Source organism: Prionailurus viverrinus, chromosome B2, assembly GCF_022837055.1.
Source record: "Prionailurus viverrinus isolate Anna chromosome B2, UM_Priviv_1.0, whole genome shotgun sequence".
Taxonomy (NCBI): Eukaryota; Metazoa; Chordata; class Mammalia; order Carnivora; family Felidae; genus Prionailurus; species Prionailurus viverrinus.
Window position 1 is genome coordinate 86251539 of NC_062565.1, and position 72089 is coordinate 86323627.

The 72089-nt window shown below is 36.5% G+C and overlaps 1 long non-coding RNA gene across 1 annotated transcript; it reads left to right on the forward strand.

The window, feature by feature from the left end:
- The first annotated feature begins 16055 nt into the window (after positions 1-16055).
- On the forward strand, positions 16056-26719 carry LOC125165696 (uncharacterized). The gene is made up of 6 exons (XR_007152190.1): positions 16056-17690; positions 18944-19061; positions 21457-21657; positions 23569-23723; positions 25919-25968; positions 26623-26719. It is a non-coding gene; the product is annotated as an uncharacterized LOC125165696 (long non-coding RNA).
- Positions 26720-72089: the final 45370 nt, after the last annotated feature.

Here is a 72089-nt window from a genome sequence, read left to right on the forward strand (position 1 = left end):
ATCACCATTTGTTGAATTATAGAAAAGTCTGTCTTTCATTAAAATTTTTATATCGTGATGAAGAATTTTCTGTCATGCAATAGATTCATCGCATAGTGCTACAATTTATTTGTAGCTATTTATGTGGTTTTGATGATCTTATCACATTTCTGATAGATTCATTTTTCTTCTTTCTGGGAAATAGGGGATCTTGTCTCCATTTTCCTTGTTCAACTCTCATAGCAGTCTTTATTATCTAGGCTTTTAAGAAATTCTCATTAACTGAATTTTTTCTGCAAATTTCACTGAGAAAAAAAGAATTATTTAGGACATTTTATAACATTCACTACCTAATCAGTAATCCCCTAGTTAGCTTTGATCTTTCACAGATGGCAAAAACATTCAAAAGAGCATTCAAAACTTTTGAAAGACATTTTGTCTTAGCTAGCAATGCCTCATATCTCCTTCCAACTTACTTTTTAAATGTGCCAACATACCTCTGTATGTTTTTGAGACCATCACAAAGCTTTTCCTTTTTCCCATCTTTTTCATTATAAATATTATAAAAGAATCCTACTCCTTTTTTCTGAGTCTTTATTTAATATGCTTCTCACACACCTGCCCATCCTCATAATAAATTTTTAGCACATAGCCAATTTGTCATTTAGTGCCTAAGAATGATGCTATATTTCCAGAGATGAGTCTGTGCCAAACTTTCATAGCCTCATCGTGCATGACTGCAAAAGTATTCGTCCATAGAGTTCTTCCGTTTAAACAGCTTTCTCAAATTCCCTCCAAAATTGAAGAGGAGAGTCTCATACTAAAAATGCTTCATTTCAATGCGCTTGGACCTCTGACAAAAATAAACATGGATGCACTATTAGTAAACTATGTACATACAACAAATATGACTTTGGGATGAGGTTTTAAATTTGAAAACAATCAAACAAACATACAAACAAAAACCCTGTCACTCTGTGCCTTCAAATTAGCATTTCTTCTATCACTCCATTCCTCTTCTCCATTTAGAATACGTGGTTCTGTGCTTCTTGCATTTGAGATTAAAATCTGGCTCTAAGAGTTTTTCTTAAAACTGCAAGTAGTTTCCATGGAAACACAGCATGACTTCTCAAATGTCAGCTTTCTCAAACTAGCACTTGCAGTTTATGAAGGATCCTTCATTGAAGTGTGACAATGTCTTTCACCTCTGTGAAGTAGGTAGGGAATATTGTAACAAGAAGAGATACCATGGGCATACTATATAGTTAAATATTATTTCCACACCTAAAAATACAAAGTAAATACCTCTCAAATTAAAAATTGGTGTTTTCAGAATAATTATCTTCCTGCATTCTAATAAAGAAGGAGTAACAGAGAAACAAACACAGGAAGCATATTGGTTTCTTTCTCTACAAAATATGTTAGAAGAGCTGTGTTCTGCCTCTTGCACTGCTCTCAAATCTACTTCACACTGCATAGCCTCCTCTCTTAGCTGGGAGCTCCTGGGCCTGGCCAAGCACTGGGTTAAAACATGGAAACTGGACACAGACAAAGTTGAGAGAAAAGTAGGCAATTCAGCTTGTGAATTGCACATACCAAGCGGGCTCCTATGATGGATTAAGCACAGAAAGTGCTGAGCTGAGCTGGGGCTCCTGGTTTTCCTAGGATAATGCCATAAGAAAGAAGATCAAACATATGAATCAATGTACATGTGGATTTCCTTTCATGAGCACAGCCATGAGCTCTCCACAGGGGTTCCAGACCATTGAGAGTTCCTCCTTTCTACCTGGTGACTGTTTCAGATAGATCTGCCTCAATCCCTTCCACTTCATACTCTAACACAGACCTCTACTGCAATGTGCTGAGAATGACAGGAGCAAATCAGTGGTTCCCCCCGTGTACGTGTGGCTCTAGCCTCTGGGATTGCCCGGTAGGTCCCCCAGAGGACCTCTAGAGATGTGAAAGGGTTGTTCGGGACTTCCCTCTGAATCAGTTCTAAAACAAGCAAGAAGAAAACATTCAGCATGTTTCTGTCACTACAGTCAGAATTCAGCTAGGAAAACTGAGTAGAAAATTGAGGCAATGAATGCAAACAAACACGACTAAAAGAGACTTTTAGATAAGAGGTCATTGTTAAGTTCTCATTTTAGGAGTTTCTTTGAATAAAGCCTGAATTTACCTCTTGATTTCTTCATATTAAAGAAAGAAGTTAATTGGTGAATAACTTACAAAGTTTTCTTTCTGGGTATTGGTTGGTTGAAATTTGGCTCAGTTTACTGCATCAGTTATCCACAGAGTCGCTCTTCCTTCTTCTCCTCCTGCTCTTCATCCCTCCATCCCTACCCTTTCCCCTCATCTTTCCAAATCTTTTTGGTAATTCTTTGTCACCTTGCTTTAAAAAAATGGCTCCCCCCGCCTGGGTGGCTCAGTGGGTTAAGCGTCCGACCTCAGCTCAGGTCATGATCTCATGGTTCATGAGTTTGAGCCCCACAGAGGGCTCTGTGCTGACAGCTCAGAGCCTGGAGTCTGCTTCTGATTCTGTGTTTCCCTTGCTCTCTGCCCCTCCCCTACTCAAGCTCTCTCCCTCTCTCTCTCTCAAAAATAAAGAAAACATTAAAAAAAACACTTAAAAAAATGGTTCTCACGTTACCCTCCTATGCTGTTTTTTGTGCACCTTTGGCCTTGTCTTTCATATTAAATGCATGTCTAAAATGCATGATTACCTTTGGCTGTCCATTTACATTTTAGTGTAGACAATAAAACAGTGATAGGAACATCTAGGTAAAGTTGTATTGAGTGTAGTTTTAATGTGGGTTGTTCATCTGGACTATTTATTTATTGAAGCATTTTCTGTCAATGTCATTGGGTCTTTCCTCTTGACTGATTGATTCAGGGTACTTGGAGATTTTTTTTTTCTGTCTCCTGACCTGGCTGCTGGCATTCTATGGGATAAGTGAAGGAGAAGGTTTGAAGACTTAAGTAGTACGTGCACTTCAATTTACTCCTTCTTTTCTGTATGGACTCTTTCAATTTGGTCTGCTGTCTCCTAGTTCAAGAATCCTCAGTTTGAGTCAATCCAGAAAGAGCTCCAATCACTCTCTGGATAGAGGAAGAGCCATTGCTCAGTTGCAAAACTGAGATGGATATGTGGAGGTCTACCAATACCTTAAAGGATCTTCAGTCAGCCTTGTATAACCCTACTTTCTGCCCCGTTTCCAGAAGTAACTAGTAAAGTGAATTCTGGAGCCTTTTGAAGGGTTGTTGTTCTGCTTTCCCTACCATTGGCTCCTGTTTTCTTGGGTGCACCAAGTCTGTTCCTCCTTTTGCTTCAACATTCCAGCTCCCAAATTTGGTCGCTATTGGGTCTCCTCCCATTCTCACTGTACTTGTCATTTTCTTATAAAATTTTCTCTCCCAATCTTCAAATCTCCAAAACTTATAAACATTCTTTTGGTGTCATTTAATGGGATTTTAGCAAAAAGTAGAACATAATACATACATTCAACATGCCCTTATTTGTGGTTTCATTCTTTATTTTGCTGCACTAGTAATCTGTGATCCTTAAGGTTATACTTGAAAAGGCCTACAGATATCAGATACTTTCTTTGTCTTGTTTCATAGATGAGAAGCCTAACTCTAGGGAGATTAACTGAACAATAAAGCTTATCACAGTAGATTTGAGATTTGAACATAAGCCTTCTATAATTTTCAGTTCTCAGAATCTCAGAATTTTAAACCAATTAGAGCCTAGAAATTATCTCAACAAAACCCTCATATTTTGAGCCAAATACCAGAGAAGTTAAGAGACATGTACCTGGTCAAACTTCCAGATAAAGCTTTGACTGCCTGACAACCAATCCATATTGTCACATGTTCTTTTCAGAGTATTTCTTCACAGTTACTTAAAGAGGATTTAGAGGAGGAAATAGATGTGGATCCATGTTTTGGAATGTAGATGAAAAGTAAATGATATCTGTACTTTGAGGTTTTCCTCGAGTGTCTAAACTTAATAAGACCAGCTGACTCAATAGTGGTGCTAGCACTTAGCAAAGTTCTGGTAGAATCTATTTCCATTACAAGAAGACACTCGTATACTTAGATTATTCAGAACCCCCATGAATCATAAGATGGTAGGATTGATTTAATACAAAATGTTTTGATATAGGAAATGTTGCATCAATATATGCAACCCAAACTAATGTAGCAATGATAAAACAACTATTAATGCAAATTTTCAATCATGAAACTCGAGTAAACTTTAACTTCAGGCTAAGAAATGAAAATAAAACAAAAATGCAAAACTTTCCAAGCTTTTACCATTCCCACACTTGGGAAAACACACACACATACACACTCACAAACACACACACACACATATCTCAATACATAAAAAGGAGCTGCAATAAGTGGGTAGGTTAATATTAGCTTCAGGAAATATTTACTGTCATGCTATAAAACTTAGAAAATAGGATTTTATAATGAAGTGCTAACTTTAATTATAGCAAAGAGATTAGCAGCACAACAATTAACATGTAAAGCATATGCAAATAGGCTATTATTATGTAAAAGTCAAGCTGAGGTTCAGTGCTAAAAATCTGAATGTTTAGTGAAAACAAATAAAAAGTAATGATTAAGTCACTTTAGCCACAGAGTAGCTTCAGAGAATATCCTAGAGGATCATAGAAATGGAAAGAAAATAAATATGCTTGATGATTTTAGGAACAGGAGTAATTCTAGCTTCTGAATACAACATGTAAAACTGACCCACGTACAGCTTAAGAAATAAAAAATGACTTCTCAAATTGATTAAGCCTTTATATTGGGATCAATCTTCTAATTACGTCATTATTTCTTGCTAATGGCAAGTTTCCTATTTATTCATTTTTTTTAATTCCAAGTGACTTGGAAACCATTTGCACTGAAAAGAAAAGGAAAATATTAGGGGGTCACCCAGACTGGGCCCTGCAGGGAGTCCTGCGTTAGTACAACCTGAGGCTCTGGAGAGACCAGTACCCAAGTCCAGACTGATACGAGAGCAATGTGTTGCCCATCTTGCTGTTTACTGAACAATGTTCTATTGGCACTTGCCAATACATATGTGGGTCCCCACGCAGGACTGACTCTGTTTTTCCTGGATCTGAGATCAAGGTGCTGCTATTTAGAGTGAAGTACAAGTTAGTCCAAGAAAGCATTTAGGGCAATTCTGATTCCTTTCATCCCTTGGATCACTCTCTTTTTGTTCTCTATCATTGGTTTGGTTGCTATTTGAAGTGGTCAGGACAGTTTCTTTCTTTTTTTTTTTAACTCTCTCTCGTCAGGCATTCTTATTTATAATCTTTTCCAAACTCCACATCAGGAAAACTTTCTGGGTCATTTCTGTGGTGTGTGTGTGTGTGTGTGTATTAAAAATCTAAAGCCCCAAAATGATGGTATTAGGAAGTGGGGACACTGGGAGTTGCTTAGGTCATGTGGGTGGAACCTTCCTGAATGGGATAGTGTTCTTATAAAAGAGTCCTCAGAGAGCTCCCTTGCCCCTTCCACCAAGTGATGACACAACAAGAAGTCTGTGCTCTGGAAGAGGGCCCCCACCTGACACTAAATTTCTATTGTTTATAAGCTACTCAATCTGTGGCATTTCGTTATAGCAGCCCGAACTAAGACAGTCATCATTATAATGTTGATTATGATTAGATAATAACAAGTCTGTTATTAGTCCCTTACTAGTGCCAGGCATGAGGCTTTGGGTGTTCTACGTATGGTGGAATTATATCCTGAAGTATTAATTAATATAGCTATCTTCCCGACTTCTCTAACCTCTTCTCTGGCATTTGTAACCCAGGGGCTATTTTCCTTCTGTGTATCTTATACTAAAGGGAAAAGAAAGATTGAAAGAAATTGCCAATATATAGGGAAAACATGGTTTTCTTTCCAGAAAAAGACTTTTTCGTAGACGAAATAGCCTGTGGAAATGAGAGGAAAAAATGATGTTACATGTAAAATGTAAAGGAGAGACTGGATGGTTTGGAGACACTTCTAAGATGAAACTGTGATGGGTCATGAATTTCCCCTACTCTCACCAATCTATCAAGGGCAAAGAACCTGATTTTCCACAGTTTGGATGCTTGTAAGCTCCTTCTTGAAAAAATGGTAGGAAATTTGAAGATTCTAATGGAAATAGGGCTGAGGAAAGAACTTCATCCCTGACCAAAGCAGCACTAAATTAAACCAGAATATATCCCTGTGAGTATAGAGTCACTATCATTATGTACTGCATACATTAGGAAACTGAGATTAAGAAACTTGTGCAAGATCAACTATTCAGTCATTAAAATTTTTTTAATGTTTATTTATTTTTGAGAGCGTGTGTGTGACAGAATGTGAATGGGGGAGAGATGAGAGAGAGATGGAAACACAGAATCTGAAACAGACACCAGGCTCTGAGCTGTCAGCACAGAGCCCAGTCCTATGGGGGCTTGAACTCAGGAGCCATGAGATCATGACCTGAGCCAAAGTTGGAGGATTAAGTGACTGAGCTGCCCAGGCTCCCCTATTCAATCATTTTTGGAGCTGGGATACAAGACCATGTAGTCTGGCATCTGAGCTTTCATTTATCATAATGTTATACTGCTTCTAAATATCTACTGCAAAATAATTCAGAATAAGGATTTATCAATATAGTGACATTCCCTTCCTCTAAAAAGTATCCATCTTCTCAGAGGATAATGGTGGGCTTCATTTTTTTTCTCTACCATATACTTATTTTCCTCATAGAGAGATCTGGAAAAAGGGCATTTCTGACAATGAAAAATAACCGCCCCATCCTTATGCAGTCAGGGCTTTAGAATGTCAATATCACTTGCAGGTGTTCACATTTTAGGTTTGTGGGAAACCTAACACAATTTAGATAAATGGATTTTTAATTAACAAAAACTGAATTCCAACCCAAGGGAGAGTACTTCAACCTTAGAATTAGCTGTATAATAAATCTAGTTCTTAAAATGTCAGCCATGCCCACCCGCCTGCATTTCTGATAACTGTACTATGGTTTCCAAAGAGCTATCAATCTGACCTCCCGGTATCAGTTACTGAAATAAGACTTGCACAAGAACAAAGTAATTTTAGTTTATATAATCAAGTCGGGTTACTGTGTCTTTTCTTTAGCATAAAACACATTACAGGATCCAACATCAAACATGGCAACTAAGGATATAAGAGGATGCCAGGTACAACCCACCACTACCTTCTGCCCTTCTTCTCCATAATACATTCTCAAAAATTCAACCTAAGATTTCAGGAGCCTTCAAGTTCACCCAAGATCCAGAGCTATCTACACCTGGAAGCATGGAAAGTGAGTAACACACTAGAACACTACATACCATAGCACCAAGGTAGAGCTTGATCTTGGTAGCCACTAGAGCTATGGCATGTGGGGGAGTGGTTACCAAAGTGTTGGCCTATCTAACTGAGGCCAGGCCACTTCAGGACACAACTTTTCTTTAATCCAGCTCAGGCCAGTGGGTGAACACTTGGCAAAAATATCTTGGAATAGAAGATTCATCTTGACAAAAATACAAACAAAAACAAAAAGAGTTCTTCACTGATGTATGTCTTACATATAAAATGCATATACCAAATGTAAAATGAAACAATTTAAAACTGCCAGAATATATGAGAAAACCTAGGTGACCTTAAATTTGGTGATCAGTTTTTGATGTAATACTTAAAGTGTGATCTATAAAAGACAAAAATGTGGTAAGTTAGTCTTTAATGCAATTAAAAACTTTTGCAAACCATACTATTAAGAGAATGAAAGACAAGTTACAGACTAGGAGAAAATATATGCAAAACATATATAGGATAAAGAACCTACCAAAATTATACGAAGAACTCTTCAAGCACAAAAATAAATTAAATCAGTAAATAATGAGCACAAGAACTGAATAAATACCTCATCAAAGAAGATATAATGATAGCAAATAAGCACCTGAAAAGATAGTCAATATCACGGGTCATTAGGGACATACAAATTAAAACTATAAGGAGATACTGCTATACACATATTAGAATGGCTAAAATCCAAACAACTGACATTTCCAAATGTTGGTGAGGATATAAAGCAACAGAAACTCATTCATTTCTGGAAGGAATGCAAAGTGGTACATCTACTTTGGAAGACACTTTGGCAGTTTCTTTCAAAGCCAAACTTAATCTTCACTTGGGATTCGGCAATACAACTCTTAGATATTTGCCCAAATAATTTAAAAACATAACATCCACACAAAACGCACACACAATTTTTTTATAGTAGCTTCATTCATAATCACCAAAGTCTGGAAGCAACCAAGATGTCCTCCAATAGGTAAATGGATAAATGAGCTCATTTACATCCATACAACAGAATACTACTCAATAAAAAGAAACAAAGTATCAAGCCACACAAACACAGGGATGGATCTAAAATGCATATTACTAAAGAAAAGAAGCCAGTCTGAAAGGCTACATACATATACTTTCAGTTATATAACATTCTAGAAAGGGCAAAACCGTCAGGACAACTAGCAGATCAGTGGCTTCCAGGAGTTCAGTGGTTGTGGGGGAAGGATGACTTAGAGGGAATGGGAATGTTAGGAGCAGGCAAAACTGTTCAGTATGATACTGTAATGATGGTTATATGCAACTATGTATTTGTCAGAACCCATAGAACTTTCCAGCACAAAGAATGAACCTTTAGGTATGTAAACTTTTAAAAAGTCAATTCAAATATTTAAAAAGATACCACAGGACAGAATACAAGAGTAAATGAATGTGAAACAACTTCGCTAAAGGGGAGGGAGTGAAAGGTGCTGACTGAAGTAATTTGGGAGATGTGTGGAGTCTGTAAGACTAAAGGCAGAAGAAACTGCTTGTAAGTACGGTACCCTGGTTGATAAAACTGTTTTGCACAGCATAACTGGTTGACAATTTTGCTAATGTTTTACATGTCTACTGCAACTGAACAATTAAGTTAATGGGTTGCATACCAGGTTTCTTGTTGTTGGAGTGGGGGGCTACAGAGAAGAAGAACTAGAAGGATTCATGGGGTGATGGAGTAGAATTTGTGTAAATTTATATTCAGCTTAATATAGAAGCAGGTGATGACATATAGAGATATGTATAGATATTTAAACATACATGAGCTAGTATATACACACATATTTTCTTGATCTGTCAGCTGAGAGGGCATAGAATCAACAACATTCTAGTGGCAGTGATCACACTCAGTACTCAGATCTTGGTTTTCTCATTCTCCAATAAAAAGAGCCAGTTGCTCCTTGAAGAAATGGCTGACTCTAGGCCTGAAGTGGGAAATGTGTAGGAGGAGCCTGGAGCATTTTGTAGTGCCTGAAAGGAAGGGAATGTTTGCCAAAACGAACAAATACAACAAAAACAAAACAAAAAGGCACTGTGTGTGTATACATCAAAAGGACTCAGGAACTCAGGAATTAAGATGGTTCCCAGTGACCAAGGCTGGTAAAATTTGAACAAATAATGAAGCAGTATTAGTTCAATCCAAAGTAAAATATAAATATTTATTAGATCATATTAATATAACTACGAGAATAAACAAATAAAGAGGAGGAAACAGAAAAATTCTCCTGTGCTGAAGAATTCCAAAAAATTTATGTAGGTATCCTAACCTCAAGTAGGTAAAGCATAACTTCCTACACATTGAGTGTGGGCTGCATAAGTGATTTCCATCCTTAGAGCAAAGTGCAGAAAGGAAGAAGAAAAAACAGTAACTTTACAGTGAAGAGATCTGACAATAACTACCTTAGGTGATGAACGTTAACATCAATGGTGTTAAGTCATGTTGATAGTATGTACTCCAGATATGATGTGATGAGAATGCCACTTCCTCTCACAAACCCATAACCCCAGTCTAATAATGAGAAAAATATCAGACAAATCCTAATTGAGGGATAGTCTGCAAAATACCTGACCATATTCTCAAAACTGTCAGGGTCATCAAAAATTGATGATACACCATCACAGCCAAGGAGACATGATGTCTAAATGCAGTGTGGAATCCTGGATTAGAATCCTGGAACAGAAAATCTGAATAAACTGTGGCAAATGTAAGATGTTAATAATAGGGGAAACTGAGTGTGAGGTATGTGGAAATTCTCAGGACTATCTTTACAATGTTTCCGTAAATCTAAAAGTACTCTAAAACAACAACAAAAACATTTTATTTTTTTAACTTAATTTTTTTTGACAAAAAGTTATTTCAAAAGGTACATGTCCTATGTATATAGCTCACTGTTGTTTAAACTCTTGTATATCTACCTCCCAGATCATGAAATAGAATATCACCAGCACCATCAAAACCTCCTCATTTTCCCCCAGTCCTCTATCCCCAGTCCCTACCACTCCTCTTCCCTCAATGGCAACTACAATCATGACCTTTAACAGCATGGATTAGTTTTGTCTGTCACTGAATGTAATACATAGATGGAACCACACAGTGGGAAGAAAAATCTTTTTTAAATGACATATGGGCTCAAGCCACTTGAGACTCCAATGGGAATGCATTTGCCCTTGATTATCAGCATTTAAGGGTATAAAATTAAGGGTACTTGTCAGCAGTTGGCACACCTTGTATTTGACTTCAGGTATAATTTAAGCTATTTGGAAATGAAATATTTAGGAAGAGTAGAAGAATATATGAAATTTTGTCTTCATTTCTGTGTAAGACTTTTTTTCCCCTAACCTTTTTAATTATACAGAGTTTGCATTCCCTAAAGTATTTTATATTATTAGCACCACACTCTAACCAACTGAGCTAATTGGCCACTTTAAAGTATGTTTTAAAAACGTATTTCAACACTTTCTGGTTATCAGTTGATACGGCCAATGATAGTTATTAGGTTTTCAGATTATGAGCAGATGGCATTTGTATTTTCAATGACTTACTCCCCCTCTTTTCATACAATCTAAAGTCTGGGCTTGTTATTTACTTATGGACTAAGCCCTGTGAAAGTGTGTTCTTAATTTGCTGAAACTACCAGTCTGACAAGTCTTTAAAGCAAAGAGTTTTATTGAAGTTTATTCCTCATGCAGCCTGCCACATGACTGGTCATCTATGAGTTTTTTAAATGCATATCTCCAGGCCCGCCCAACCCTACTGAATCGGACTCTTTGGAGTTAAAGACTGAATATCTGTAATTGGATAACATCACCATGCCAATTCTTTTGCACACTCAAGTTCAAGGACTTTTTCCTTGGCGTCAGACACGGCATAATCGATGAATTTTTTCATAGTATGTTTTAAAATATTATTCAAAACCATTTTAAATGAGTGTGTATGTGTGTGTCTGGAATTTCAAAAGGTATACACTATAAGTCAAATTCACAGAATTTGTAATTTTATTTCCTATTACTGATTTCGTCTTACTATCTAACCCTAGTTTCAAAAGACTGGAATAAAGAACAAAAAATAAACCTTAAATTTAGCTTATCCATTTCTCCTGGTTCAAAATAGTGTTTTTCATCTGTATAAAGTCTCTTTTGGAAAATTATTCAATCTTTTCATGAGTTAATCATAGAAAATTATAGCATTTACCCACTTTGCCTGTTCTGAGAATCTTTCATGTCATTATGTGTAGTACTCTATGAAAAACAATCACTGTCTCCTAGACATATTTCCTAGCTGGCTAAGTCACCCCATGCTTGTGGCCTGTTTTTTCAGGGATATGCTAATGGAAAACTTTTAAATTTTCCCTTTCTACATGAAGGGAACAAAGTCCACTACCAGTCTCCTTTCCTCTAAATATTAGGGTTCCTAATTTTAAAAATGAGTGGTGGACATATAGGCAGTTTCCTTCTCTTTAAATAAGACCATGTTGCTTCCCACTCTGATAAAGCTAATGTTTATTAAGTATGTTTTATGCTTAACTGTGTTCTAGGCATTTAATCTCCACAATAGTGTAGAGATTGGCTTTTCATCATTTCTATTTTACTGAGGCATAATGAGATCAACTAAATTGCTCACGGTATATAGCTAGTGGGCAGTGGGGCTGATATCCAAAACCAGTCAATCTGACTCTAAGGCCCTATGCTCCTCCCACCATATATATATATATATATATATATATATATATATATATATATATATAATGTTCTCACTCATTTATTCAATAGAGATCTATTGAATACCACCTGCTATGGACAGATCACTAGGGATATAGCAATGCATGCAAAAGACAAGGTCCCTGTTTTCATGGACCTAATGGGGGAAGAGCGAGATAAGGAAAAAATAATAATAAACATATAATTTAATGTTGAATTATAAAAGGTGCTATGAAAGAAATGTTCACATATGGTTTCATTAGATAGGATTATTAGGGGAGAATTATCTTAAGAAGGTAACATTGAACTGATACTGAAGGGTAATAAGGACTCACATAAAAAAAAAAGAAAACAGAACAACATTTCAGATAGAGGGAAGTAGGGTGAAGACCTCAACATGAAAAAAAATTTTTTTGAATGTTAGGGAGTGTTGGACTGAGTGTACTGAGCACTGTAATCAAGAGTGAAAGTGGTAAGAAAAGTTGGAGAAGCAGGTAAGAGTCATAATATACAGGGCTATGTAATTCAGGGTAAGAAGGCAGATTAATCCTAACATCTCATATTTTAAGCAGGGTGATGACATGATCTGATAGGGATTTTCAAAAATATTTTGGCTGTTGTGTGTGGGAAATTAATTTTAAGAAAGTCAAATAGGAATGGGGACAACAGTTATACTTTATAACTCTTTAAAATGAAATATGTTGACTTTGTGAAGATTTGGGAAACTTACCAACCAAATAGATAAGAAGGATTTTTTGCTAGTCTCCCTCAATGCTGCAGAACATTATGAAATAAAGGCAAAGGGAAATGTTAGGGCTGTTTTTTACGTTAATGTAATGCTTTTCATCTTATATTAATCTGACTATTCTGTAAGTTATTTTCTTTTTCCTGATATCATACAACATAGCCTCAGATGATCCTCCCAAGATGCTTGGGCTTTATTCAGTCCTTAAAATTGATGAAAGTTCCCCATAAATCTATAGCTGTAATTTGCTAAAAGAGATGCCTCACAAAATCCAAATTGGCAGAGTTTGCATCTGTTTTGAAAATTTAAACAAGTTGAAATTGATTTGTCTCATTGACCAAATGTTATAGTGCACATTTCACAGAGATGTTACTTATCTGGTTTTGTGGACAACATGCATATGTAATCACTATGTCATCTACTTTTTAGGAGCTTAAAAGTTATGTTTTCATTCAAGAAATGATTGAAAGGGGCATCTGGGTGGCTCAATAGGTTAATCATCCGACCTCAACTCAGGTCATGATACTGAGGTTCGTGAGCTTGAGCCCTGCGTCAGGCTCTGTGCTGACACAGCCTGGAGCCTGCTTCAGATTCTATGTTTATCTCTCTCTCTCTCTCTCTCTCTCTCTCTCTCTCTGCCCCTCCCCCACTTACTCTGTCTCTCTCTCCTTCAAAAATAAACATTAAAAAAAAAAAGAGATGATTGAAAACCCATGATGTGAAAAACTCTGGGGTAGGCATCATGGCCAAGAAGATAAATAGCACACTGTTTTCACTCCACCTCTCTTTTAGTAAAATTTACCCTCATCCTCACCTCAAAGTTTAGAAAATGAAACAGGAACAAGAAGGACTCAATGCAGTTCTGGAGTTTGAGCCCCACATTGGGCTTGCTGCTGTCAACCTGTCAATGCAGAGCCTGCCTCATATCCTATGTTCCCCTCTCTCTGCCCCTCCCCAGCTTTTAGTCTCCCCCCTTCCCTCCCCCTCCCCCCCAAAAGGATCGTTTGACATTATCGACTCAAACTAAGATTACTGGATTAGGTAAATTTAGTTTTCCTTCCTTCAGTAGTCCACTGGGGTTGGAGGCTTTTCAGGAAGAGCAGATCAGATAGAAAGAATAAGAGGTCAATGCACTCTTTTATTCCTTTGAACTGCAACGGAAGTGAATATGTTACCCTGCCAAATTTATCTCCTTGTGAGTGTGAATATGTACCAAATTTTTCTGAATCCTATGAAACCATAGATAAAAAATCCGCTTATCTATTTTAGTTACATTATCTTGTAGTGGAATGAGAACAGGCAACATGGGCACAATATAATTTTTGAACCTGGATCCTACTACTATCATTATGTAGACATGACCTCGTGAGTTTTCAGACTTGCTGACTGTGCTGTGATTTTATACCATTTAGTGTGTCTATATTACAAGAACATAAGAGGCTATCTTTCTTAATGGGAGATGTCTGTAATTTTTTCCAGTTTAAAATGTGTTCTTATGAGTGAACAGCATTATTTACCACTTTCTGAATGCATATCCACTGAGATAATTTATTTTTATGACAACAATTTCCATGCATTGAGGCATGTTGTATTTTCAGTTAGCTTGCATTTTCTGAGACATAGATAAATCAACTTTAATCCTTTTTTTAAGGTCTATTTTTTTCTTAGTTTTTGTAATAGCTATTAAAGAATTCCTTCGAAACAAATTAGCTTTCCTAAGGCTGTGTATATTCAGCCTATTAAAATTTGCAACAAAAGTTTATAATGAAAACCACTCAGATAATTCAAAGATGAGGCATTGTTACAGAATTAAAATAACCCCTTAGCTCTTAATGTGGTTTATTATGTGAGCAGGGCCACTAAGAGTGACAGGGGAAAAAAAAAGATTACTTTTGTTAATGTCAGCTGCCTGATATTAGCTCATCTCCCACTCATTCTTCAGTGAAATTAAACTACTTTTCTTTATTTGACAAATCCTTGAAACCTAGTGTTAGCATTGTTTCTTCTTGAAGCACAAGAACGTTCCATTCCTATTATCTCTCCAGCATTCCACCAAACACATCTTTAAATACAATTACCTATCTTCAACCTCTCATTTGTTGCTTCCTCTTAAACCTACTCAATGCCACTATTACATTAACTTCTTTTTTCTCCATCATTTCCTATGTGTTTGCATTACTAGTAAGCGGGAGCTGCACCACTTTTATTTTTTCTATTGTGGTGAGAGCACTTAACATGAAATCCCCCCTCTTAAATTTTTAAATGTACAATACAGTATTGTAACTATAGGAACAATGTTGGATAGCAGATCTCTAGAATATAATCATCTCATATAATGGCAACTCTATACCATTTGAATAGAAACTTCCCATTTCCTACTCCCCTAACCCCTCATGACCAGTATTCTACTCTCTACTTCCTTGTGTTTGACCATTTTAGATACATCACGCAAGTTGCTAAGTAAAATCAGTCAGTCCGAGAAGGACAAACACTTTCCTTTTTTTCAAGATGGCCTAGCTACCTACTTTAATGAAGGTTGAAACCAATGGCATATTCAACTTCTCTCTCCATGACTTAAAAAAATCTTGCAAATTAAATCCCCCTAACACCTTTTCCTTCTAATCTATTTCCTTCCAACGTCCTTCACAATTTTTTTTCCATCAACCATATCTATTACATCATGTATCATCAACTTTTTCCATTCAACTGAAAGTGCACAGATCTTTGCACTTGAAAAAATGGTCCTTCCATTCTTGTTATACCCTCAAATTGCAATATCTGTTTTCAATGCCCATTCAAACACTCAATCCTAATCCTTTACATTCTGTCTTCTATCCCTTTCATACTATTTTGTTTATGAATTCCACAGCTTATGTTTTGTAATCTCTCTATCCTCACTCTATAGTTTATTGTAGATATCTTTCAGTAGATAGTTTAGTTTTAGTTTTAGACAGTTTCTAGTTTATTGTAGATATCTTGAAATCCTTTTCTTTCTCTCTCATTGTTATGGGCTAATTGTATTCCCTCAAAGTTTATGTGTTGAGTCCTAGCCCCCAGCACCTCAGAATGTAGCTATCTTTGAACATAGGTCCTTTAAAGAGGTAATTAAGTAAAAATGAGGTTGTTAGGGTTGACCCTAATCCAATCTGACTGGTGATCTTATAATAGAGGGCTCTTATGACCTACAGAGACACACTGGGGATCTTTCTTTACAGAGAAAAAACCCTGCATGGCACGGTTAATGGCAGCTACCTGCAAACCAAGGAGAGCAGTCTCAGAAGAATTCAAACTTGTTAACATCCTGATCTTGGACAATTAGCCTCCGGAATGGTAAGAAAATATATTTCTTTTGTTTAAGCTGCACAGTCTATGGTATTTTGTTATGGCAGCAAAAGGGTTCTACACTCAGTTATTGTGTGTGTGCACGTGTGTGTGTGTGTGTGTGTGTGTGTGTGTGTGTGTGTGTGTTGATTTCCCACACCACCAATAATTTTCTGACAACAGCTGGGTGCCCTATTCAACTCAATTCTGACAACTATCTACCTAATGCTAGCATCATATTCCACAGGGTAAGGGCTCAGTTCTGCAAGACTGCCCTCCTCCCCCATGCTCCTCTCAGATGCCAATTGTAAGCCCATGTTATCATCTGGGTTTCTGACTACAGATTAGAGATTTCCAAGACCCTCTCCTCAGGTTAATTTGCTAGGGAAGCTCACAGAACTTAGAGAAAGACTTTACTTACTAGATCACCAGATTATTATAAAGCAATAGATCTCAGGAACAGACAGATGGAAGAGATGCATAGAGCAAGACTTGGGAAAAGGATGTGGAGCTACCATGCTTTGCCACTCTCCTCTGATCTCCTCATGTTCACCCACCTGAAAGCTCTCCAAATACCACCCTTTTAGGTTCTTATGGAGGTTTTATTATATAGGCATGCTTGATTAAATCATCAGCTGTTAGTGACTGGACTCACTCTCCAGCCCCTCTCTTCCCAGTATGTTTGTTTAAGGGTGGAGTGGAACTGAAAGTTTCAACAGTCTATAATCACAGGTTGGCTCTCCTGGAAACCAGCCCTCATCCTTAGGTTTGTTGCAAAAGTCACTTCATTGGCAACAGAAACATGTTTATTGTTTCCATTCCTTAGGAAATCCTAATGGTTTTAGGAGCTCTGTGCTGGAAGGATGTCAAAAAGTAAACATATATTTCTTCCTATAATCGCAATATCACACAGCCCTAGCAAGTTAATTTACCCATTGAACACTGGTAATCTCACTTCTCACTTCATCTGTGTTCTCACCCTTCATCTATGTTGGCTGGCTCATCTTCCATTTACTTCACATTTTATCTAAACTTATTTTATTTCCCTTAATGTCAACTTCTTCCTTAATTATTTTCTAAAAGTCCATAGTCACCTCCAAACAGATCACTTTGAAATCTATATATTTATTTCCACAGCTCATATAAAATATGTCTCCTTGTTCTGTTATCAGCTGCACAGCTTCACCTCAGTGATACACCAGCCCGATTCTGTATACACAAAATTAGACTTGTCTCCGTATGTTCAAGGCATTGTGTACTTTTTGTATCCTTGTCTATTATATACATGGCCCATATCCTATTTATGGTGCCACGGTTTTCTCTCATTTTAATCACTGAAACTCCTGTATTTATCCCTCTGCAGCATCTCTCAATTTATTTCCTTTTCCATGTTGCTATCACTGGAGTTCAGGTCATGATACTAATGGAAAACTTCAGCCTCTCTAGCTGAATTGAAGCCCTCTGTATTCTACCCCCAAGAAACAGCAGCGCTGATGGAGGTCTGGTGAAGAATATTATTAGGTCATGGCGCTGAGAGGTAAGAGTTTTTGTCATGAGTATTAAAGTGATTCAGAACTCTTATTTTTATGACATTTGTCCCTTTTCCTTTGGATTCATGCGTATGTGTCTCATGTTTACTTTTTTTTATCTCTCTCTTATTCCTTTTTCCTTTTGTAAGAAGAGGGTCACATCTCCACCTCTCTTTTAGTAAAATTTACCCTCATCCTCACCTCAAAGTTTAGAAAATGAAACAGGAACAAGAAGGACTCAATGAAGATAACCAATACAGACTAAATTGCTTAAAGGTTTTTTGTTTTGTTTTGTTTTGTTTGTTTTTAACTGTATAGTAGATTCTCTACTGAATGTTCTGTAAGATACTCTGCTCTGGCTGGTCAGACCTCGAATATATTCAGCTCCTTTAAAAATTTCATTTGGTGATCTTTCAGCAAATAGCTCCCAGAAGTTGTCCTGTTCCAGTAATTATTCTCTGATGGCCTCATGGAGTCTGATCACATGTGACAGTTCCATATTTAAAGACCAACGGAACCCTTCTGTAAATTTTAGTGCCTTTTCTTGTGTTGCTTCCTCCCCTTACAGTTCCACCCTAAAAATTCCAGCTGCTTAGGCTTCACTGATTTCTGCTTGCTAACTCCTCAACTGAGCAAAAATGCCACCCTTATATAAATTCTCTCTCCCTGCTCCACAGTCTGGAATACACATCCAGGCAGAAAGCTGAAACAATTGTAGGTCTTAGCATGTTTTTTCCTCTCTTTAAGGGCAGTCGGCTCTGGGTATAGCCTAATGTCTGGAAACAGACACACAGGTTATTTGTACATATTTATCTGGTTATTTACACAGAAGAAAAGTCTAGTACCATTTACTCCATCATGACCCGAAGTGGAATTACTCAGATACATTTTTTTTTTAATTGAAGGTCAGATACAATTTGTATTCCCACTTTACAGAGAAGGAAACTGAAGCACAGATAATTAAGGTAATTTGGCTCAGATAACAAAGATGTTGAATATTGAGCCACAATTCAGATATGGATCTCTGTGACAAGGCCTATTATCAACTGATGGCAGTTCACCTCCTCTCATGGACGAATAGGATCTTTGAGATTCTTTCAGGCTTTGTAAAATCCAATTATTAACTATAGTCATAGTAGTAGCAGCAGTAACGGCACCAGTAATAATAGTAATGGGGCAAAGAATGGCCATATTTATATGTAAATAGTAATTTATACTTTGCAAAGTAACTTCGCGTTTATTTCTCATTGATCTTTACAAGGCTTCCAAATTTCCTCACTTTCATTGCTTCACCTGTGCTGTGAAGAAAAGCTGTAACTTTTGCTATGTTCCTAAGAGAAGGTATGCATGCTCTCACTAATGTGACAGGTGACCAACAGGTGAGATGGGAAGGGGATAATCAATCTGTGAAAAAGGAGTTTTTACATTTTTTTAAACTACTTAATGGCATGAATTAAAAATAAAATCTTATTTATTCATTTTTTTAAAGAGGCACCTGGCTGGTTCAGTCAGTAGAGTATGCAACTCTTGATCTTGGGGTTGTGAGTTTGAGCTCTACATTGGATGCACAGATTACTTAAAAATAAAATCTCTTTAAAAATATTTTAAAAACTGCTCATTGGCAGAAAAGTTGCCTCTTTATTTCTCTGAGGATAAAAATAGTCTAGATCAAAATGACCTGATTTAAGCTTATTTGATAGCTTCTAAATTTGGTCAGTGGCATGGTGATTTTTACAGATTCATAGAATTTTAGGTTTTGAAAGTTTGCTCACTGTGCTTTTTTCCTAATTGTTTCAATAATTACATTATTGAAATCAAACAAAGGCTAAAAATAAAATGAAATGGAAAAGTACCTAAGGCTTTGGACACCTGAGATTATGCCCACAGAATCAAACATGTCGAGCCAGAAATTTAGATTAGAATTATACTAGCATGAGGGTATAACTAATATGAAAATAACTGTGGCATTAAGTGTCTTAAATTATAGTATTTAAATTTTTTTCAATCATGTACATTGTATTATCTAAATGCATCAGTGTTTAAATCATTCTTTTGAGATTACAGTTTCTAAAGGAGAAATGGGGGGAGACTATTAAAATGTCAGTAATACAAGTAGAAAAGCAAAATATCATTCTGGTTAAACTTTCAAATGCAGATCTTTGAAGGGAGGAGGTATACTAAATAATCTCTGTTCTAATCACAAAAGAGCACAATGATTGCTCTTGTTCTGTTGTTGCTGTCCTTGAGTTTGTTTAGTCACTTAAATCAACCTATCATCCTCTTCTGTTTTGAATACAACACAATGTTTTAAAATTATTATTTCCATAAGTCAGAGAAAGACAAATACCATATCATTTCACTTATATGTGGAATTTAAGAAACAAAACAGATGAATGAACATAGGGGGAGGGAAAAAGAAAAAGAGAGAGGGAAGCAAACCATAAGAGAGCAAACCTCCCAACTATAGAGAACAAACTGAGGGTTGATAGAGGGGAGGTAAGCAGGGCATGGGTTAAATGAGTGATGAGTTAGTTCTAAGGAGAGCACTTGTGTTAAGCACTGGATGTTGTATGTAAATGATGAATCACTGAATCTACTCCTGAAACCAATATCACACTATATGTTAACTAACTAGAATTTAAATAAAAACTTGAAAAATATATAATACAATTATTACTTCTTGGCCTCCAGAAAGGAAGAGAAATAAAGCCTCCATTTTGATTCCTCATGAGAAAGTCTCATTTTGAATCAAGTATTCATCCCAAAAAATGTGGGGAACTTTCAATCCCCTACATTTGTATGGCATATTCTCATGAGTAAAAAGCACATGAATTATTCTAGAAAAAGCCATTTTATTGCTCACTTTAAAGGTCCATGTTCTAAAGAAAACAGGTTAATGGGAAAGGTTAAAGGTTAATGGGTTAAAAGTTCTAATGGGAGTAACAGGAAAGGTCCAAGTTTGGGAGTCCTTATTTATTAAAAATTACATTAAAATCTAGGGCATAGGGTTGTAGAAGGGTGAACATAATAACTGTTAACACAAATCAGTTTCATCCCTCATGCTTCTGTAATTAGGGCCATAGTTTACCCAACAGATATCCTTGCATTTTAGACCATAAGTTGACACATCAGCTGAGTGGAGCTCACTATGGGGAAAATGCACGTGTTACAGAGGAATCATCTTCAGTATATAGACATGGAATAGGAAAAGCATTATGGTTACAGCATGGTCAGTTGCTTATTTTTTTTCCAACATGGCTCTTGTCATAATCATAAGCCTTTGGAGGGTTTATAAAACAAGATCACTTCCCAGGATGCACTGTGGGAGAGAAATTCCCTCACCATGGTAGGGAAGCATGGCCACATCCTACCTGCCCTCATGGCAAGTAGTTTCACTTGTGTGTGGGAAAAATGGAACAGTTATCTCATTCATTGTACACCCTCACTTGTCCCTAATATTTCTGCCAAACATTTTACTAATTTAAAATTAAAACTGTACACATGGCATGCCAGAGATCATTATTTTCAGTCCTAAAGGACTATCTTTGCTAATGTGAAGTCAGGAAGCCAAAAAGCCTGTTTCTGGAATTAATTACTGTACTGGTTGTAAAGATTAATAAAAATAAAATGATTTGGAAAACAATATGGACTGAGTAGGACACATGTGTGGGGAAATGGAGAAGGTAATGAGAAAATCAACCTAAATTTGTTGTAGGACTCCAAGATAAAAATCTAGCCCATCTACCATTTTTCGCTTTTATTCCTTTCTTCTAGGCCACACTTTCTCTTTTTCCAGTATGCTCCTGAGTTCATCTTTCTTTTAAAGCAGTGCTGACCAAGTTGAGGTATTACACATAATCAACTAGCATGTGGTTTGCACATTTTTTTTTGCACTGGAAGAATGTGGACATGAATTGCTGACTATCTCAGTGTGTAAAATCCTCAACATATAAATCTACGTAAAGTGCAATCATCGTGAGTATTTGGGCAAGTGTGGCTGCCAGTGACTGCAATACCTCTTTGCATGCACTATCAAAGGCATTGAAAAGAATGTTGGAAAAAAATTTTAGAATGGAAATCACTGCCATTTCACCCTAGATTTCTACAAAGAACACCACAGACCGTGGGGCATGGAAATTTCCATTGAACTATGCTTATTTCTCTCTTGCATTAATTTCAGTTCAAGTTGACTGCTTCAATAAAATAGAAAGCAAAAGCAATGCCAACCCATACCTTTTTCCAGATCATAAAAATTACTATACTCTTGAGAACATAACTCTAGAGAAATATGTCATAAGTTATATAAAACAACATTCTGAAATAAAGTAATGAAAGGTATCCTTTTATGAGGAATTAGTTTAATATTTTTTAAAAACTTGATTCTAGATCTAAGGTTATTGGAGAATTAAGTAACGCCTTTAAATTAATACTTGACCCAGTTTAGTTATCTAATAAATTTTCTGATGTTCCTGTCATTGATATGTATATTAACCACATATGGAAGAATAATATTTGAATATAAAAGCTGAATTATTTCTCTTTGTATGAGTCTAGCAAGACTGTCTTTATTCTGGTTGATTCTAGTGATATATGAGGAAGTTACCTCAGTGGCACACATTATAGCTACATTAATTGGTGATCTGTTTTATTTTGTTTTCTTATGAGTATTTGGGGACTTAAATTCCATTTTGAAACAGAATTTTTTTTTTATGTTTATTTATTTTGAGGGAGAGAGGTGGGGGGGAGAGAATCCCAAGCAGGATCCAGGCTGTCAGCGCAGAGCCTGATGCAGGGCTCAGTCTCACAAACTGTGAGATCATGACCCAAGCTGAAATCAGGAGTCAGACGTTTAAGTGACTGAGCCACCCAGGTACCCTGAAACAGAATTCTTATGAAAATAAGCATAATCAAATAGATATATATTTTGTTCTCTGCATATAATCAGGCCATTAAGTATTCTGTTTTTTCTTATCTAAGATTTACTCCATAAATCTATCTGAATAGGAGGAATTACCTATTATGATGTTAATAAGTAACAAGCATACTTCTCCTTGAGAAATTAATAAATAATTGAGTTTCAGGATACTGAAGAACTATAATCATTGGTGGAAGAAATTCCAATGATATTTTCACTGTTGGAAGAAATTCAATATGCTCTTTGCTACAGAAGGGATATATATTAAAATGGTTATAGAAATAAAAAACATCCAAAGAATAATTAAAATATTAGTACATAAAGCTTCTCCTATCCTCTCATGCATATATGCAAATGAGTTCCTTCCTATGAAATGTCAGAGATTTTCTCCATAATTAGCTTAAGGGAATTATGTGACCTAGAACAGAAATTTCAAATGGTAGTATCCCAAACATTCATAGTTCTTGGTACTTGCTTTCTGTTATAGACCTCTAATGAGAAAAAGATTCAATACTTTAGAACTCACAAGTGGCTTGTAAGAATACATGACTCTGAGAATTTTAGGGTGAGAATATAACACTGTTTTGGGGCACCTGGGTGGCTCAGTCGGTTAAGCATCCAACTTCATGGTTCATGGGTTCAAGCCCTGCCTCAGGCTCTGTGCTGACAGTGTGGAGCCTGCCTGGGATTCTGTCTCTAACCTCCCACCTCTCTCTCCCTCTCTCTCTTTCTCTTTCTCTCTCTCTATCCCCCTCCCCCACTCACATTTTCTCCTTTCAAAAGTAAATACTTAAAAAAATAAAAGAATGTAACACTGCAACATTTAATAAAGAAGAGATATTAAGCTTACGCCCTTTTCCCCTTATTTATGTGAAACGGTTGAAACAGCATGTAGTAATTAAGTGGTAAATATTGTACAAATGTAAAAATTAATTCATTAATTTGCTCAATAACTTTTTTCTTTTCCCCAGAAATCACGGTGTACTGCATTGCTGCAGGAGCTGTATATACGGACGTGAAGCACATATTAGTGCCAGGGGCAGTCAAGTACAAAGAGCACTATAACACAGAGAGTACTCAGTGCTATAATAGAACAAAGAGCAAAGTCATCCAGGAACAACACATGGTAGGTTCTTGGAGAAAGGGCAAAAAATTGGGAAATGGCTGTCAAATGGAGTCACAATATCAGAAAGGGCATAAACGATTTGTAAAAATCAGCATATATTTAAAAATAAGTAAGATAACTTCCAATAATTCTTATTTTAGATTAAAAAAAACAGTATTAAAGGATAGTGATTGGAGAGTGGGGTTGAGAGCCATTTTATTTAGGCCTATGAAGTTGCACTTTTGACAGAGATCTGAATAATGAGAAGAAACCATAGGATCTTAAGGAAGGGCATACCAGATAACAATAACTACTAGTGCAAATGGCCTGAGGCAGGAAAAAGTTTGACATGTTCAAAGACAAAGAGAAGGGCAGTAGAACAGTGTGGGTTTACAGGGGAATAAGCTCAGGGGATCTTGTATGACTTAAGCTCATAGATGTAAAGACTTGTGTATTGATTTAGCCTTGCAGGTAATGTAATAATTCTTAATTATAATGGAGAATCTTAAGCTGGGGAATAAATCCTAGGTCAATTGTTCACTTCTATATCACTGTACCTAGAAGTAGGCCAGCCACAAAGTAGTTACTCAATAAGTATTTACAGTGAATACATGATTGCTAAGGCAATGTTTGAAAAGTGGTGATTAAAATATGAAAAGAGAACTCCGATCCATTACTTACTTTCTCTATATGTCATGCTATCACTATTACATGATTTTTAAAAACATCATTAAAAAAGACATGATCATTTAAGCCGGCAGAAATAATCCAATTTCTCTTCTGCACCCATAGTTTATAGTTTTTAGTTTATATCATTATGTAAGAATACTAGTAGTGGCCTTGGGACAGCTGTCAAGGAATATCTTCTTAAGAGGATGATACATCTAAAACCTTAGACCTTTGTTGAGATTTTATGTGTTATTATTTAAAAGACGATTTAATCGGGAACCAAAGCTTTTTATGGGGCTCCCTTGTCAAGCCAGGGCTCACACTGGCATATCACTTTACTAGTATCAACTACATAAAAAAATAAAAATAAAAATAAAAAACTTCAGAATAGTTTTAAATCTCACAACTTAGACATTTTTTTATAATGATTTAAGAAATAAAATATACTACAACTTAAAAAAAAAAACCTTAGATCCTTGGAATGGATGAGAATCTGTGAATATGATGGCTTGTGATTAAATTTTCATTTTCGAAGAGATTGAAAAAGCACAACGATAAAGCTGGTTCATCCTTACATAATATGCTCAGTTAATCTTAGGAGAGCACCTCAAACAACAAAAAGCATTCAGAAAATCCAAATCTTCTGAAACTTTCTAATCCTTGCGTGCAATGCTGTTCAAAATTGGATTTCTTTGGAATTGTTCTATTGTATTTGTGTCAAAACAGGTAATATTTTTCTGGTCCACTAAACTAAACCTTATTTCAACTTTGATGGATATAAAATAGCTCCTTTTTATCTGGGAAGGATATAGCACATAGTGCTTATGATTTTCTCTCAAAGAAACTTATTTTGTTCATACTGTGGAACTAGTACATCGACTCTGCAAGCTTTTGACATGAAAATCTCATGTAGACTCTCTTCTTACCTATACCAAATGGGATTATTAAATGAAATATTAATATGTGCAATTACCTGGACTGATAACAATGAACAAGAAGAAATCAGAGAAGGAAAGCATATAAACAATGAATATGCACTCAGGGGACTCTCTGAAAAGTTATTTTAAGATGATTTTAAGAGCAATTTTAAGTTCACAGCAAAACCTGGTTTTTTTAAATGTTATTTTTAAATGTTTATTCATTTTTGAAAGACAGAGAGAGACAGAGCACAAGCAGGGGTGGGGCAGAGAGAGGGGGACACGGTCTCTGAAGCAGGTTCCAGGCTCTGAGCTGTCAGCACAGAGCCTGATGAGGGGCTTGAACCCCAGAACCATGAGATCATGACCTGAGCTGAAGTCGGATGCTTAATCGGATGAGCCCCCCAGGTGCCCAAAACCTGTTTTTTAAAAACAATATGTACATAAAATGCAAGAAGGGAGTATGTAGGCAAGAGTAAATCAAAGTAGCAAAATATGTAAGAATATGACAGTAATAATGGCAAGTATTTATTGAGCACTTCAGATGCTATTTAAAATACTCTATATGTTATTTAATTTAACCTTCACAATAATGTTATGATAGCTACCATTACTTTCTTCTTTTTACAGATGAAGAAACCAAGAGCAGAATGGTTAAGTACCTTACAACCCCCCATTTAGTAAGTGAAGGGGACATATTTGAATGAACACAGGTAGCATGTTCCAGAAACCTATGGGGCAGCTTGAGAGGCATCGCTTCGATTTCCCTCCAAGAAAGTTGGCTGTTTGGCCGCAAGAAACACAGTTGGCTGACAGTGCCTCATTACAATATCTAAATTTTTGAACCAATGTTACACTCTTCCCAGGCTTTCCCCAGCCAATGAGGAGCATGGCAGAGATGCTGGAGTCTGGCATTTCTACCTATTGTGAGTCTGCTCTATGGGTAATTTTGCTCCAAAGCTCCTTTGGCCAGATGAGAATGTGACAGAATTCTATATCAGTTTAAGACTTTCTTCTCTTTTCACAGAAGACAGATCTGGATTGCATTCTGAAGCCTCTTCCTGCACACCCCCTCCCTCCCTAATTAAACTTCTGCATTCCTAAATCCAGTTCATGGTCTGTTTCCCAGAGACACAACTCAGACACAGTAACTCTCAATTACTCTGTGATGATGACTCCAAGAAAACACAGAAAAAATGAATTTGTGACTTAATGAAATTAACAATGTGTTTTATATACTATATGCCAAACACTATGCTAAATGTTTTCTATTTACATTGTATGTTCCTTAAGTGCTTAACAAACCCTAAATGGTTATATGTATTTTTTTTCAGAATTACAGATGAAGAAAACTTCTAAAAGCTAAGAAAGTCACTCAAACCAATAAACAAAACAGAATTAAGATTCACATCCATGTGTTCTTGAGTCCATTACGACACCAATTTTAAAATAAAAAAAAAAAATCTATACTCTTCTAAAGTTACTTGTAGAGATGAGAAGAAAAACTGGACATACTGCTTAGTGAAAATTATAACAAATAAAAGAAGGAAGAATATTCAAACATTCCTTGAATTCCATCTTTTGTAGCAAAGAAAATGACTTTCAAGCTAAAAATCTAGAACAATATAAAAAAGATATTACTGCTTGAGGTAATATGTAAATGGTCTGAGACACTCCCTAGTTACTTTAAATTAACCCAAGTCTCGAAACAGAAGATTTATACACTAGGGAGCCGTAGAAATGTACAAATATGATCTCAAAGTCACTGCCATAAATATTTTAATTATGCAGGAAGAGAAAAATGCAGAACAACCAGAAAGAAGCAAATGACTCAATTTTCAAAAAGAGGAAATGTGTGGCTACATTATATATTGACCTCTGGATAAAAAAAAATATGGAATGGCTCTCAATTAGACTTAATTTGTATTTTGTAAAAAATTTATATAAAGTCCAACTAAAAAGATCAAGAAAAATACATGAAAGATTATACAACATACAGAAACTAGAAATACCCTATCACACATATATACAGATACAGATACATTAAGAACGAAATTTGGTTTTCTTCACAAATTGTTTTATAATTTTCCAAAGTCTACACAGTGAATGATAGCTTAGAGTCATTAGTCTAAATATCAGCAAGAATTCACACAGGCAGGGCCTCTCGTTTCCACTCTCTGTTGCTTCCTTGATTTGTCACCAAGAGGTTAAGTGTTGTCTTAGTCTGTTCAGGCTGCTATAACAAGATTCCACAGACTGAATAACTTACAAACAACGAAACCTTATTTCTCACAGTTCTGGAGGCTGGAAGTCTGAGATCAATGCATTGGCATAGTCACGTTTCGGTAAAGGCTCTCTTTCTGGTTCACAGCCAGTGCCTTCTCTCAGTTCTCACACAGCCAAAGGTCTTTCAGCACTTTCCTTCCTTCCTTCCTTCCTTCCTTCCTTCCTTCCTTCCTTCCTTCCTTCCCTTCCTTCCCTTCCTTCCCTTCCTTCCCTTCCTTTCCTTCCCCCCTTCCCTCCTTCCCTCCTTCCCTCCTTCCCTCCTTCCTTAATGTAAATTCCAGTTACCTAACATATAGTGTAATATTAGTTTCAGGTGTTCACAATAGTGATTCAACAGTTCCAAACAACACCTGGTGTTCATCACAGCAAGTGAACTCCTTAATCCCCATCACCCGTTTAATCCATCCCCCTACTGCCCCTCTCTAATAGCACTCAAGAGGGCTCTGCTCCCATGACTTAAGAACCTCCCCAAGGTCCCACACCTCTTAATACCATCATCTTTGGGGATTAGGATTTTAACATGTGAATTTGGGGCAGGGGGGACACAAACACTCAGCCCATAACAAGTATCCTCAGGAACCTGGCAATAGGGCTTCCATTGTCTTAAGCTCAAAATTCAGAGACGCAGTGATCTCCAATCATATGGAGAGCAAAGAAGCTAGTGAAATTATGTTTTTGTTGAGTTGTGAGGTTTTCAAAAATTATTAGGTAAGTCAGGTTTTTCTTTGTTTTTTAAAAAAAAATATGAGTCTCTAGAAAAGACCCAAGATTTCTGGGTTTTTAGAGTATGTTTATTTCTTTAGAGAGGGAGAGAGAGAGAGCAGGAGCAGGGGAGAGGCAGTGAGAGGGGGAGAGAGAACCAAGCAAGAACAATGCTGCCAGCACAGAGCATGAGGCAGGGCTCGAATTCAGAAGCCTGAGATCATGACCTGAGCAGAAATCAAGAGTTGGATGCTTAACCACCTGAGCTACCCAGGTGCCCCAGAATTTTTTGGGTTTAAACTCCAGTCTCCTTCTCTAACCAGTACTGTGACAAGCCACTTCATTTTTCTGGGACTAAAATTTTATTATATTAAAATCAGTACATTTCTAAGGTTACTTGGAGATAGAAATTTCTCTGACTGTATAAGAGGTCTATTAATGAGTGCATTACCACTGTAGTGAGTAGAGGTCGTGATGAGAAGAATATATTTTACTTCATTTTTTTTAATGTTTGTCATTTGCACATGGCAAGAAAGCTTAATAAAAATCAGCAGATCACCCAAGGAAGTATCAGGACTGCTTCTTACTAAGTTGAATAAGTAAGAAGTTTGTAAAATACTTTAACTCCAGAAAAAGAAAAGCCATTTAAAATGTGGTTCATACTGAGCACTTATTACACATTATGTCATTTTAAAAATGCTTTTCAACTTTACAATTTGCCTAGAACTTATGAGAAAGGTGATACTATATTACAGTGGGCAAAAGATGAACTTTTCAATAGAGGACCTAGGATCAAATTGGGCATCTGTAAGAAAAATGTGTCTGGACACTTACCATATAAAAATAACCAGTTCAAAATGCATATCTAAAAGTGAAAGGTAAAAAAATAAAGTTTTTATTAAAAAGGAATCTTTGTGAACTTGGTAATGCAAAGATTTTTTAAATAGGACTCCAAGGTAGTAATCACAAGAGAAAAACTTAATCAGCTGTATTAGAATAAAATTAAGAATTTCTGTTATCAAAAACCACCTTTCAGAGAGTGATAAAAAATCTGCAAATCATGAAACATTTTCATAAAACAAATATTCAACAAAAGCCTGTATTAAGAACCCCTACCAATAAGAAAACAAGATAATTCAATAGAAAAATGGGCAGACATTAACACAATAAAAGAGCATATCCAAAAGTTTAATATATATGTTAAAAGGTGCTCAACATGTTAATACATATGATAAGTATTAGGGATTTGATAATTAAATCCTAATAAAAACCCACTGCATACCCATCAGAAGGAAAAAAGAAGAACATAGAATTATTAGGCAATGGCAAAAATACGAAATAACCAGAACCCCAATGCACAGATGGTGGGAGTATCAGCTAATAAAACACTTATTTTTTAAGTTTATTTATTCATTTTTGAGAAAGCGAGTAAGCACATGCGCACAAGTGAGCTGGAGGTGGGGAGGGGCAGAGGAAAACAGAAAGGGAGAATCTCAAGCACTGTCAATGCAGTGCTGGACCAGAGGCTAGATCTCACCAACAGAACCCTCAGATCATGACCTGAGCTAAAACCAAGAGCTTGACATTTAACCAACTGAGTTATCCAGGTGCCCCAACAATTTAGAAAATTAGATGCTCATACTACTAAAACTATATATACGTAAGACTATATAACAATATAACACATACATAATAATATAGCAATTGTACCCCTAAGAATATATTTAACAATAAGCAAATATATTCCCTTGAAACATCTACTCTAATTGTCATAGCAAAAATATTTATATGTTCCAAACTGAAAACTATTCAAATGAACAATAATAATAGAATAGATAAATTGCATAAATACCACTTGACACTGAGAAAGAATAAACCAAAACTACATACAATATGAATGAAGATTAAAAAAATAATATTGAAAGAAGCCAGACACAAAATACTATATATTTAGGACCCTATTTGTATTAAGTGCATAAACAGAAAAAAAAAAACTGGGCTGCTGTTAGCACATGTAACATTGTTGTGCAAGCAGCCAAAAGGCACCCTTTGTTCAGGCTGATGAAGAGCATATGGCTTGGTTGATGGAGAGGGATGAATTTCAGCTCCTGCCAATGTTCATCACTGGCCATCCTTGTGCAGGGCACAATCGTGTGTGGAGGTTCTGGGGCTTCCTCCTACTCATAAGAAACTACTCTGAGAAGAAATGCTGATCTTCTTGCCCTATAAATATCACCAATCTTTCCTCTTTTCTTTTACTCCTCCCATACTATCTTCTTGAAACCAAGGGGGATACTTCATATTTACAGAATAAGTGATCAACAATAATCAATGAGAACTTTAAATGGCAATGTGTAATCTGACAGCTGTCGTCCCCCAAAGCAGTATTCTATAGGTGGAAAAAGGAATATAATTCATGAGAACCCTAAATCTTAGGAGCCCAAAGAGTAGATGGCCATTAAGAGAAGACAAGAAGCAAAAATAACTACAAAACAGGTGAATACATCACAGACATTTAGTATTAAAATGTTTATATCAATGTCCTCTCCAACTGATTTATGAAGAGGTTTTGGCACATAACCCAGAGGTTAAAACAAGAAGAAGAAAGAGTATATATTCTGTGTGTTGGCAATTATTGAGTATGGACAAATCTCACCCTGTTTAACAGTGAGTAAATACAAAGGAAAGAGAAAAAAAATTTTGTGACTATTTTTATCTAAAGCAGATTTTAAGAGTATATGGCCTCTATAAAAGAAGAATAGAATATGATGAAGAAGAAACTTAGTAATTGAAGTAAATGAGAAGATAGTTTACAAGGAAATTAAAACAACCGGACCCCTGTTAATGATGGTAAAAGGAAAATTAGTGCCATAGAACTCTGGATCAGTGAAGTAAAGGATACAATTGACCAGTTTTCATGTATGTAAAGGAAAAAAGCAAAATAATGTATGTGATTTTAAAAAAAGCTAATAAAATTGGGGGATAGACAACAATAGCATAGATGTTGTCATTGATTTTACTACTGTTTACAATAAGGTGCTCCCTGCCCTGTAAGAAGATAATATATTTCTACCCAAATCAACATGGCTTACAGTGCCTTCCTGGAGTGGAGTATGCTTCTGTATTTTCAAATTTGGTCATGGGTTGCTTGGGCTAAGAAAACATGGTGGAAATAATAGTATGTAACTTCCAAGATGAACTTCTGGACAATACTCCATGTTTCTACCATTTCCCTTACTATTCCTTCTGCCACAGGAATGGCAAACTCCAAAAAGGAGCTACTCCTTTTTGATCAACCTAGATCACAGAATAAAAAATATATAAGTTGTAACATAAGTGACATAAAACGTAAACAAGATATAAATGCTTGTTTTGTAAATAAATTACTGAGGCTAGGGGCCATTTTTTAAAGCACAGTAAAGTCAAACAAAAATAAACATTAACTCTGGAAGGAAGATTCAGAGTAACTTCAATAGGAAAAATAGACAAGTATATAATGGGACATTTCCAGAAAAAAGAAATGGATATGCATGTAAGTTTAAAAGATTCATTCTGTTCTAGATAAAATCAATTTATGGAAATGCTCACTAATCAGTACTTGAGGAAAAAATTTTAAATTCATTGATAAAAGAGAAAAATGTTATGTACATCCAGGTAAAAAACATATAGCTTACTTAAATGAATAAAAAAAGAATTGATATTAACTTCTCCTTTACAAAACTATGTCCAAGATAAGCACAACACATGGGATGTTGAAGAAATTAGGTGGTGACAATATTATACATGGTTAAGTTGTTGCTTGTGAGGGGACAGAAAGGCATTCTAAGATATGTATACATTCAGAAAATGTGTTAATGGCATTTCTCAGGCTTTTTTTATTGCAACTGTCAAAAACACTACATAAATTAGAAATAATGACATTTTTTGGTTCTCAGAATTCTGTTGATAAACCCAACTTCTGAAAGGGCAAGGGCACAGTGTGACTCAAAAACAAGAACCCAGGAAGAGTACCCTACCAAGGTTCTCATTCTTCCCTGCCTCTTTCCATGTGTCACCTTCCCATGTGAAAGTAGTTGCGTCTCTTTATGAATAAGAAATTTATGGCTTAGAAAGCTCAGTAAAAACTCCTAAAACCAGTGATTACAACAACAACAAAAAAGAGAGAATTTGTCTTAAATCTTGTTATAAAACATAATTTTAAAGTTAAAATTTTCAGAGGAGAAACTCTCCAATAGCAAAATAATGTAATAATATCTGGATTAAAAATTCCAAATCGTGTCCTTAGAGGTAGGAACAAGGATTAGAGACAGGGACTGGTAGGAAAAGTTTACTAAACTCTTTGAATAAATAGGACAAAACACAGGACAGAGAGGAAAAGAAAATAATCCATAAGTTTGAAAAATTCTTTTTATCATTTTATTATTAAATGACAAATAATGAAAAGATTCCAAGCATTTCCTCATGAAAAAGAATAGTAACCTAAGCTAAAATATGAAGAAATTAATACTTAGTAAGAAAAAATCAGGAATAAGGTAGAACAAAGTAAGTATTACAATTCATAAATAAATCCAAGAGCTAAATTTTTAAAAAGATGACGTGGACAAACCTCTAGGAAAATAGAGAAGTAAAATACATAATTAATTAAATATGGGGCGCCTGGGTGGCGCAGTCGGTTAAGCGTCCGACTTCAGCCAGGTCACGTTCTCGCGGTCCGGGAGTTCGAGCCCCGCGTCGGGCTCTGGGCTGATGGCTCAGAGCCAGGAGCCTGTTTCAGATTCTGTGTCTCCCTCTCTCTCTGCCCCTCCCCCGTTCATGCTCTGTCTCTCTCTGTCCCAAAAATAAATAAACGTTGAAAAAAAAATAAAAAAAAATAAATATGAAAAAAAAATTAAGAGAAAAACATGCTCAATATTCAGGAAATATTTAAATTTTTCTAAGAATTGGTTTTCTAGGAAAATATAAATTATGAAGACAGATGCAAACCGATGTGGAAAACCCCAAAGAGACAAATAGCAATAGGTGAAAAAAAAAATGTCAAAAACCCACACCCACACAAAGCTAATCCTATATTCTTCTAGAATACACAAAAGGTGGAGCTGATTTTTATGTGGATGGTACAATCAAATTGAAGCCTAAGGAACATGTATCCTTATAGTTCTCAAAATAAGTTCTAGGACTGTAGATTGAAATCTATATAGTAAAAATTAAGAACACACAGAAGAACAAATGAATACTTGAAGGGAAATGGACTTTGTAAAGTTGACCTAATTGCATGAAAATAAAGAGAAACTAACACCTGATTTGACCATATAAACATGAAAAAAGCGAGATTACAAAGTAAATAACCTGCCAGGAAATACTTTGCAAAGTATTATTATGAAAAAACACATTTTTTTAGGATCCATATTATTCTGGCAGATTTATCAGAAAACATGAATACCCAATTTAAAATGAAAACTTACATTACAATATGAATGGTAATTCATAACAGAAAAAAATTAATTTTATTAAAAAATTTTTTGTTTAATGTTTATTTATTTTTGAGAGACAGAGAGACAGAGCCTGAGCAGGGGAGGGGCAGAGAGAGAGAGAGAGGGAGACCCAGAATCCCAAGCAGGCTCCAGGCTCTGAGCTGTCAGCACAGAGCCCACTGTGGGGCTGGAACTCATGAGCCATGAGATCATGACCTGAGCCGAAGTTGGACATTTAACCAACAGAGCCACCCAGGTGCCCCATAACAGAAAAATTTTAAATAACCAATGAAAAGTTGGGAGATACATTCAACCTTGCTAATATTCAAAGAAATGCAAATTGAAGCTACACTGATATACCATATTTTCATTTATAAAATCTGGTGAAAGATCTGTTAGCTTCAGTGGGAGAAAGCCCTTTTAACAGACTTTCTCACACATTCTTATATAGAGTATATACTTGTACAGTTTTTCTAGAGGTAATTTGGTAATATGTATAGAGAGCCCCCAAAACAGCAAAACATTTATCCTAGCAATAACATTAGAGAAATTTATCCTAAGGCTATGATCTGAGATGGGCATTAAAATTTATGTATGAATGTTTTTACAAAAATATTTTTTAAAATAATCATGAAAACTGGAACAAATTAAAATGTCCATTAATACAAGTCTGGCTAAATTATGAGACAGTACATGATAGAATATGATTTAGTCTAGTACTATTAATAAAAATAAGTATCTATTCACATGAAAAGATATTTTTAAATTTTCAAATGTTTCTACTACCATTTTAAAATAAAAAATTGAAAATTTATTTATAGCAAACATCAGCAATTGTTAACATTTGATATGTAACCTGACAGTTGTATGCATATTTATGTAATTAGAAGATAATAGTTGTTCCACAAGCACTATTTTAAATAAAATATTGGCTTTAAAAAGTAATATGTGTATATGAAAATGTAGCTTAGATGATGTACATTAACATGGATTCACAGCCGTTTGAACAGTTGCATTTAAGAAGGATTGAATCAAACCTCGGTGCCATCCTAATGAATTCAAATCCCTGTCCTGTCCTCCTTAATGATTTTATCACTGTCTTAGAACAAATTACTGGAGGTGTGACATATGAGACAAGAGTGTAGGGTGCAGAATGTAAGAAAACACGTAGCAGTAGGGACTATGTAAAAATGAAGAGTGTGTGCCATTTCTGAACATATTCTATTTCAGTTTTTGCTCCTCTCTACACTGTACAAGCCAAACCAAGCTCCTCTCCAGGCCCCAGCAAGACTAAAGAACAAAGGTTTATGACCATGATAGGGGAATATTTAAGCTCAATCCATTATTTAAGCTCTTCCATGCATTTTACAGATATTAATTCATTTCATCCTTATACTGAGCGGTCAAAAGTAGGTAGTATTAGTATGTCTATTTTACAGATGAGATACCTGAGACACAGAAAGATTAATGAATTTGTCAAAAGTCACACGGATAGTAACTGGTGACACAGAAATTGGAACCTGGAGCTGACCCCAGAGGTAGGGCTTTTAGCTATTACACTACCAACAGACTTTGAAATCCTGCTTCAAGCCCTATGCAAGACATTGCTGGTGCACAAGGAAGTCAAACAGTCTCTTAGCAAACACATCATGCAATGATTGTCAAATATCACACAGTGTGGAATGTGTTCTTGTGGAGGAACAAGAAATACACTTGCAGCAGGGAGGCTTAAATCAGCTCCAACTCCTGGAGATGAGTTTGTCATGTGTGATTCTTTTCCTGAAATGATAACTCCTCTTCTAGCCACTCAGCCCTTCAAGCCCGTGGTCTCCTTTAGGCTCACTTACCAGGGCACAGATACTGCCAGATATGCATGGATCCCAGCAATAATCATAGCTTGACCTCTAAGAAAAGGGCAGAAGCAGTAGGAGGAGATGTCCTCACTAATTATGCACATACATAGCATTTTCTATAACCAAAGGGTAAAATTTTAAGGCCTTAGATAATGTCAGATCCCTTTTCTCAACTTTCTTTATAATTTTGCACCTAGTTGTCCTTATAAACTAGGGGGGTATTGTGGAAAAAGTAGTGGTTCTGTAATCACCTAGATCTGAGCTGGAATCCCTGCTTAGCCAGGGACAAGGTGAATGATCTTACAGAAGGAATTTAACTTCTCTAACACTGTGTTAAGTGGGAATAATGAAAACTACTATAAGGCAGGTAGGTATTAGAATGAAACCTACTTTCCTTCCACGTTTGAAATAAATTAATGAACTCATAATACTCACAGCTCAGAATGAAAGCAAACCTAATAAAAAGTATTAAAAAATCTTACAAGTATTCTTTATATGCATGAAATTAAAGCCCAAGACACATAAAAGATACATAAAAGAAAAAATATTATATTAAATTCCATCTTCTTGGCTGAAGAGAGGACCAAATTGTGTTTTATTCAATCCCCAAGACTAAGAAAGTAGCAGTTTCTGACTCAAAACCAAATTAACAGCCTGTGGTTTCTGAGGGCAGTAGATATCCCAGACCAGGAAACCATGGCACTCTTGAGCTGTAGCCAATATAAAGTTATATCTGTGCATATACGTGGTCATTTGTGAGAAAGAAAGTTCCACAAACTCCTGTCCAAGTAGTACATAGTCCTCGGAATGCAGACCTATGAAGAGACTGTGGGAAACTGAGATACTAGCTAAGTGTAGCAGCTATATTTTACCAAGTTGTTCTAGCCACATAAAACTCCACATTATTTCCAAGAGCAGATAACCAGTACTGGACTGGCCCATGCCCAAATTGGGTAATTGCATTCTGTCATATTTCAGATCTCCTTGGCACTTTTAATTAGCCATAATTTATACTCTTCCCAATTTACAATCGAAACTGCCTTATATTGCAGCTGTGGGGTTACACAGAGACAGCGACTAAATTAACAAACAGCTAGCAAATTATTGCTATTTTTCATTTCTCTTTTTCTTTACATTTCTATGGACTGCTGAAGGTCAGGGATTACTAGTTCCATTTTATAAGACCAGTGAGCCTTAATCATAATCTAATATTAACATCTATGATAAGTTAGATTACAATTTAAAAATAAATTTCCTTTTGGATATATACCCATATCTTGAGACAGAAATAAAGAAGATAATGAATCTTTTCTAAAAGAAAAAAAAATCACTTCAATATAAATAGGGAGTATAGCGTGATTGCTTTTTTTCATTTTTTTCAATATTTATTAGATTTCCACTTGTACCAAGTGCTGTTCAAGGTGTGAGGTCCAGGGGATAACAATAGATCATTTCTCAGATCTTTAAATTGCACCAGCCCTAGTTAAATGCATTTAATATTCACAAGAGCTTTAGAGGTAATCACTAATGTTACCCCTATTTACAGATAAGAAACTGAGGCAAAGCAAGTTTTAATAATTTTCCAGAGATATGATATATGAATATAACCACAGCTTCAAACCTTGGCCATTGGATGGCTCTTCACCACTGTGACCATCTCTACCATGGACAGAACAGTCCTGGACTTTAATATTACACAGAGGAAAGTGGACAATGATAGAGACTTTTCTATTCAAGTTGAGAGATCTGGAACACAATAAGGAACAGGCTAAACAAACACCAGGGAAACAGTGTTCAAAGTGGAAAGAAGACCTGATGCCAGGACCCTGAGATGGAATAGATGTGGCACATTTGAGGAATCAGAAGAAGCCCACGATGGCTGAAGCACAAAGGCTAGAGGGAGAAAGAGTGAATTTTGGTTGGAAGTAGGCACAGGATTATGAAGGACATTAACAGTGTAAGGTGATTAGTTTTTATGTGTAATGGGGACCTTTTGAGGATTTAAAAAAAGTAAACACATTTTGTTTAAAAGATTATTTTGAAGGGAAAATCTATTTAAGGGTGGGCAAGAGGGAAAGGAAAGAGATAATTTTCTCTCTCACATAAGAAATGATTTTTATTTGGGTTAGGGTGCATTTGGAGATTACCGAAAAGAAGAAGAAAAAATAAGAATATGTTTTTGTTGACTTTGCTGATGAATATTAGAGAGGAAGCAGGTGAGGAAAAAAGAGAATCAAGTAAAAACCAGAACTTGTCATTATTTAGGTAAACCTAGTATTCCATCAAAAGATTTATCCACGGGATACAGGTGTGCTGTTTCGAAGGGACACATGTACCCCCATGTTTATAGCAGCACTATCCACAATAGCCAAAGTATGGAGAGAGCCCAGATGTCCATCAATGGATGAATGGATAAAGAAAATGTGGTGTATAAATACACACACACACACACACACACACACACACACACACACACACACAATGGAGTATTACTCGGCAATCAAAAAAAAATGAAATCTTGCATTTGCAACTACGTGGCTGGAACTGGAGGGTATTATGCTAAGCGAAATTAGTCAGAGAAAGACAAAAATCATATGACTTCACTCATATGAGGATTTTAAGAGACAAAACAGATGAATATAAGGAAAGGGAAACAAAAATAATATAAAAACAGGGAGGGGGACAAAACAGAAGAGACTCATAAATATGGAGAACAAACTGAGGGTTGCTGGAGGAGGTGTGGGAGAGGGGATGGGCTAAATGGGAAAGGGGCATTAAGGAATCTACTCCTGAAATCGTTGTTTCACTATATGCTAACTAATTTGGATGTAAATTTTGAAAAATAAAAAATAAATTAAAAAAAAATAAAAAAATAAAAACAAAAAATGGATGGGAAAAAAAGATTCATGTAGTTTATTCTGAGAACTTTTGGTGAGCCCAAAAAGAGTATGAAATGTGACGTAAATTTTACTTTTTGGGGGGAGGTGGGTGGAAGGATGGTTGAAATAGGTGAAGGGGATTAAGACTACACTTATCATGATGAGCACTGAGCAAAGTATAAATTGTTGACTCATTGTACACCTGAAACTAATACTGTTTTTTAATTATACTTCAATTAAAAAATTACATTTTTAATTTCATTATCTGTGTCAATAGACCTTTATGTTTAATTCTTCGTATTTATTTTAATGACTTAAAGTACATATAAGCATTCTTAACCTTGTTTAAATTATTTATTAATTTGTATAACATTTATTTATTATTTGGCAAAACTGCCTAGAGATATGCTCATTTGAAATCATTACCTATTATCATAGAAAGAGCTATACAGAAGGGCATCTTGAACATGGTTTTTTGAACAACACACAAGTAACACACTGTTTTTAGCAACTGGATAGAACATTGAATTATCATGCTGAGCTCATACCTCCATAAACAGAAGACACTTTATTTGCATTTTAAATTAAGGTGTGATAGGATACATCATGGTCCTGAAGTTGTGTGAATCGTGTGAATAAAAGATATCTAAATTAAGTTGGATGTATTTGGCAGAAAACTGTTTAAAGATTTTGGAAAAATTGAAAGTATTTGTCATAGGTCTTAATGGAATCTAAGATAATGTTAATACATTTTACTAAATGTAATTTACTAAAACTTAAATTTTAGAAAGATTTTATGGTTTCTTTCCTTTTTTTTTAAATATTCAATGTGTCCACATAGGTTTAAGCTGGTGCTTTCACGAATTTTCTAGCACAATTTCACAGTCAAAAACAAACAAACAAAAAACAAACCTGATCATAAGGTTTTGATTAATTTTGGATGATCAAGAGATTAGAGGAAGACATGGGTGTACAATGGTAGAACATTTATAGTAGGAGCTATCTATAGATTATCTATGATAAACTTTATATTCTATAGCCCTTACTGTCTCCTGAGCTCCAAACTTACTCAAGGAGTGTTTCCACCTGGATATCCTGCAGCCTGACCCAGCCTGGATGAAAATTACAATAATTTTGTTCTTGAATTCTATACTACTGTTAATAAAATTATCATTTACCCAATTCTTCAAGCTCTTGTGTTTAGAGCCTTCGTTAGCAATTTTATAACCTTTACACACCATCTTTCAGTAATTGATTATTTTTACCTTTCAAATATCTGTCCAATTTATCCCTTCCTCTCCTTTACTATCATCACTGCCTTAATGCCTTTCTTTCTCCATCCCTAAGCTGGATTGTTGCAGTAGTTCTCTAACTCATCTCTTTCAGCCCTTCCCCACTCCAACCCAGTATTCACACTGGTACCAGTTAACTTTCAAAAACAAAATTTGAAGATCATTTATAAAATGTTGATCTTTCTCCTTATTACCATCAAATTAAATCCATACAACTTAACATGGTAAACATCTCTTTACAAAGTGGTCTTACATAATTTTACCATGATGTTCCATCTCTCACTATTTCCCAACAGAATCTTAACCATCTTCCAAATAATTGAGTTACACTGTACTTATTTAACCCCCTAAGCTTTTTAATACCTTGATTCAGCTTGCTTGAGTGACTTCTGCTCTCTTCTCACCTGAATATATTTATCACAAAACTGGATTTTTACCTGTTTCCTATAAGAGAATCTTCTCTTTAAAAGTTTCAGAGTATAGGGGCACCTGGGTGGCGCAGTCGGTTGAGCGTCCGACTTCAGCCAGGTCACGATCTCGCGGTCCGGGAGTTCGAGCCCTGCGTCAGGCTCTGGGCTGATGGCTCAGAGCCTGGAGCCTGTTTCCGATTCTGTGTCTCCCTCTCTCTCTGCCCCTCCCCCGTTCATGCTCTCTCTCTCTCTGTCCCACAAATAAATAAACGTTGAAAAAAAAATTAAAAAAAAAAGTTTCAGAGTATAAGCAGAGTGTGAGGAAAATCCCAGGTGGGAAGCCAACAGCAATCACAGCTCTTCTTCCAGGAGTTTTGTTTTCATTTTCTGTCAATTCCTGCCTAACATTTCTCAGATTCCTGGTTGGAGTTAGCTGCTAGCATCACCTTGAACTCTGATTTCCCCATATTCTTTTATACCAGTTTCAATTTTTTCAAGGAATTTCACTAGGGCATCCACACCATAACTTTTGATTCAGTAAGTCTGGGTTTGAAGACATGAATATATGTTTTATTTGCTATTAGGGTTGATAATAAAAGTGAAAATGCATAAAAATTTAGGCATAAAAACTGGCTTTGCTGTCACCAAATCCCACGCATAAATGCTCTTGCTGGATCAAAGTCTCTTTCTATTCCTTTGGGGTCTCTTTACCCCAAATTTTGTTTTGAAAATCCTATCCCTAAAACATACATCTCCAACTACCCAAAATCATTCACTGTGGTCTTTTCCACCCCCCTCCCCAGGAACAAGTTTGTACCTGGTATCTTCTGGTAAGGAATGGCTAGTAAATGAATGTTCACATTCCCCTACATGAGCACACCAGACACATAGCCTGGTATTCTTCTGCCTAATGAGGGATAAAGATTATTTCTTAATTTTTTCAGTGAATTTTGGTTCCCAGAATATATGATAAATTCTAAGGATGTTGCTATGTCTAAATGATAGAACAGATGCAGATAGATGACAGATTGTTATTCAGTCTAATGGCCTAAAATATGCAGAATGAAAGCTTTTAATTTTGAGTGTAATTACTTGCTCCGGTTGTATAATTGCTTGTCATCCAAGTTTTTTGTCCTAATAATAATAGGGATTTTTTTTCTTCTCTGCAATTTCTCACTCAAGGGAGAATAGAATACAAAAAATATATTGTAAACAATACACTAAAATTACATGGATATTAAATTATGATATATGTATAAAATTCCTTTTGAAAACTATATAATAATATTATTATCACTTAGTCTAGTCCTTTATTTTTCTCATGAAGAATCAAGTCTAGGAGATAAAATGGCTCTCTAAAGTTTACACAAAATACCTGTCTGTTGGTTCCTAGGAATCTTGACTCTGAGTCCAGTGTCTTTTTCATCATATCACATAGCTTCAATAGTCTTAAAGACTTAGTAAAATTTTCCCATATTTTCATAGATTGTTTCTCCTTTTGCAATCATCTCCCAAACCCCTTTGTCCCTGAATCTACCTGCGGTACAGATAGGTTCATCCAAGCAGGCATAGTGAGAATGGCCTAGAACTGATCTCATCCTCTAAATCTGGCTTGCCTTTGTGACTATCAGTTCTTCTCAGGTTTTGATGTATATTGTCATATAAAAGTAAGAAGGACAAGACTTGAGATGCTATTAATAACATAGTGCTATAGATAAAACAAGATTTGTTCCCTTTTCATTTTTCCCAAAGAATGTCATGTTACTAGATGAAGGGCCAGCTCCTGGAGGGGCTACCAATACCACCCAACCTTCTTCCAGATGTGATGAATCTCTGCAGAAGTCTGAATTGTCATAGTAATCTGGAGTGTGCTGTCCATGGTACTGAGAAACCAGTGCTAAATATAGCTCTGCTACAAAATCCTCCCCCAAGTGGTCAGTTAGGCGGAACAGCATCTAGCTTTGTGTTGCAGGGGCCTGGAGAAAGCTATAAGGATGTGTGACCATTTAAAAAATGTAACAGCTCAAAAAGGTAGCTTTGAGAAAATATTATTTATAACCACAACTGAAGTTAAAAAGAACAATCCACACCACCAGGAGAAACAGTTATTTGTAACTATTCTGCTTTTCCTAAAAGTAATACTCCTTATACGCTTTGAAAATTAGAGTAAGATCTTTGGCTACTGTTATATTTCCTCCAAAAAATTAAAGTAGTGTAGTGTGATATATTATAACTTTCAACCAAAATAATAAAATTATCCAGAGAAAATTAGGTACAATTCACCCTGTGGATATAGGAAAACTAGATAGGTGTTACCAATCGGCTTTAAGCTGGGGTCTATGTGAAATGACAAAGCAGGAGCACTTGTGGACAAAGAAAGGTAGAAGCACCTTTAATGGTGTGAGTTACTGCATATTTAGAAGATACCTTCCATCTGCAACCCTTCCATGTAAAAAATATCTCTTCATTCAGTTTCTATATACTTGACAATGGATATGCATAGGAGATACGCATCTAATTATTCCAAATGGCCTTGTTTAGTTTGCTGTTCATTTTTTGGGAGTAGGTACACTCTATTCTAATTGGAGATGCTTTCTATGATGCACATAGAATCAAAATTGTAAACTACAGTTGCATCCCTCATGCCTCTCAGATAGGCAGTGCACAATTTTTATCCACATCCACACCTCCTGACCCTGGTCTCTGCTAGTGTTATGCGATGTCTCCCAAGAATTCCCTGAGATGTGAAGTTGTGTGCCTAGTGGAGATTTGAGTCTCCATCTCATATATTTTATTTACAATTCCTTCTCACCTTACTCAAAATGGAAGTTTTCCTAATATGAATTATTAACAGGTAGTTCTAAGATGTACTTTAGAGTTCTCTAATCGTGCTATTATCATAATCATCATATCTAATCTGTTTCGCTGAGTTTCAAACTGTCTACACCATTAAGACGACAATTGAGAGTATAGGGCCACAGAAGCAATAACAACCATAAATGTCATTGCAAGCTATGTGCTCATAGGCCCTATCTGTGCTACTTGTTAACTACTGAAGTCTCTGTAAAACTTCTGTCTACACTCTTCTCCACTTCCTCATGTTTTGGACATTGCTGATACTTTCTAGGAAATGGATGTTTTTACAAGTATTTACCATTGTCACTGTTGAAGACATTACTTTTCTCATCATTCACATTGTTCTTGTTATTCCCCTGTTGTTGGGCATTTTACCATTAGAGGTACAAACATTTTGTTAGGCACTAGTGACCCCCCATTACTAAATCCAAAGGACAATTCTAATTCTTGTTTAAGTTCCGTTTCTGAAAGCACACACTCATTGTGGCTTTATGAAACCACCATATTCTTTTCTTCCACTGCTTTACATAACCCTTAAATGTTAGTGTCCCTCAGCCTTCTACACCAGGTTCTCTTCTCTTTCTACTCTACATTGACTAGGTGGCTTTGCCTGTTCTCAAGTCCAGTTATTTCTTATGTACTGATGACCTACTCCAACTACTTTCCAACTCATGTCCCAAATGTCCAACTACCTTTCAATATTTCTGCCTTGGTATCTTGCTGGGCATTCAAATCAACATATCCAAAACTGAACCCCTCACTACACCTCCGACACACACACACACACACACACACACACACACACACACACACACATCTTTATTGTCATCTCAATGTTTACTCAAAAAGTTAATCCAACGTCCATAGTTATCCATATCAAACTTCTGGCAGCTATCCTTCATGCCATCAACAATCACATTTCCCCCTAATACTCAAAGAAACCATTTCCTACCCATTCAAGCTTCCAAATAACTACTCAATGCTTTCACTTATCTTTACCTTCAGTACCAAGAATTCATGGTAACAGGTCATGGTACCATTATAGCAGTCGCTGTCAGCTCTTACCTGAATCGCGACAACAGCCTTGCCTTCACTGATACCCAGCACTACATTCCTCAATTGATTCTTCACAAAGAAGGTATCATAATTTTTAAAAAGGTATTTTATTATATTGATTCTCTTATTTAAACTCTTGAGTGTCTTTTCATTGCCATTAGGATGAAAACCAAACCTACCAGCTCTGACCTCTATTTCTCCAGCCTTTCTCTTGCTACTCCCCTTTTTCTCTTTGTTCCAATTATATTGACTTTTTAAAAATTCATTGAATAGGCCATATTCTATATTGATTTCTATCTTCACTTGCTTTTCCCCCTACCTGTATATTCTCCTCACTTCTATTTATGTGGCTAACTTTTATTGATCATTCAGCTCAGTTTAAAAGTCACTTTCTCTAAGAAAACATTATTATAGCTCCCTCGTTCCCTCTGCATAGACTTAGATACTTTGTTCTTGCTCCTGGTACATCCTCATCATATCATTTATTTATAATCATTTCTTTCATTTTCTTTATCTCCAGTGTCTATCACAATACTTGGCACAGATGGACACAACGTCTATTGTCAGATGAGTGAAAGTAGAAAGTTTTTTTTCCCATTGAGTTAATATGTATTCTTGTTCTATCTATAATAATAAAATGCTGCCCTACATGCAGAATACACACTTGTATATATGTTTAGTGTATCTGCAGAGAAATGGAGAGGGGAAAGAATTCAGGGTGAAGTTAGGAGATATCGCAGAGTGGTTTCAGGCCAGATACAGTTCTTCAAGGCCTCAAGTCAATTAAAACTGATAAAATTCAAAAAAGTAGCTTTGGATTTTTTTTGTCATGAAAAAGGTGTTTATTTTGAACTTCTGATTTTTGCCTTTCAGCGTTTTGGGAATACTTAAGAAGAGTGAAAGAATTGAAAAGGCCATACCTCTGCAGATTTCAATTGAATTCCTTCTGAATAAAAAAATCAAAGAAAAACTTTCATGTTTTTTTTTTAATTTAGTCTAAGGAGAAAGTAGATAAGCTATAAGTGGCACGTTGGGATAGTCCAAATACAAAATTATTTCTATCTGGGTTTAGAATCGATAGTATGGCCTTTCATAGAAATCAGAAAATGTATGTTGCTAATTATTATTTGCTTAAAGATTAAAGAAGCTTTGCTTTACCTTTACACATATCTGCAAGGTTCTGTACAATTTCAGAAGCAAACATGGGGTTAGGAATTTTAACACTAAATCTGGAATTTTTTTTTAAATTTTTTCTTTTAATGTTTATTTATTCTTGACAGAGAGACAGGGCATTAGCAGGTGAGAGGCACAGCAATAGAGGGACATAGAATCCGAAGCAGGCTCCAGGCTCTAAGCTGTCAGCACTGAGCCCCATGTGGGACTCGAACCCACAAACCATGAGTTCATGACCTGAGCCAAAGTTGGACACTTAAGTGACTGAATCACCCAGGCAACCCCAAATCTGGAATTTTAACAACAAAAAATGGATACTGTGTAAATTATCTAAAATTGTTTACAAATGACTGCACAACTGTAGTAAACGCATATACACTGAAATTTTTGTGTACTGGTGAACATAATAAAAACAAAATACAACAATAGGCTAAACTATATGATTTTTGGTTCTACTAGTTAGTAGTGTTGTTTTCCTAGCTGACAATAAGGGGACCAGATTTTTTTTCCCCAGGCAGGAACTATATATATAAATGGGTATTTTAAAAAGACTTGTGTTGGCCTCTCATCCCCTCCCACCATCCCATACTCCCTCCGTGTGTGTGTGTGTGTGTGTGTGTGTGTGTGTGTGTATGTGTGTGTGTGTGTGTGTGTAGTCAATGAGAATTTAGTTCACATCTGGTTTGGTTTGGCGATCCCGCACAGAACTAAGCTGAATTATCTAACTTAGTTTATGGATCATGATACCTTCTGTTTCATGTTTTCTGTACACTGGCTGAATGATACTCAGAGCTCAAGTGGCACCAAATAAACTATGTTTAAATGCATTTATGTATATTAAACACTTTATATAAAGTTGTTAGAAGATGGAGAATTTACACAGAGCTCCAACTCTTCATCATTCTGCTCCCTTCCTTTCTCTCTGCCTTTCCCCAAACCCCTAATTTCCTCATGAAGGGAAGTTCCACCATATTTTTGCTTGCTCTACACCAACTTATGTCTTGTGCCTCTCAGGGTCTCCTCTGTTTCCCCATAAGGAGCTTATTAAGCTTGTTCCCTAAACAAAAATTATTCTCTCATTAAAAACATTGTTTTTTTTAAAAAAAGTTGTTTTCAGCTTTAAAAAAAAACAAAACCAAAAGAACTTTACCATGTTATAATAAGTTGTGTCTTTTAAAAACTAATAAGCCTATTAGTTTATACTTTCTATAATTTTCTTTTTTTACTTACTATTTTAGAGAAAGAGAGAGAGAGAGCAGGGGAGAGGGGAAGAGGAAAAGAGAGAGAAAGAGAGAATCTCAAGCAGGCTCCAGGCCTACTGTAGAGCCTGATGCAGGGCTTGATCTTACAAAGGTGAGACCATGATCTGAGCCAAAATCAAGAGTTGGATGCTTAAGAGACTGAGCCACCCAGGCACCCCCTACACTTTCTACCATTTTCTAATAAGGTAATAAGGTTATGCTGATGTGTAATAATAACACTTTTGGGGAAGGAAAATAGTACCAATGATCTTTTGATGGTAACGGAAACAATATAATTAACCAATCTAAAATTTAAAAATCTAAAATAAACTGATTACTTTTTTTTGCATCTTAAAGTAAGGAAACTATACTTTTATAAAAAGTGGTTAGCATATTTTTTAAGATTGTAAGTAAGTTAATTAGTGAACATCTGGATGACTGATTAAATCTGTGATTGGCATACATATCATGCAAAAATTATAACTTAAGAGCAATTACTCTAAGTATTCCTTTGTTGACTATTTAAGTAACTACGCCTAAATATATAATAGTTTCCCTTGTGTTACTTTTAAAATGAATACTACTTTACGTTCTTAGAGTAGTACCTCAGAATTAACATCACTTTACTGAATAAATTAGTTAAGCTTGAGATGAAAATGACCTATTGAATTCATCCTTTACAACAACTAGGGAAGAAAATTCAGTGCTTCCTGGAATGAATAAAATACATGGAAAAAAGGCCAGAAAATTTGATTCTGCTATTTGAATTGAGCAAGTAGTGAATACAAAATTTGAATTTGTTTCAATTCTGCCTTGTTTGAAAACAGGCTGCTTTTTATTTTTTTAGACTTCTTTTTTATTTGTAAAGGTTTTTTTTTCTACCACCTCTCCAATAGTAAAAGGGGAAATAATTAGAGTAAAGAAAACTAACAAAAATCAAAATGAGGAGTCATCTGAAGAACAGTCGGCAGTATAAAATGTTAGCTATTGACCTTTGAAAACCTTCTGTCCTAATTAATAAGAGTCTTTTATAGGAGAGGGCTGGTGAACCATCCTTTCAATCAATAAATATCCTTCATGTAAGTTGTGTTGTTACCCAAGATTTGATAAGGCCAGATAAATGTTCCTTAGATTCTAAAAAGCTGTTAAGATCTGCAAGACAATGCTATTCTTTTAGACTTCCTAGAATAAAGAAAATAATATATAATTAGTGCCATTAAATTGAATAAAAAGGTAAAACTACCAACCTTACTCTGCAATCTTGGAATAATTGGAGTTAAACTCCCACATTATAGCCCTTGCGTGTTTTGAGTCACAATGTGAAGTTTATATTGGCAGAGATGATTGAATATCACCTGTGAGTCACTTAGAATGGCCTGAAAGGGTGACAGATGCAATGACAATGATCAGAAGTACATTCTAAAATAAATTAATGAGACTGTTTGTATTATCCATTAAGTACTTAATACCAAGAACTTGGCCAGTATTATTTAATGTAAAGAAAATTTGAAAACCGAGCCAACATGGCAGAGAAGAAGGGGAATCCATACTTCCCACATCTCTCAAAGAAGTGTAGAAGCCAAAGGACTTTGAACACCAGAGCCTGGGAGGAAAAGAGACTGAATCTACTAGGAAGAAAATGGGAAAGCTGGAAAAAAGATAGGTGGGTAACTGTGAACTGGGGGAGATAAAAAAGGCCACGTGAACATGGAGGGGAGGGACCCCCTTCTGCAGAGAGACAAAGGGAAGAGAAAGACTGGCTAGGGAAGTGTAGGACCATATCTGGACAGGAGAAAGACCTCAGACTGAGACTGAGAGGGATCTGATCTCTAACTGTGGGGCTTTCTTCAGACTGGAGCCTGCTGCCTGCTCGCACACCTGGGAAGAAGGGGAGCCAGGCCTGGGTGCGGTAGTAGGTCAGGGGCTCAGTCTTCAGTTGGAGAAGTGGTTCCCTCCCTGGAGGGCTGCACCATAGCATAGAACCTGGCTGCGTCTGCCACCCTGGGCACAGTGGCTGGGCCAAGGGCACAGTCTGCAGGAGGAAAAGGCAGCCATCTCCCTGGAGTGCTGTGAGAAAAGACAAAGCCTGCCTGCGACTGCCACCCCAGGGGCTTTTGGCGAGGGCGGCAGCTCCGTCCTCAGTAGAAGAAGGAAGTCCTCCCTGAAGTGCCACGGCACAGACAAAGTCAGCTGGGACCACATATTGCAGCACTGAGAGGTGCTTCCCCGGTGCCAGACTGCACAGAGTGCGACTTTGAATCCTAGCCAAGCGCAGGGTCAGGTGAGTTGGTGAGATAGAAGGACCACCTCATCTGCACCTGTGGCACAGTGAGGACGACTCAAACTGAGTCTACCCAGTCCGGTTCCATTGAGAAGAGACTGGGGGACCCATCCCTTGCCCCCACCACCGCCACCACCAAGGTGGGGCCTCAGGGATCAGTCCCAGGGCCCATAGTGGAGGTGGGTCCAGATAACACCAAATCACGCCCCTTTGCACTGGGTAACTGCGTATCCACTGGAGTGGCACAGACCCTGAGGATAGCTACTCCTGACAAGGGATGCAGCATTGCCTGGATTAACTCTAGGTCAATTCTGGATATATAGATATTTTCTCTCTCCCCTCCCCCATTTCTCCTCCTTATCTCTTCCCTCCCCTAAGCTGCTTACTCTGGTTATTGGTCTGTCTAAACAGACATATTTAACCCATTGTTTTGATACATGTTCTACACCTCCTTCTTTTTACTCCTTTCTCTCTCTGTGGAATAATCAAGCCATATAGTTTCTCTGTCTGGTTAACTTTATCTTTGTTTCATTTTCCCTGCCTCCTTCTTTATTTTCTTTTCTCTCTCTCTGGATTAAGCCTTTTAGTCTCTCTACCTAATCAACGTTTTTTTCTACCCCCCCGCCCCCGCATCATTTTTCTCTTTGTACATGCTCTTCCACACTCTTCTTTACTTATAGTCGATGTTTTTTGGTTTTATGTTTTTGTTCTTTATTTTTTTGTTTTTGTTTATTTGTTTGTGTTATTTGTTTTTGTGTTTGTCTGTTTTTGCCTCCTGTTTGTCTGTTTTCCTTTACAGGGCTACTCCAAGGAGCAAATCAAACCACACCTGGTGGAGTGTCCAAAATATTACTATGAGTAGGGTAATAAAATAACTGAAGTCAACAACAGAGAACAAGTAACAATTTCCGAAAAAAAACACCTCCTGAAGGGCCAGCCCCTGGACAGTGTATGACCCTCCTTAAATATAGCAGTGCTCACAGGTGCAGAGCACAGAGCAAGCTTTCAAAATGCATAAGGGACAGAAAACTAGCCAAAATGATGAAACAGAAGAGTTCTCCTTGAAAGAAATTACAGGAAGTAGCGACAGCTAACAAATTGATCAAAACTGATTTAAACAATATAACGGAACAAGAATTTAGAATAATCGTCATAAAATTAATCACTGGGCTTGAAAAAAGCATAGAGGACAACAGAGAATCTATTGCTACAGAGATCAAGGGACTAAGAAATAGTCATGAGGAGCTAAAAAATGCAATAAATGAGGTGCAAAATAAAATGGAGGCAGCCACAGAATGGATTGAAGTGGCTGAGGAAGGAATAAGGGAATTAGAGATAAAATTATGGAAAAAGAAGCTGAGAAAAAGAAAGATAAAAACATCTAGGAGTACAAAGGGAGAATTAGAGAACTAAGTGATGCAATCAAATGGAACAATATCCGTATCATAGGAATTCCAGAAGAAGAAGAGAGAGAGAAACGGCCTGAAGGTGTTCTTGAACAAATAGCTGAGAACTTCCCTGATCTGGGGAAGGAAAAAGGCATTGAAATCTAAGGGGCCCAGAGAACTCCCTCCAGACGTAACTTGAATCGATCTTCTGCATGACATATCATAGTGAAACTGGCAAAATACAAGGATAAAGAGAAAATTCTGAAAGCAGGTAGGGATAAATGGGCCCTAACATACAAAGGTAGAAACATAAGGGTAGTAGCAGACCTATCTACTGAAACTTGGCAGGCCAGAAAGGAATGGCAGGAAATCTTCAATGTGATGAACAGAAAAAATACACAGCTGAGAATCTTTTATCCAGCAAGTCTGTCAATCAGAATAGAAGGAGAGATAAAGGTTTGCCAAAAAAAACCCCAAAAACTACAGGAATTCATCACCACTAAACCAGCCCTACAAGAGATGTTAATGGGGATTCTGTGACTGAAATGTGCAAGGACCACAAAGGACCAGAGACACCACTACAAGCATGAAACCTACAGACATCACAATGACTCTAAACCCATGTCTTTCCATAATAACACTGAATGTAAATGGACTAAATGCTCCAACCAAAAGACATAGGGTATCAGAATGGATAAAAAAAAAAACAAAAAAAAACAAAAAAAACCAAGACCCATCTATTTTCTGTCTATAAGAGACTCATTCTAGACCTGAGGACACCTTCAGGTTGAAAGTGAGGGGATGGAGAACCATCTATTCATGCTACCGGAAGTCAAAAGAAAGCTGGAGTAGAAGCTGGAGTAGCCATATTTATATCAGACAAACTAGACTTTAAATTAAAGGTTGTAACAAGAGATGAAGAAGGGCATTACGTAATAATTACAGGGTCTATCCATCAGGAAGAGCTAACAATTAAAAATGTCTATGCACCGAATTTGAAAGCACCCAAATATATAAAACAATTAATCACAAACATAAGCAACCTTATTGATAAAAATGTGGTAATTACAGGAGACTTTAATAGTTCACTTACAGCAATGGATAGAACATCTAGACAGAGAATAAATAAAGAAACAAGGGCCCTGAATGATATATTGGATCAGATGGACTTGACAGATATATTTAGAACTCTGCATCCCAAAGCAACAGCATATACTTTCTTCTCAAGTGCACATGGAACATTCTCCAAGATAGATCACATAATGGGTCACAAAACAGTCCTTCATAAGTATAAAAGAATTGAGATCATACCATGCACACTTTCAGACAACAATGCTATGAAGCTTGAAATCAACCACAGGAAAAAGTCTGGAAAACCTCCAAAAGCATGGGGGTTAAAAAACACCCTACTAAAGAATGAATGGGTCAACCAGGCAATTAGAGAAGCAATTAAAATATATATGGAAACAAATGCTTTGGGATGCAGCGAAGGCAGTCCTGAGAGGAAAATACATTGCAATCCAGGCCTATCTCAAGAAACAAGAAAAATCCCAAATACACAATCTAATGGCACACCTAAAGGAACTAGAAGCAGAACAGCAAAGACACCCCAAACCCAGCAAAAGAAGAGAAATAATAAAGATCAGAGCAGAAATGAACAATATAGAATCTAAAAAAACCACTAGAGCAGATCAATGAAACCAAGAGGGTTTTTTTTTTGAAAAAAAAATAAACAAAATCGATAAACCTCTAGGCTTCTCAAAAAGAAAAGGGAGAAGACCCAAATAGATAAAATCATGAATGAAAATGGAATTATTACAACCTCAGAAATACAGCAATTATCAGGGAATAAATACTATGAAAAATTATATGCCAACAAAGTGGGCAACCTGAAAGAAATGGACAAATTCCTAAACACTCACACAGTTCCAAAACTCAAACAGGAGGAAATAGAAAGCTTGAACAGACCCATAACCAGCGAAGCAACTGAATCAGTTATCAAAAATATCCCAACAAATAAGAGTCCAGGACCAAATGGCTTCCCTGGGGAATTCTACCAGACATTTAAAGCAGAGATAATACCTATCCTTCTCAAGCTGTTCCATAAAATAGAAAGGGAAGGAAAACTTCCAGAATCATCTATGAAGCCAGCATTACTTTGATTCCCAAACAAGACAGAGACCCAGCAAAAAAAGAGAACTACAGGCCAATATCCCTGATGAATATGGATGCAAAAATTCTCAATAAGATACTAGCAAATCGAATTCAACAGCATATAAAAAGAATTATTCACCATGATCAAGTGGGATTCATTCGTGGGCTGCAGGGCTGGTTCAATATTCGCAACTCAATCAATGTGATACATCATAATAAAAGAAAAGATAAGAAACATATGGTCCTGTCAATCAAAGCAGAAAAAAGCATTTAACAAAATTCAGCATCCTTTCTTCATAAAAAAACCTCAAGAAAGTCAGGAGTGAAGGAACATAGTTAAACATCATAAAAGCCATTTATGAAAAGCCCACAGCTAACATCATCCTCAATGGGGAAAAACTGAGAGCTTTCCTCTGAGATCAGGAACACAACAGGGATGCCCACTCACCACTGTTGTTTAACACAGTGTTGGAAATTCTAGCATCAGTAATCAGACAACAAAATGAAATCAAAGCCATTAAAACTGGCAAAGATGAAGTCAAGCTTTCACTTTTTGTAGATGACATGATATTATACATGGAAAACCCAATAGACTCCACCAAAGTGTACTAGAACTGATACATGAATTCAGCAGTCACAGGATACAAAATTAATGTACAGAAATCAGTTGCATTCTTATACACTAATAATGAAGCAACAGAAAGACAAATAAAGAAACTGATCCCATTCACAATTGCACCAAGAAGCATAAAATACCTAGGAATAAACCTAGCCAAAGATGTAAAAGATCTGTATGCTGAAAACTATATAAAGCTTATGAAGGAAATTGAAGAAGATATACAGAAAGGGAAAAACATTTTGTGCTCATGGATTGGAAGAATAAATATTGGGTTTTTTTTAATTTTTTTAACGTTTTTATTTATTTTTGAGACAGAGAGAGACAGAGCATGAAAGGGGGAGGGTCAGAGAGAGTGGGAGACACAGAATCTGAAACCGGCTCCAGGCTCCGAGCAGTCAGCACAGAGCCCGACGCGGGGCTCCAACTCACATACCATGAGATCATGACCTGAGCTGAAGTCGGACGCTTAACCGACTGAGCCACCCAGGCGCCCCGAATAAATATTGTTAGAATGTCAATACTACCCAAAGCTATCTACACATTCAATGCAATATCAATCAAAATTGCACCAGCATTCTTCTCGAAACTAGAACAAACAATCCTAAAATTCTTATGGAACCACAAAAGGCCCCAAATAGCCAAAGTAATTTTGAAGAAGACCAAAGCGGCAGGCATCACAATCCCAGACTTTAGCCTCTCCTACAAAGCTGTAATCATGAAGACAGCACGGTATCGGCACAAAAACAGACACATAGACCAATGGAATAGAATAGAGACTCCAGAAATGGACCCACAAAAGTATGGCCAACTAATCTTTGACAAAGCAGGAAAGAATATCCAATGGAAAAAAGACAGTCTCTTTAACGAACGGTGCTGGGAGAACTGGACAGCAACATGTAGAAGAATGAAACTAGACCACTTTCTTACACCATGCACAAAAATAAAATCAAAATGCATAAAGGACCTGAATGTGAGACAGGAAACCATCAAAACCCTAGAGGAGAAAGCAGAAAAAACCTCTCTGACCTCAGCCGCAGCAATTTCTTACTCGACACATCTCCAAAGGCATTAGGGAATTAAAAGCAAAAATGAACTATTGGGACCTCATGAATATAAAAAGCTTCTGCACTGAAAAGGAAACAATCAACAAAACTAAAAGGCAACCAACGGAATGGGAAAAGATATTTGCAATTGACATATCGGACAAAGGACTAGTATCCAAAATCTATAAAGAACTCACCAAACTCCACACCCGAAAGACAAATAATCCAGTGAATAAATGGGCAGAAGACATGAATAGACACTTTTCTAAAGAAGACATCCAGATGGCCAACAGGCACATAAAAAGATGCTCAACGTCACTTCTCATCAGGGAAATACAAATCAAAACGACACTGAGATACCACTTCATGCCAGTCAGAGTGGCTAAAATGAACAAATCAGGAGGCTATAGTTTCTGGAGAGGATGTGGAGAAACAGGAACCCTCTTGTACTGTTAGTGGGAATGCAAACTGGTGCAGCCACTCTGGAAAACAGTATGGAGGTTCCTCAAAAAATTAAAAATATATCTACCCTATGACCCAGCAATAGCACTGCTAGGAATTTACCCAAGGTATACAGGAGTGCTGATGCAAAGGGGCACTTGTACCTCAATGTTTATAGCAGCACTTTCAACAATAGCCAAATTATGGAAAGAGCCTAAATGTGCATCAACTGACAAATGGCTAAAGAAGTTGTGATTTATATATACAATGGAATACTACTTGGAAATGAGAAAGAATGAAATCTGGCCATTTGTAGCAACATGGATGGAACTGGAGAGTATTATGCTAAGTGAAGTAAGTCAGGCAGAGAAAGACAGATACCATGTTTTCACTCCTATGTGGAGCCTGAGAAACTTAACAGAAGTCCATGGGAGAGGGGCAGGGGGAAAAAAAGTTATAGAGAGGGAAGGAGGCAAACCATAAGAGAATCTTAAATACTAAGAAGAAACTGAGGGTTGATGGGGGGTGGGGGGCAGGGGAAAGTGGGTGATGGGCATTGAGGAGGGCACCTGTTGGGATGAGCGCTGGGTGTTGTATGGAAACCGACTGGACAATAAATTACATATAAAGAAATTAAATTAAATTAAAAAAAAAGAAAATTCACCCGCACCAATTTTGCTTTATGGAGTTGTAAGTGGTATATCAAAGAACCATAGATTACACACCAGCTACCCAAAGACTTTTTTTCTTGATTTCAATCATTCTGCTTTTTGTGTCCAGTGGTGAAAACTTAAATACTGACTTTTTTGACATTTAAGAACAAGAGAAAATAAATAATTATAATATCAGAATCACTTTGAGTTTCTGGTTCAGTAAATATTGAATGTGATATAATTGCATACTAACATTTGCATACAAAACTTAGATTTTAATGTGTTGAAACACATATGTGTGTTATATTTCTCACCCATAAACTGAGTCATTTTTTCATTACTAGAAATCCTAGTTACATAGAAATATTATGTATAAGAAAATCCACTTAAATATAAGTATATTCTGTATCAATGGGAATACACAGATTTTCCTCCCTCATAACTCATGGTGATTTTGAGAGTTTCTTACAAGAGCCACCAATAATCATAAGGATTCATATTAGTTTATTAGTAAAAGCTCTTTTGTTTTCCTCTGTACCTTTTTTACAAGGAGAGGTTGATAAAAGAAAATTTGAATTGGTTATTAATCTCCTTCCACATATTAAAACAAAATTTGAAAGTTCTGACTTTCTACTTCATTTTTAAAAATACACACACAAAATACTTTGACAATTTTATCAAAATTTCTTCTCAAACTCTGATGGCCTTCTAGTAATTTGGGTTTTAGAAAGAAACTCAGTTGAATTGCAAATTAACTTTCTATAACTTAGGCACAAATAAAACCATAACCATTTTCTTCATTTTTCTGCTTTAAGTATTCCTAGCTTTTAATGCTTAAGTCTGTGTCCATTAACCTTTTTTCTACCTTCAGATCAAGAAATAGCCCTAGTAGCATCCCTGATGAGCCTCATCTACATAGAGATTTGTCCATGAAGTAATCAGAATGAATGCAAATGTCATTGATCTTAGTCAATTAGTTTGATGAGTCTGGTGCCAGGTTATTGATTCTAGTTTCTCCAGAGTCCCAAATGAGTGGTGCCCTAACTAATATGTTCCATTCTAACATAAATGCCACTTTCTAGAAAAACACCTAGAAGAAGAAATTCAGGACTCCCATTTTTAGTCATCTTCAAGACCTCTTCTTCTAATCCACTCCTCCTCTAATTTCCCTGGGTCAGGAAAGGAAATGACTTTCCTACTTGTTTTTTTTTTTTGTTTTTTTGTTTTTTTTTTTTAAATTTGGACCTTCATGGGTTAGCTCACACATCTGGCTCTTGATATGCTAAAGAGACAGATAAGGAGGTTTGCCAATCATTCCTCATGGCAATATCCTAGTTCTCAAGGTTATTGACTTCTTCCAAATAACATTTTGAAATGTCAGAAGCTGGATCTTTTCCTTTGATTCTTTCTGTAATAAATCCTAATCCACTTCAAGCAGGACAGAGTTGGGCAAAGAGGATGTGATACAAAGCAAAGTTTAAAAAGTTAAAAAGAAAAGCACATAAATAACCATAGACCATCACACTCAGTACAGACTTTTTCTTTGTATGCTTCTAAAAGTGGGCCATGAGTTTAAAGTGTATATAAAAGGACAATGTCTTAAAAGTAAGTTTCCAGAGACAGAAAACATATAATATTAGGTTCATAGTATAAAAATTAAACATATTTGTATAATAAAAATAGTGATAAAAATTAACCTATTGGAGAAAATACTATTATTAAAGCATTCAAACTCATAATTTTTAAAAGCTTGTGCAAATAAAGAAAATACAGGTGCACTATTCATAAATAAGCGGTGTGTTAAAGTAGAAATGCAAATGGCCAAGCAACATTAAAATAAATGTTCAGGAGATTTCTTTTTTTTCCCAAATATTTTTAATGTTTGTTTATTTTTGAGATAGAGTGTGAGTAGGGGACAGACAGAGAGAGAGGGAGACAGAATCCTAACCAAGCAGGCTCCAGGCTCCAAGCTTGTCAGCACAAGAGCACAATGACAGGTTGGAACTCAGGAACCATAAGTTCAGAACCTGAGCCAAAGTCAGATGCTTAACCAACTGAGTCCCCCTTGTGCCCCAATTTAGGAGATTTCTAATTTCCAGTTCTGCATGTAAATAGTGTGGAACTTCACACTCCATTTTAATGACAAGCAAAAAGCTGAACAGACTGAACAATAAACAACTTTTCTTGAATCTATAGGAGAGAAGAGGACACACAACAAACTGCTGTCCCCAATATTTGATGGACAAAAGGTAAATATGAAGAGTCATAGCCTATTGAAGCAGAGACTACTGTGGAAACCAGTGCTCAAGTAGGAAAACCTAAACTGTAGTTGATGAATTACTGAATGCTCTGTGTGCCCAACTCTGAGTCAAAATTCCAGATGGAGTTAGTCCAGAGAGACCACAACAATTTGGTGGAATTAACTTCCAGGAGCCTAACAAGGTTTCCATAATAAATACTGGAGAATACTTCTCTCATGCTTCCAACAGGAGTAGTGGAAAAGGAACCATTTTGAAATCTATCGGAGCATTGCTTTTATTAATAAGACCTGAGCTTAGAAGAAACCAGTTAAGCAAAACCTAACCCGCTGGGGTTTTATTAGAGCCTAACTAACCTGAGAGAAAGGAAATACCCAACTCCCATTAGCTCTAGTGTTCCTGTCTGACATAGGAAGGGAAAGAAAAAACCCTGAGAAACACTTGTGAAATTCACAGGCCAGACTCATAGGCTCACTAAAAGACTAAGATCTAGTCATAGGAGTATAGAAGGCTTCTCCTTCTTCCACAACTTACCACCACATTACTAAGGCCTATTTACAGCAGTTGCTTTTACCAGGTACATTATGTCTGGCTACCATAAGAAAAAATTATAATCCTTAAGAGAAGAATAAAAACACACTTAAATTTTTTTTAATTTTTTAATGTTTACTTATTTTTGACAGAGAGAGAGAGAGACAGAGAATGAGTGGGGGAGGGGCAGAGAGAGAGGGAGATGCAGAATCTGAAGCAGACTCCAGGCTCTGAGCTGTCAGCACAGAGCCCGGCTCGGAGCTCGAACTCACAGACTGTGAGATCATGACCTGAGCCGAAGTCGGACGTTCAACTGACTGAGCCACCCAGGTGTCTCAAAACACACTTTAAAAGAAACAGGAGAAGCTCTAGAAGCAGACAGTAAAGATGTTGGAATCACCAGATTAGGAATTTAAAACACCTATGATTGGGGCGCCTGGGTGGCGCAGTCGGTTAAGCGTCCGACTTCAGCCAGGTCACGATCTCGCGGTCCGTGGGTTCGAGCCCCGCGTCGGGCTCTGGGCTGATGGCTCAGAGCCTGGAGCCTGTTTCTGATTCTGTGTCTCCCTCTCTCTCTGCCCCTCCCCCGTTCATGCTCTGTCTCTCTCTGTCCCAAAAATAAACGTTGAAAAAAAATATTAAAAAAAAAATAATAAAAATAAAACACCTATGATTAATATGTTAAATGGTCTAATGGATAAAGTAGACATCATGCAAGAACAGATGACCAATGTAAGCAGAGAGATGGAAATCCTAAGAAAGACTCGAAAAGAAATAAAAAATATTATAAAATAAATAAAAAATACCTTGATGAGCTTATTAGTAGGCTAGATATAATTGAGGAAAGAATATCTGAACTAGAAGATATAGCAATAAAATCCTCAATGACTGAATAACAAGAGGAAAAAAAAAGATTGAAAACACGCAAACAAACAAAAACATAATATCCAAGGACTATGGGACAACTACAAAATGTGCAATATATGCATAATGGGAATAATAAGAAGAAAGAAAGAAGAATATTTGAAGCAATAATGACTGAAAATTTCCCTCAAGTTAAAGCAGACAGTAAACCACAGATCTAGGAAGCTGAAAGAATGCCAAGCAGGAAAAATGTCCAAAATGCTATACCAAGCTTATAATTTCTAAACTATTAAAGATTAAGGATAAAGAAGAGTCCTGAAAGAGGCCACAGAAGGAAAAACACCTTACCTGTAGAGGAATAAATATAGGAATTACATCTAACTTCTCAAAAAACATACAAGAAAAGCATGGAAATATTTCAATATTAAGAGAAAAAAACCCACCAACCTGGAATTCTGTACTTTGTGAAATTATACTGAAAGCTGAAGGAGAAATAGACTTTATTGGAAAAATAAAAAGTGATGGAATTTGTTGCCAGTAAACCTACCTTGCAAGAAATATCAAAAGAAGTTCTTGGGGAATCCACATGTCTGAGTAGGTTAAGTGTCTGACTCTGGATTTTGGCTCAAGTCATGACCTCACAAGATCAAGCTCATGTAGGGCTCTGGGTTGACAGCATAGAGTCTACTTGGGATTCTCTCTTTCTCCTTCTTTCTCTGCCCCTGTGCCCACTCATGCACACTCTCACTCTCTCTAAAAATAAATAAACAAACACTAAAATAGTTCTTTACAGAGAAGGAAAATAATATATGCCAGAGACTCAATCCACATGAACTTAGAAGAGCTCTGAAGAGAGAGTAAGTGAATATAAAATTAAAAATATTTTTCTTATTATAATTGATAAAAGTGAATATAAAATTAAAATTTTTCTTATTCTAATTCATGTAACAGATAAATTTGTTCAAAATCAGAATAGCAACAAGGTACTTGATTTTATAAACACACATATGTATATACATGAAATGAATGACAGCAGTGGCACAAAGACAGGAGGAAGGAATTATGATTATTTGTCACTATAAGGAACTCACAGTATCTGTAAGTGATATTGGGTTATTTGAAAGTAGACTTGGATTACCTGTAAGTGTATATTGCAAACTCTGAGGCAATCACTAAAAATTACGGAAAAAAAGAAGTACAACCAACGTATTAAAAAAGGAAAGAAAGTGGAATCATAAAAAAGGCTCAGTAAAAACCATGAAAGTCAGAAAAATAGTGGAATATAAAAATAGGAACAAAGAATAAGGGGAAAAAAGATAGTAACAAAGATGGCAGATATTAATCCTACTACATAATTAATCTCTTTGAATGTCAATGGTCTAAATGTACCCATTAAAAGATAGAGATTGTCATAATGGATAAAAAAGAACAACACATGTCTACAAGAAACCTACCTTAATTATAAGTGCATATAGATTATAAGTAAATGGATGGAGAAAAGTATAATAGGCTAATACTAATAAAGACAGTAGGAGTAACTATAGTGGTTTGGAACAGAGCAGGCAGCATCAGAGATGAAGAGGGCATTAGATAATGCTAACGGGGTCAATTCTCAAAGACATTACAATCCTTAACATGTATGTCCATAGCAACAGAATGAGCTGTGTGAAGCAAAAACTAGTAGAATGACTAGGAAAGAATCTGTTATCATGGTTGGAGTCATCAACACTTATCAGACACAAATCCAGGGGCACGTGGGTGCCTCAGTCAGTTAAGTGTCCAACTTCGGCTCAGGTCATGATCTCATTGTTTGTGAGTTCGAGCCCTATGTTGGGCTCTGTTCTGACAGTTCAGAGCCTGGAGTTGGCTTCAGATTCTGTGTCTCCCTCTCTCTCTCTCTGTCCCTCCACCACTAGCACTCTATTTTTTTCTCTCTCCCCCCACCAAAAAAAAGAATAAACATCAAAAAAAAAGAAATACACAAATCCAACAGACAAAATCATAAAGAACATGCTTGAACTCAACAACACCATCAATCAACCAGTTATAGTTGACATTTATAGACACATTATCTAATAATAGAAGAATATATATTCTTTTCAAGCTCATATGGAACATTCACAGAAATAAACTATGTTCTGGGCCATAAAAACACCAAAAATTTCTTCTAATGTTTATTTTTTTTTGAGAGAGAGAGACAGCATGTGCAGAGAAGGGACAGAGAGAGAGAGAGAGAGAGAGAGAGAGAGAGAGACAGAAAATCTGAAGCAGGCTCCAGGATCTGAGTTGTCAGCACAGAGCCTGATGTGGGGCTTTGAACTCATGAACCACAAGATCATGACCTGAGCCAAAGTCAGATGCTTAACTGACTGAGCCACTCCAGCACCCCAACCCACAAAAAATTATACAGTGCCTTCTCTCAGACCACAGTGGAATTAAACAAGAAAGCCATAACAGAAAGATAACTGGAAAAAACAAAACTATGAGATTAAAAAATACACCTCTAAACACATAGGCAAATAGCAAATATCAACATAAATTGGAAAATATTCTAATAAAAATAAAAACACAACTTCTCAAAATTTGTGGGATGCAATGAGTAAAATTTATAATATTAAGTGCATATATTAGAAAATATATAAAATAAATAATCTAAGTTTTGGCTTTAGAGAACTAGAAAAAGAAAGCAAATTAAATCCAAATAAAGAGAAAAGAAGTACTAAACATTAGAGCAGAAATCAATGAAATTGAACATGGGATATTAATAGAGGAAATCAAAGAAACCATATGTCATTTCTTTGAAAAGGTCAAAATGACTTATATATTTCTATCTATACTAAGAAAAAAGAGAGAGAATATAAATTTTAATATGATAAATGAAAGAGGGATATCACTATGATCACACGAACATTAAAAGCATAATGAAATACTATGAAAAAATTTTTGATAACATAGATGATACAGACCAATTTCTTGAAAAATACAATTTCCCAATGCCCACACATGTAGAAATAGACAATCTGAATAATAGGCCAAGATCTATTTTAAAAATTGAATCAATAATTTCTAATCTGTGAGAGAAAGTATCAAACCGAGATAGGTTCACTGGTGAATTCTACTAAATATGTAAGGACAAAACTGTATCAATTCTTCACCATCTCCTTGGAAGTTTGAAGTAGATGAAATACTTCCAAAGTCATTCTATGAGGTAAAAATTAGCCTAATATCAAAACCAGACAAAGATATTACTAGAAAATTACAGATCAATATTCCTCCCTCATAAACATAAATATAAAAATTCTCAACAAAATATTAGGAAATAAAATATAATGAGGTGTAAAATAATTATACACCACAACCAAATGAGATTTATTCAAGGCATGCAAGGTTGGTACAACATGCAGAAATCAATTGATATAATCCATCACATCAATAAGCTGGAAGAGAAAAACACCATACAGTCATATCAACAGATGCAGAAAAATAATTTGACAAAATTAAACACACATTCATAATAAAAGATCTCAACTAATTTGGAAGAAAAGGGAACTTCCTCAACTTGATAAAGAATATCTACAAAAAAAACCATAGCCAACATCATACTTACCAGTGGGAAACTTGAAGCTTTACCATAAAGATCATATACAAAGTTAAGAATGTCCCCTCTCACCAATCCATTCCAACACTATAATAGAAATTCTAGCTAAAGCAATAAAGCAACAACAAAAAAATAAAATGTGTGCAATTTTGGATTAAATAAATAAAACTTTGTGTACAGATGTTATAATTATCTAAGTAGAAAATCTGAAGAAATAACAACAAAGAATTCTGGAATAGGAAATTATGACAAGATGGCAGGATATAAGGTTAATATACAAAAGTCCATCACTTTCCCATATATCATTAATGGACAAATGTAATTTGAAAGTAAGAAACACAATACCAGGTTGCCTGGGTGGCTCAGGTGGTAAAATGTCCAACTCTTGATCTTGGCTCAGGTCATGATCTCAGTTTGAGAGCTTGAGCACCTTCTCAGGCTCCATGACAGTAGTGTGAAGCCTGCTTGGGATTCTCTCTGTCTCTATCTCTGCCTCTCCCCTTCTTGTGCTCTCTCTCAAGATAAATAATAAAAATGTACACAAACATACACACACACACACACACACACACACACACACACACACTACCACTTACATTAGCAACCCCCAAAATGAAATAATTAGGCATAAATCTAATAAAGTAGATTCAAGATCTCTATGAGGAGAATTACAAAATCCTGATACAGGAATTAAAAAGAAGTAAATGGAGAGATAACCTATGTTCATAAATAGGAATACTCAATATTGTCAAGCTGTTAGTTCTTAGATTCAATATAATCCCCGTCAAAATTTCAGCAAGTTCTTTAATGGGTATCAACAAACTGATGCTAAAGTTTATATGGGGCAAAATATCCAGAATAGGACATACAATGTTGAAGGAGGAGAACAAAGTTGGAGGACTGATGCTATACAAATTCAAGTAATATTGTAAATCTACACGATCAACACATTGTAGTATTGGATAAAGAACAGATTAGTGGAAAAGAACAAAGAACCCAGAAATAGACTCAAAAATCTAACTGATCTTTAACAAAAGGCCAAGCTGGTAAAATGGAGCAAATGTGGTTTTTCAATAAGTAGTACTGAAACAACTTGACATCCACATGTAAAAAAAAAAATGAATCTAGACACAGATCTTACACACTTCACGAAATTAAAGATCCTAGACCTAAATGTAAAATACAAAACTATGAAACTCTTAGAAGATAATGTAGGGAAAAAATTTACATGACCTTGGGTATAGTGATGCCTTTTTAGATACAACAAAGACACCATCCATGAAAGAAATAATTGATAAGATAGACTTCATTAAAATTAAAAACTTCTGAGAAAAACAATTTCAAGAGAATGAGACAACAAGCCACAGACTGGCAGAAAATATTTGCAAAAGACACATCTGATAAAAGAGTGTTATTAAAAATACACAAAGAACTCTTAAAACTCAGCAATAAGAAAACACTTCATATTTTATAGTTTACTTTTTTTTTAATGTTTATTTATTTTTGAGAGAGAAAGAGAAAGAGAGACAGAGTGTCAGTGGGAGAGGGGTAGAGAGGGAGGCACAGAATCTGAAGCAAGCTCCACGATCTGAGCTATCAGCACCCAGCCTGATGCAGGGCTCAAACTCACAAACCCTGAGGTCATGACCTGAGCTGAAGTTGGACGCTTAACCTACTGAACCATGTAGGTGCCTCTGTTTTTCAAAAACTGTTTATTTGTTTTTGAGAGACATAATATGAGTGGGGGAGGGGCAGAAGCAGGGAACAGAGGATTTGTAGTGGGGTCCATGCTAACAGCAGAGAGTCCTATGTCGGACTCAAACTCACAAACCATGAGATCATGACCTGAGCCAAAGTCCGATGCTTAACTAACTGAGCCACCCAGTGCTCCAATAACTATATTTTCTAAATGGGCCAATAACTTAATAGACATTTCACATACACAGATGGCAAATAAGCTTATCAAAAGTTGCTCCACATACTATGTCATCAGGGAAGTACAGATTACAACAGTACGATCCCACTACACACCTATTAAAAATGGCCAAAAATTCAGAACACTGTCAACACCAATGTTAATGAACATGTAGAGCAACAGGAATTCTCTTTCCTTGCTGGTGGGAATAAAAAATGCACAGCCACTTTGGAAGTTCGTTTGGGAAGGTTTTATGTTTGTTTTTGTAAAACAAACAAATAAATGAACCTATGATCCAGCAATCACACTACTTGGTATTTACCCAAAGATGTTGAAAACTCGTATTCACACAAAAACTTGCCCATGCATGCTTATAGCAACTTTATTCATAATTGCCACATTTTAGAAGCAACCAAGACATCCTTCAGTAGACAAATGCATAAACTGTGGTACTTCCATACACTGGAATATTATTCATCACTAAATTAAATGAGCTATCAAGACATAACAGGGGGTGTCTGGGTGGCTCAGTTGGTTAAGTGCCCAACTTTAGCTCAGGTCAAGATCTCATGGTTCATGGGTTTGAGCCCCGCATTGGGCTCTGTGCTGATAGCTCAGAGCCTGGAGCCTGCTTCAGATTCTCTCTGTCTCTCTGTCTCTCTCTGTCTCTCTCTCTCTCTCTCTCTCTCTCTCTCTCTCTCTCTCTTTCTCTCTCTCTCTGCCACTCCCCTGCTTGCATTCTGTCTCTGTCTCTCAAAAATGAATAAACGTTAAAAAAAATTTTTTTTAAGACATAACAAGACATAAAAGAACCTTAAATGTATGTTACAAAGTGAAAAAAAATCTGAAAATGCTCCAAATTATAGGATTCCAACTATATGGCACTCTGGAAAAATGCATAACTGTGCAGACAATAAAAATATCAGTGGGGTTCGGGGAGCGGGGTGGAGATTTGGGAGAATAGGATGAATACAAAGAGCATAGAAGATTTTTAGGGCATGAAAATACTCTGTATGATACCAAAATGATGGATATATGTTATTATACATTTTTCCAAGCCATTAGAATGCACAATATCAAGAGTAAACTGCAATATTAACTATGGATTCTGGGTGATAATGTGGTGTCAGTGTAGGTTCATTGATTGTAACAACTGTACCACTGTAGTGGGAGATGTTGATAATGGGTAGGCTGTGCATGTATGGAACAGGGGTATATGCGAAATCTCTGTGCCTTCCCTTCAATGAAGTATCGACACATAGTAGGAGAATTAGTCATATCTTGGGGGAGGACTGTCCAGTGATATCATCTCATGGGTTCTTTATTATTTGGACTAGCAACAGAGAATGCAAATTTCTCTTTGTCATCAAGATGTATTGCAATAGTATAAAAACCAGTATAATTATTAGAAGCCATTCTTTTGGAATCGCCATGGTGGGCAAGCCTGGTTGTAAGGCACCTAAAGTTTCCATGATGGCGTTAACATTTCTGAGATCTATAAGAAGCCTCTATTTTCCTGATTTTTTCTTAATGATAAATACAGGAGAATTCCAAGGGGACTGGGAAGGCAGATTATTTCCTCTTGTCCCGTTTGCAGACCTCTGCATTTAACTGGGCACCCATCAGGGGTTAGCCCTCGAGGTACTTCTCCAAATTGTATTTAGCCGATGGATGTTACACATTTTCCAGCTTTTGGGCGCCTCTCTTACGTTCATGTTACTATTGATACCTTTTCTGGATTTCTCTATGCCTCCCCACTTATAGGGGAAAAATCAGGACATGTCATCTCCCATTTGCTTGCCTGTTTTTCTGTTATGGGCTTACCCACTACCATAAAAACTGATAATGGGCCTGGATATATTAGTAAGCGTTTACGGGACATTCTCCATGACTGACAGATTCAACATGTTACCGGTATTCCCTACAATCCTCAAGGGCAAGCTTTAATAGAAAGGGCCCACTGCACTCTCAAAAAACAATTGTGAAAATTTCTACAAAAAACAAAAGGGGGAAGTCTCCACCCCCCCCACCAAGATATTATGGCCCAAGAATTATTTACCTTAAATTTTTTTAATTTACCACAGGGTGAGCCATATACCAGTGCGGATAAGCACTCTACTCCAATAGATTCCCACACTCGAAAAACCCCTATCTGGTTAAAAAATGAAGATAATCAATGGCAGCCCGGGAATCTGATCACCTGAGGTCCTGGTTATGGTTGTGTCATTCCAAATGGATCCAGTCAACCAATATGGATACCTCTTCGGAAAGACCGGCCTAGGATTAGACATCAGCAAAATGAAGGTCACTTATCCACTGCTATAAGGCCTGATGACCCAACCCCTGGTGAGAGAGATGGCAGCATTGACCCTGAAGAGACCCTGGAAACGGAAGATGGCTCTGATCCCTCCTCCCACATGGAGACAACTGAAGAATCTCACACAACATGCAGAACAGTCTTGGAAACAACTAAATCCAGTATATCATTTATAAAATATTCAGGGAAATTTATCTTTAGACATTCGAGCACTTCAACAGAAAATTTTCCATACTTAAGTTTAAGGATTCTTTTCCCCAAACCCGATATGGGCAACTAGGTTCTGATATTGCTTACACCCTAGGAGGACTGGATCCCCAAGGGTGGTGGCAAAGCATCACACACAGCCTTGGTGTCTCCTTTTTGGCTGTTTTAATATGTTGTCTTATCTTTCTCATAAGATACTGTACCCTCAGAAGGCGAATGAATGCGCAGCGCTTTCATCATAAGATGCTTACTGCAGCTGCAGCACTGAAAAAAGAAAGGGGCAGCTGTGGGAAACAGAACACCACAATGACCATAGGCGCATATTCATTTAGGCTCCGATATCTCCAAGAAAACGACATCGTAAAGTTAAAAATAACCTGAAAGGACCTGAGTGAATTGCCTGTGGAAAATGTGGTCTGTTCTTTACTACACAGATAGGGATGTTTTGCTTAAAGGAAGCCAGCTGTATATAGCACAGAACATTCACTCCCTTCTTTGTCTTTGCTTCTATCGTAATGGTTCTTATAGGAACATATGTATCTGCAAGACTGCTCTCGTAGGCAAGATACATACGATAGCTGAATCAGATGTACATTGTTGATATGCTTTGTTAAGCTTCTATTGTTAATCATTGCTGATCTGTTTTTCGTGAAAACGTATATAAGAATATGTACAATAAACCTCGGTGCCTCGGGCTGTTGGCTCAGGGTCCCCTGTGCCTTGCTATAGTGTCCTCTCTTTTTCTCAGTTCCTTCACCGCCCCAGGTCCATGGCCCTTTGAGGTTAACAGTCTCCCACCACCCTCCTTATTCCTCTATCTATAGACTGTGCTAGCTTTAATCTATTGAAACACACTCCTTACTCAAGGCCCATAGAAGCATTACATTCTCCACAAAGTCTTCTACCTTCTTTAATGCTCCCAGGATAAAAAAGTATCTTTATCTTAGAATTTCCATACATTCCTATCACTGTAACACTAGTCACATAGAATCATACATGGTAGTTTTTGTGGACACTTTTTTCCCCATTGTGTTAAATCTTTCTTGACAGGGATTATTTTGTATTTATTTAGCATTTATCATCTTCCTGAAAATAATAGATGTTCAAGAATGTTGATTTAGTGTATGAATTTTTCTTGAAGTTTGAAATTCATAGCTGTAGATTAACAAAAATAAAAGTACTAGTAATTGTATTTGGTGAACCAATTATAAATTATAAAAATACAAGCCCATATATAATCTAATAATTATAATTATAGTAATTAAACTCACATCCCTATAGTAGTCAACTCACTTCACTCTGACAGATAAACTTACTACTATTTTATAAATTTAATTAATTATTTCTCCTTTTTTAGAAAAAAAAATACATCCTGAATTAGGTTTGAGTGTAGCATTTTCATCCTACATGTTTTTCAAAGTCGTGAAGGACCTTAAGGGAACTTAACATGTTCTCTCTGAATTGTTCTTTCTGAGTAGCTTGAACTTCAGTTCAAGCATGAGTATACTAAGGAAAAGAACTACACTAAAATCTAAGGCTAAACATGTCTTGCAAGACTAAACATGTTTTGCAAGACATGTTTTGGTCAGTTGTGTAGCATTCTAATGTCATTATATCTGAATTCTGATATTACCTTGAAAACTAGGAAAAGCATTTGCCAACAGACCTGCACCTAAAAACAAGCATTCCATTATATTAAAAAAAAAAGTTTAAGTGCTCACTACCAAATATAATGAAATACAGTTTAAAACTGAAATCTAAATGTCAGTTATAGGAGACTAATCCATCAGAAGAATCATAATTGAGGGTTTCATCCAGGAAAGAAAAGAAAACCCCCAGGAATATGATAAAATTAGATCTGATTTGTGTGCACTGTTGATCTATATACTGAGGTCAGAAATTGTGGTTGAACTGCACCATTTATGAGCTGCTGTTCTTTGTCTCAGAAGTAATCTGAAACACAGCAGCAGAGGCTGCGTAGCATTATTTGATTGGGTTATCTTGACTAGAATTTTCTAAGGGAAAAGAAGAACACTGGAAATTCATTGGAGGTCTAATTAGCTGCAGCTTTTGTCTTGACATACACTTAGCATATATCCTCACAGCTCTAGATTTGTAGAAACAGTTTGCCTGTTTTGTACAATGTCCACAATAACTTCTCTTCTGTCAGAATATTCTGTTACCAGGAGTTAAAAATAAAGTTATTAAAGAAGATAGAAGGAGTGTTTATGTCTTTCATGAGTGATTTAAAAAATATTCCGAGAGCATGTGTGTGTGTAAAGTTGTGTATGTCTTTTGTAATACTAAACCATGTGACAGTACATTACTAGTGTTTGGTGATCTTGAGATCTAACAGCACATCAAGAGGCTTGGATGGAAAAACAAAGTAAAACAAGACAAAATACAAATGAAACATAACAGAGCCCTTTGGAAACAAAACCAAAAATTACTGTTTTCTATTTTTTGATCTTTTATGGTTTGTTTCTTCCGCATATTCAGAGGTAAATATGAGATTTTTTTCCTCTTCATAATTCTGTCTTGAAAGCCTCTATCTTAAATACCTATGTGGTTATCAATCAGAGAAAACTGAAGTCTTGGGTAAAGTGTTTAAATTATTAAGCACAAAGAATACTTATATTTTTCACCCATATTCAATTACTCTTATCCATGTGCCAGACTCTGCTGGCATGTAGAGAAATGGGTCTTAATATTCAAATTTGACTTTGAATTTCCAAAATATTATTTCAACAGTTAGATATAAAAGTCTTTAGGGAGTGAACACAGGGATTTGATCATTTCTATGGGACATAATATTTACATTAAGATAAACACAATGGTAGGTTTATAGTTTTCATGCACACAATGGCATGTTATGAATGCCCCAACAAACCTGTGTTCTCTCTGGTATCTGGCCACAGAAAGACCTAGGGCTCAGGCACAATATTTAGACCCCCTGTGGTTATCCGGGCCTGAAATTTGGAAGTCATGATTGCTCCTTCTTCCTCACTGCCGCCCTCACTGAATATTAAGGCATGTCAATTCTGCCTTCTTCACATCCCTTGAGGCAGAGCAAATTTTATCCCACACTCTTCTCACAGCCACATCAATTTGAACAACTGTCCATGCACAAAAATACCTTCACAAGAGCTAAAAATATTAAGTGAAGGATTCTATCATCTGAGTGGAGAACAGAAATAATAAAAGATACATTGAAGAGGATAAGAAAGACAGTTTCACATTATTCCTGTCACCCTTCCTCCAAAGCCAGGCAGCCCAGTATGGGGAAGGACACTCTCCATTTATTAAAAAGGAAAATGGGGGCACCAGGGTGGCTCAGTTGGTAAAGTGTAAGACTTTGGCTCAGGTCATGATCTCACAGTTCATGAGTTCAAGCCCTGCATCAGGCTCTCTTCTGTCAGCACAAGGCCCATTTTGGATCCTCTGCCCTCCTTTCTGCCCTTCCCCCACTCATGCTCCCTCTCTCTCTCTCTCTCTCTCTCTCAAAAATAAATACACATTTCAAATATAAAGATTCCTTTAAAATATAAGAAAAATATAAAAAAGAAAATGAAGTAAGCTCTAAACTTCACCATGAACCACAGCACTAGAATTGTACCTATGCCAGGCCAGCCCCATGCTCCAAATGCCAGTTTCACATCAGTGCCAGGACATCCTCCATGGCCCCAGTCTCCTGATAGGCTCCCAAGGATCCAGGCTTGTGATCTACTCCAGTATCAGGATGAATTCAATAGACCCAGGTTTTCCATTCTGGCTCCCGAGGATCCAGCTTCAGGCCACCTTAGCACCAGAATGGCTCCCATGTACCTGGGTTCTAGTCTTAACCCAGTGCCAGAGTGGCTGAGGCTCCAGACTCCTGGCCTTCCCCAGAAGCCATCTGGCCCACATAGCCCCAGTGTGCAGTCCAGTTCCCAGGAACCAAGGATCATGGCCAGTCCCAGTGCAAGGCTGAACTTTGTTGACCCCAAATCTGAGGTGGTACCCACAGGCCAAATCCCATGGATCCACTATCCATGACCTACACATAATCAGATCCCAGGCCTGCTACTTCAAGTGAACACCAGATCTGCACTGTGGACCCAAACATCAGGCCTACCCCTATGGACTCAAGCACCAGTCTTGCTTACTAGCTGACCTAGACAACAGACCTTCCCATCCAGAGACTCTAGCAGCAAGCCTGCCTGAGATCTATATCAGTTGAGCCACCTAGAATATCTGAATGAGCTGCCTGGTAAAGGGCATTCCATGCCAAAGACATTCTATAAAGACTGAAAGAAGTGTCTGTTTCTTCAAATGTGCAGATGCCAATTCAGAGCCACAAATAACACAAATAATCAAGGTAACATTACACTACCAAAGGAAACTAACCCAAAAGAAATAGACGTTTATGGGGTGCCTGGGTGGCTCAGTCGGTTAAGCTTCTGACTTCAGCTCAGGTCATGAACTCATGGTTCACAAGTTTGAGCCCCATGTTGGGCTCTGTGCTGACACCTCAGAGCCTGGAGCCTGCTTCAGATTCTGTGTCTCCCTCTCTCTCTCCCTGCCCCTCCCCTGAACACACTCTCTCAGTCTCTCTCTCTCAAAAATAGATAAACATTTAAAAAATAAAAAAAAAAAGAAATGGAGATTTATGAACCATCTGACAGAGAATTGAGAATACTAGAAAAGAAATGCAGTGAACTACAAGAAAACAGCAATAGAGAACTACATAGTTTTTTTTAAATGCATGAGAAAATGAGAAGTTTAACACAGAAATAGAAATCATTAAAAAAAAATCGTAGAGTTGAAGAATATAATGATTGAACTGAAGAATTCAATGGAGAGCTTCAATAACAAACTTGACCAACAGGAATAATGAATAAATTAACTTAAAACATTTGAAATTATCCAGTCAGAGGAGTAAAAGAAAAATAATAAAAAAGAGTGGAGAAAGCCCATATGAACTATAGTATACCATCAAGACACATGATTATGAATTATTGGCATTCCAGAAGGAGAAGAGAGGGAGAAAGGATCAGAAAGCTTATTTAAATAAATAATGGCTGAGAAATTCAAAAAGGGAAGAAGATTTAGACATCCAAGTACATGAAGTTTATAGATCTCCAAAAAGTTTCAGCTCAAAAAGATCTTCTCTAAGACATATTATACTAAGACTATTTAACTCAAGGACAAAGAGTAAATTTTAAAAGCAACAATAGAAAAGAGTGCTCACATACAAGGGAACCTCTATAAGGCCATCAGGAAAATTATCAGCAGAAATGTGGAAAGCCAGGGAAAAGTGGAATTACATATATA